Genomic DNA, 69,590 nt, shown 5'->3' on the forward strand with positions numbered 1-69,590 from the left:
TCAGTGCAAAAGACAGCAGGGAAAAGGAAATTCTTTTTCATGTCTTTAATTTAAAGATCAGACAATTCAGAAAATCGGTATGTTAATGATAACTGCTAATTTCTTCTTCAAAACTCAGGTTGTATCTTTTGAGTCCCTACCAGAAAATTTTCATGCCTATTTATTTATTACAAATGTAAGCCACCTTCATTTTTTTTGTTCCAATACTTTTTAGGAAAAGAGGCAGAGGAAGAGAGATTTCCACCTTCTTGTTATTACAAAATCTAAGGAATGCAATATCCAATTAAATCAGATGAGATACAGTTGAAGAAAAGCAAAAGCAGTGGCCACACACAAGTTTAACTCTGCCCCCGTGTGTGCAAACATTGAAGAACAACCCCCATCCATTCCCTGGATCCTGCTTTATTTTTGTGCAAAAGGATGTGTAATTTGTGTTTATTATATATATGTGATTATATATGGCATCCACGATGACCATGACCATGTAGCTAACAGGAAACCTTTTCTCTTCTACACTCCCACATTTCTCTCTGCATTATGAAACTCCTTTATGGATGCTGAAAACAAATAATGTTGATATCATCCTGGCAGTCTGCTATATACCTCCTAGCCAGGGAAATAACACCAACAAAGTATTCTTTAAGGAACTAAGGGACATTTCCAAGTCAACATGCACAACTGTTCTTGTGGGGGACTTCAGCTGGCCAGAAATTAACTGAGAGCATCACACAGCTGCTATAACCCAGGCCAGAAGATTCCTAAAAAACCTGGATGATAACTTTATGAAACAGGTCCTAAGGAAGCTGATGCAGAAAGATCCCTCCCTGATCTGCTGCTTGTCAACAGAGTGGATCTCACAAGCAAAGTAGAGATTGTGGCCATCTTGCCCACAGTGACCAAAAGGCAACTGAGTTTAAAACCTCTGTTGACAGGAGGAAAAGTGCCAGGAAATCTCAGCTCTGGACACGAAGAGAGCAGACTTCAGGCTGCTCAGGGAATTAGTAAGTAAGGTCCCCTAGGAAAATGTTTTTGCAGATGCTGGGGTCCATCAGCGCCAGTCACTTTTCAACCATCCCCTTCTAAGGGCACAGGAGCAGGCAATTCCCAGATGTCAGAAGTCAAGCAGATGAAGCAGAAGGCTGGATTGGCTGAACAGGGATCTTCTCTTGGAAATAAGGCAAAAAAGGAAGGTGAATACCCAGTGGAACCAAGGTCAAGTGACATGAAGAATACAGAGATGTTGTTTGCTGCTGTAGGGAGAAAATTTGTGTTGATAAAGCTCAATTGGAGATGAAGTTGCCAGAAATGTGGGGAACAATAAAAAGAGCTTTTTCAAATATATTAATGACTAGGCAGTACAGAAATATCCTTGGCCCGTTACAGGATGGGGATGGTCACCTCACAAAGGGGACACAGACAAGGCAGAGGGGTTTAACACTTTCTTTGCCTCTATCTTCAACATGGATGACAGACAAAGGGAGTCTCCATGCCCTGAGCTGGAGGACTATGACTGCAAGAATGATCAGCTCCCAGTCAACCCTGAAATTGTGCAAGATCTCTTGCTCCAGCTGGATCCCTGCAAATCTATGGAGCCTGATGGGATTCATCCAAGAATTCTCAAAGAGCTGCTGATGTCATTGCAAAACCTCTCTCGGTGATTTTTGAGCTGTCTTGGGAATCTGGAGAGGTCTCAGCTGACTGGAAGCTGGCAAATATTGTCCTGATTTTCAAGAGGGGCAAAATGGAGGACCCCAGAAACTACAGGCCTGCCAGTCTCACTTCAGTGCCTGGTAAAGTTATGGAGAAGATTATTCTGGTAGGGATTGAAAACACCTGAAAGATAATACAGTCATTGGTCACAGCCAGCACGGCTTCACGAGAGGCAAGTCCTGCTGATCAAACCTGGAAACACACCTCGCCCATCAGGGGAAGCCAGTTGATGTAATCCTTTTGGATTTCAGCAAAGCTTTCAATACTGTCTCTCACAGGATCCTTCTGGACAAAATGTCCAGCACACAGGTGGATAAACACATCACACAATGGATGTGCTCACAGGTTGAGCACAGAGGGTAACAGTGGATGAGGTAACATGAGACTGGCAACCTGTCACTAGTGGGGTTCTGCAGGGCTCCATCTTAGGCCCAGTACTCTTCAACATCTTCATAAATGACTTGGACTTAGGAAAGGACACTAAGCAAGTTTACAGATGACACAAAACTCAGAGGAGCTGTTTACTCCCTTGAAGTCAGGGAGGCCCTGCAGAGAAACCTCACAAATTAGAAGACTGGGCAATCACCAACCATATGAAGTTCAAAAAGGGAAAGTGTCAGATTCTGCACCTGGGATGGGGCAACCCTGGCTTTTCATACAAATTGGTGAATGAGATGCTGGAAAGCAGTGCCAGGGAAGGGACCTGGGGGAGTTGAATATGAGTCAGCAGTGCCCTGGCAGCCAGAAGGGCCAACCACGTCTGGGGGGCATCAGGCAAAGTATCACCAGCCGGTTGACGGTGGTGATTGTGAGACCTCACCTTGAATATTGTGTGCAGAAAGATATTAAGCTATTAGGGAGCATCCAAAGGAGGGCAACAAAGATGGTGAAGGGCCTTGAGGGGAAGCTGTATGAGGAGCAGCTGAGGTCACCTGGTCTGTTCAACCTGGAGGAGGCCGAGGGGAGACGTCATTGCAGTTACAACTTCCTCGTGAGAGGAAGAGAAGAGGCAGACACTGATCACTTCTCTGTGGTGACCAATGACAGGACCTCAGGGAATGGCCTGAAGTTGTGTCAGGGGAGGTTTAGGTTAGACATTAGAAAAGGGTTCTTCACCTAGAGGGTGAATGGGCACCATAACAGGCTCCCCAGAGAAGTGGGGAAGCACCAAGCCTGACAAAGTTCAAGAAAAGTTTGGACAATACTCTCAGGCACACGGTGTGACTTGGCATAGATTCTGTGATTCTGTGATTCCTGTCTATTGATGCATTTCAGGACACCCCTGAGCTTTATGAATGACAAATTGTGGGCCAAAGTGCCCCTGAATGAAATCATCTCTCTCACAGAATCCATGGCGGAATTGCAACAGTGACTGGCACACGTGAGATATGCATGGACAACCTGCGGCACAGGGACAGGGCACTGCAAGAGCTGTTCCCTGCACAAACACCAGCTGGATCAGGACACACCTGCCCTCAGCCCTTATCTTTTGATAAGGAACTTCACCAGGAGGAAAGGTCCACAGGGGGAGGAAAGGTCCACAGGGCACACCACTGCACGCCCCATGTAATTACCTCCTCAATTTTAAATTGATTTCAGCCTTCACATTAACCTGTGTGAGTCGTGTGCGCAGAGAAAAAGCTGCAGCCTTGTTTTCTGGATATAGGAGGAGCCAGAGCACCACTGACACTCCACCACCTTCCCCTGCCCTGCCCAGCGACCAGTCACTGTTAAACCAGACGGGCAAGAGGCAGCTGCAGTGGGGCAACCCAAACGGCGTGAAGGATCATGGCAACCTATGTGCAGCTGAGCACCACAGCCAAGATGCCCCTCCTGGGGCTGGGCACCTGGCAGGTACCAGCTTCAGGGAAAAGCACCTGTATTTGCAGAGCTCCCTGGCACAAAACTTCACTCTCCCTGGTCCAGCTCCGGAGAGCTGTCCTGGTCCTTGGGACTCAGCTCGTCCTGGCTGTTGGGCTGAATCCGAATTGGAGTGGACTACAGAGGTTGGAGATTGGCTTCAAGCCCTGGAGCCCATGTTTATGACTGCAAGACATAAGTGTTCTTGTAAAGAAAAAAACATCCCACCAACCTGGGGGGCGGGGGGGGGGGAATTCCTTTCAGTAAGATGGTTTCCCTGGTGTTATTTTGCTAGGATAAGGGTATTTAACATGTAATGATTTGAGATTCTTAATATCTATGCTTTCTTTTCAGTCCCCAGCTGGGCAAGTCAAAGCTGCAGTGATGGCTGCCATCGATGCCGGGTACCGCCACTTTGATTGTGCCTATGCGTACCTGAATGAGAACGAAATTGGGGAAGGGATCCAGCAGAAAATCAAAGAAGGTGCTGTGAAACGAGAAGATCTCTTCGTTGTCAGTAAGGTAAGAATCTGATGCTCTTGCATCCTGGAGCAGCGGTAGGGGAATGCTTTGCCTATAGTATTTTATAGTAGAAAAGCTTAAGTATTGGGAACAAATTTCATGCTGTAGGATAAAGCAAATCATAACATCATTCAAGTCATTCCTGACACAAGCTTACTGCTTCACCCCATTCTGTGTGGAGAGTTAGGAAGGATACACTGAGACTGTACCCTGCTGTGGTCTGGCACTCTGTTGAGGAGACCCAGAAGTTCTGGGGCATGGATGAGGGGAGGCCAACTGCAGACTGACTAGTGCAAAAGAAGGGAAGCAGGGAAAGGTAAGAGTGGGCCAGGTAAGCACCAAGCAAGGTAGAAACCTGTGATGCAGAGCTCTGAGACCACTTGGTGTAAAGGACTCATACAGAGGCAGAACCAGTTTGCTAATGGCACCTTGCTGACTGCTAAAGTACAGCAGAGGAGATGGGCCTGGCACTGCCTGGTACTTCTTCCAGCAGCCGGGCTCACAATCCTGACAAAGGAGTGTCTCTGCTGTTTGACTAAGACATGGTTCTGGGCTCCTTGGAACAGTGTTATCTGCTCAGCATGTCTCAAGGAAGGTATGACTGGCGTGTTCTCTTTCTTATTAAGAAAATCAGGCTATGTAGGTGGATTCTGAAGTTACTTTTTACTGAGGCAAAGGTTGGTGCCAACCACTCTCACTTGCCTTATATTTTCTTGGCTTTGCCTGCTACATTCAATGCAGGAGTTCTGTGCATGCTCAGGAATGACAGACACATGTCCTGTAAACATCCCCTCTTGCCAAACCAGACTCTGTGTAAAAGGGGGTAGCACAAATTATGTATGAACTAATGGAACCAGACTTTGTTATGATCCTGCTCAAACACTGTGCTCCCACTGCACACACGTTGCCTTCAGTGTCACAGGCCAGTGCAATCTCAGAGCATGCCAGATCTGAAGAGCACTAACATAACTTCATTCCAGTTGACCTTCCAAAGGAGATGGAGCATTTCTATGCTGTTCAGGAGAGCACCCAAGAGCTTTAATCCAGGAGGTCACAGTGTGCCTTGTTTTTTGCCCCTAGCTGTGGTCCACATTTCACGAGAAGCCTCTGGTGAAGGGAGCCTGCCAGAAGACTCTTGCTGACCTGAAACTGGATTACCTGGATCTCTACCTCATCCACTGGCCTTTTGGGTTCAAGGTACAGTGACAGCAATGCCTTTGGCTTTTCCTCCTGGGAGAGCTCCTCAACACTGCCAGGAGCACTTGCAGCTCCAGAAAGAGCATGTGTCTGGTGTGTACCAGCACTGTGACAGTGCTGCCCATTCAGCTTTACTCTGGCCACGTGAGCTGTGCTCCTGATCTCTGCCCCTGAGAGTGAGGCTTGCACAGTGTCCTCTGCCCTTTTGATAATGGACAGGCAGACCTAGCACTAAGATCAACCCTCCCAGCTGCAAGCATAGGTTATGCCTTTTTCCCTTTTCCCCTTTCTTTTACAAATCCAAAGCATGCTCATCTGAAAACTACCCCTTGTGGGACAGAGGGCTGCGCTTTGCTGTGGGACAGAAATTCTTTCCTGTTCAGGTTACAAAATCACAGAGTGAAAGTAAATGCTTCAAGATTCCCGTTTCTCTCTTTAATCACCAAGTCCTTAATACAGTAGAGATTGAGCTGACCTTGCCTGTAGGAGACTCAGTGTTGTTTCACAGACCTTGAATTTCAAAAGATGAGGCTTTTAGATATCAAGTTTTCACGGACTACATGCACTTCAAAGATTTATGTCAGTTTATATATATATATACACACACACACGCACATACCATTAGCCTCTCCTTTCTTCTACACCCAGATCAAAATCTCTATTCTACCTAATGCTTTTGAGCTCAACTTCATTTTATTCTCTCAATATTGCTTTAGTTAGATTTATATGGAAAAAGCCATCAAGTGAAACTGCATAATATTGTGGCATCTAGAAAATTCCAATCATTCAAAATACTTTGGCCATACTGTCTAGATACAGGCTGTTCTAATTTTCCTTAATACAGCAACTTCAACAGTGAGCCTCCCCATGGGACATCTGTCAGCAAATGTACTCCAGCACAAACTGTGTATGTTCACAGGAACAAAGTCAATCGTCCATATATCTTTTTAAAAACAGAAGCCATTACTCCTAAATGTGCATAACAGAACAACACTTACAGTGAACTCATGTAAGACCCCAGAATATTGTTCTCTGAGTCCCTGTGTGCTTCCCTGCATGCATTTTGTGGATGATCACTTCCAAGGGTCCAGCAGAAACACCTGTCTTTACTGGCATAGGAGGTTACAAAACGCATGAACTAAGAATAAGAAGCAACATGAAGAATTAAGTTATAATGAGAATTACTTGGGTTTTTTTCATACACTATCAGCTTTAGCCCCTTACATCCCCACTTAGTTGTTTTACACAGCTAGTGTCCCAGCAGAGATTATTTCAAGCATTTTTTCTCACTGACAGGCAGGAGAGGAGCTGTTGCCAAAAGATGACAAAGGCATGGCTATACCTAGCAACACTGATATTCTACAGACATGGGAGGTAAGTTCAGCCCAGAGCAGAAGAGGCATGTCCTCTGTCCTCATCAGTCTTTTCCATGGTTTAATTATGTCACACAACCACTGTCATCTCATTCAAGCAAAATTAGGTGGAAGGCATGTAAAGGCAGTACAAAGGACCTTTTCATAATTGGCATGCTTCATCTTTACCTAGTTATTCCTATTCTCCAAGTCTTACTTGACCACCTGACCCACAGTGAGCTGCACAAGCTCTTCCAGTGGAGCTGCAGGTCAGACTGAAACTGTTCATTAGAAAAAGTTCATTGCTTGACCATAACAACTGTACAATTATTTTCACCACGTTTTTTGCATCCTTCTTGAATTGCTCAAATGTCACAGAAATAAAGGTGTTTTAGGTGGAGATCTTGCCTACAGTGTGGGGCACAGCCCACCAGTGCTTGCACAGTAGTGGATTACTGAGTGTCATCATTCTTTTCCTCATGCAACTTGGTCTGAATTTCCACACACTCGGGGAATGAGAATTTGGGCTTGGGTGAGACGGTACGTGCTTCTCCCTCAGAAAACTTTGCAACTCTAAACAGTTATTTAGTGCTGCTCGTGACAGGAAAAAAAAAAAAAACACATCATCATGATCTGCCTTGCATACTGGATGTTGACTTTGCTCCTCTTTGTATCAGGCCATGGAAGAGCTGGTGGACTGTGGTCTGGTAAAAGCCATTGGAGTCTCCAACTTTAACCACGAGCAGATTGAAAGAATCCTGAACAAGCCAGGACTGAAGCACAAGCCTGCAAATATCCAGGTAAGCTGCAAAGTGACTGCAGGTGACTAGTTTTCAGGCATTATAAATACCTGATGCCAATTGAATGAAGGGATGGGAAGAGGGAAAACAAAGTAGACAGCATGTACTTTAAATCCCTCTCTGTGGACACTTGGGAGTACACAAGGCACTTGGATATTTCCTTTTTGGTATCACCTTGCTGAATCACTGTTTACAAATGTTGGAGTATTTCCTTAAAAACAGTTTCTCTGGAAAAATAAAGAACCCAGAGATGAGCTTTGTGAAACGCCCATAGCAAAGTCTACATGAGCACTTTGTATAAAAATAGGTATTTTCAATACTAAGGATAATACTATTATCGTGCAGGCCACGAGCAAATCAGGGGAAAAGGCAGCCTCTAGCTGGATTAGGAGATAATCCATGGAGCACAATATTTCAACAGTTCTGCCAAGTAACAGCCTCTGTGCTTTTGTGTTGGCAGATTGAATGTCATCCATACCTCACCCAGGAGAAGCTGATCAAGTACTGTCAATCCAAAGGGATTGCTGTGACCGCATACTGTCCCCTTGGCCGTCCTGACAGACCATGGTAAGACTGCTCTGCAATTTGCAAGGAAGTTGGCATGGATTATGTTTGTAACATTGAAGCTACACCTGCAGCATTAAGTATTCACCCAGATACAGATCTCTGTTGCTATGCTGGATCTTTCTGTGGAGGTTTCTTGCCATTGATTGGTTTTCTCTGCGCAGGGCTAAGCCAGGGGATCCTTCCCTTCTGGATGACCCCAAGATCAAAGAGATTGCAGCCAAACACAACAAAACCCCAGCACAGGTGAGTAAGTGCCACACAGTGGGTACTCCTTCCTATAACACAGCCATTTAGGAAAACAGAGCTCAGGAAAGGGTAGAACCTCTATCCATATTACCCAATCCATGAATTCTGGCGCTCCTTTGATTTTTCCCTAACAATACAGATTTTTTATTATATGATCTGCAACACATGCTATCACTATCTCTTTGGCCCTACAAAAGATTCTTGACCCAGCTTCAGATGTCACCTTCCCCTCTCAAGTACTCTTGCAGAGAATGAAAGCATTGCATAGACTGCTAAAAGCCTGGCTGGGAAGAAAAGGAATTGTTCCAAAACTGGATGGGAAAGGAGGCCTTCCGTGTGAGGCTCCACCACTTCCCTTTTTGCTCTCCAGGCAGTGCTATCTGGGCTGCAGGGATAGGAATGGTTTGAAATGCAGCTCTGCCAAAGTACACAGAGCTTAGAGAAAACAGCTGTTGGAACAGGCTCTGCTTCCTCCAGAGCAGGAACCATCCTCTTTCTGACTCGCTTGTCTGTTCTTGCAGGTTCTCCTTCGCTTCCAGATCCAGAGAAATGTCATTGTGATTCCCAAGTCTGTCACACCACAGCGCATCATGGAGAACTTCCAGGTGAGAGATTAGGAGTGAGCTGGGTGCTGCCCTTCAGGGACAGCACAGCTTCTCCCTGCAGAGCAAACACAGATCCTTTCTCATCCTTGCCATGTCCTCCTTGGGCACCAGGACTGCACTTTTTCCTTCTTTATGCTCAACTAAACTTTACTGACTGTCAAGCCAGGCCTATTTTTGGAGAGGTTAATGATCAGCCCTTACATGATAATTCCTGTTCTGTGGCTTATGGATGAATCAGCAGGCACTGCTTGCTTGGAATCCCCACACAATAACATGCCAGAAACATCATATATAGAATAAACAATGTTCATAAAATAGTTCCTGTGTCCCTAAAACAAGGTGTCCTTCTATCTGTTAATTCAGTGGTACATGAGTGAAAATCGACCCTCCAGCATGGAGCTGTTCTCTAATCCTGTCCTTCTCCTCATTGTTTTGTTTGTCCAAAGAGGTAATTTCCATCTGTTTCTCTTTTTAGGTGTTTGACTTTGAATTGACTAAAGAGGAGATGGCAACTATTCTGAGCTTTAACAGAAACTGGAGGATCTGTGAAATGGATATGTAAGTGACACTGACTGTTTTCTTCCAACTCCTAAACTTTGAATATTCTTTACAAGGAATTTTGTGTCACAGATACTAGGTAGAATGAAATTCAGTTTATTTAAAAATCACACCAACTCAAATTCCAACTGGTTTTCCCAAGAACACTTTTTCAGGAGAGGGTTTAATATTTTCATTTTAAAAACAAAACAAACAAACAAAAAGAAAACAAACTACATTCTCATTTTGAATTCAGTTTTCAGGAAACTCTCTGTAACTTGAATTATAAAAAAATGGATTCTGGATATTCATTTCATCTTTGTCTGTATTAGAGAAACAAAGACATATATCTCCACATATTCTTCCTGTAATTACATGATGCAGATCTTCCCTTGGCGGCTCCTTCGTGTACCCAAGGCATCTCTATATAACATTTAATTTATGCATTTAAATAACATTCCCTCTTTGATTTCTTTCAGGTCCAAAAATCTCAAGGAATACCCTTTCCATGCCGAATACTGAAGATGGCCTTCACTAGACCTCTGGTGTCTCACGTGCCTCTGCTCTAACTTTGAGCTACTTATCTGGTTTTCTTATTGCATCTGCCCCAGTACTGCCAGTGAAGACACAGAATGTTTATCTCATGAAATTTGGGTTTTTTTGGAAGAAGAAAAGGGTATTTTCTACAGCAAAAAATGTGGGATGTAATAATCTTCTGCCTATTAGAAGACTATTTCTACTGAAGAGCCAAAGCAGAGGTGGAAGAGCTTGTACCACCATTCAGTAATTGCCTTCAGTCTTGCATCAGCAGAAACCAGATGTTGACAAACCACAAAAAAAACTCCCATGGATTCACAATTTCATCAGAGGTGTCCCATATTTTAAATAAGTTTAACTGTAAAAAGCAAAAACGTTAATTGGCTGAAAATCTTCTGTCCAGTGAAGGAAGAAACCAAAACCCTCCCAACCCAGAGATACACAGAGAGGTGGGCTGCAGTCACCTGCACCGTGGGGACACGGATTTTCCCTGGGACAGCCACTCAGCACTCTCCCCTGCCATTCCTCAGCAATCCACAGGCTGGCCACAGGCCCTGAGCCACAGGCACAGCCCCATTTCAGCTGCCACACAACCCAGGTGTCTGTTGGCAGGGGAGGCTCAGCCCTTTGGTGCTGAGCCAAACCACTGACACCTTAGGATCTTCTCCCCAAAATTTCCACTTTCAATTCAAAAAGATACTATCCAAGACCATGTGTTTCCCAGCTTCCCAAAGGAAACAGCTCATAAAGCCCTCAGCAACCTCCTGCAAAAAAAATACACCAAGTTAATGAATCCATTAGGGGTACAATATTTAATATGGCATGGGAACTAAAGAGGTAGGGAATTTCTACCACCTTTCACAACCACCCTCTTTGCCTTGGAAAGCTCCTGATCAAACACTTGCTCTAACTTTGGAGCCATCATTGTGGGCACAATCACACAAATTCATCCATATCCTCCTTGGCCAAGGGCACCACTTACTGCCTCATCCTACCCACATTGAAGGGCTACCCTGCTCCCACTTGAAGGGTCTCTTCTCATCCCAGGGCACATACAACCAACTGAAAGGAAGGAGACATCAGGGTTTAGCCACATCAACTTGCTGTATCAGGCGTAGGTGCAAAGGATGCACAGGCAAGGGCTGCCTGCTTAGGGTATGTGCTCATCGTTTCCTTTCTGGAGTTAAATCATTTTAATTACACAGTTTTGTCAGCTCATCAGGTTAATAGACAAATAGGCAAATACAAGAATTATCAAATATTAAAGTCTTCAAAAAAACCTACTGAGAAGACACAGAGGGTGATGGGATCTCAGAGGATGCTCCTGACTTGGTCTGAACTCAGTGCAAAAAAGAGGCCAAGGTCTTAGAATCAGATTAAACCACTATCCTCCTGCCTTATTCCTGCCTTAACAAGCATCTGGAAGTTGAGTCAATGCACACCATTTAGCAACATAAACATCCTGTTCCAATACATACTCCTTTCCCAAAGTCCCTACTATCATCTGACAACCCCAGCCACACCTTCAGGACAGAAAATCAACTGGCAGCTCCCATGTATTGGCATGATTCGGGCAAGGTCTCACAGCAACAGGCAAAACTAAGCAAAATGCCAAAAATCCTCTCTTAAATGAGCAAGGCATCTCTCAGGATGTGTCTTGGGAAAACCAAGCACCAACCTTCAAAGGAGAACATGAGTTCACAGAAGCAGCAGCATCAGAAATCTCAGAAGAAAGTGAAAGGAAGGATAAATTGCACTTCTCAGCCCTGCTCTCCACCAAATCTCTCTCTGTCATCACACACTCTACCCAGCTCCTTGCCGCAGGAATGTAAGGCTTTTGAACCTGTCTCCAGAAAGATGCGCTCAGAAGAATTAGAACAAACACTCCAGGGTTTCTGCTCTCCCTCAGAGGAGATCCCATCCCACTGGCCAAACAGTCAGGCTTTGCAAGCTTTCACAGGCTCGCAGAGCACAGCTCTCCGAGGGCAACAGTTCACCTTGGTGCTGCTCCAGTACAAAATCTGATGGATTCTGCCAGTTCCTACATCAAGTCTTGTGAGCCACTCACCATTGATGGTTTCTGAATGCGACACTACTAACACTAATAAATTACCAGCACAGCACCACAGACTCGAGTGCCTTGGGAATACGAAGAAGAGCAGGAGCAAACTGGCACTTCAGCTGCTCTCTGGGCTCTCTTGAGAAAACACATCACTCACAAGGCAAAATGTGTCATTTTGCATGCTTCAATGACTTCTCTGAACAATGAACCACACCAAGAAACTGAGTGGACTCAGGGCAGATCTATGGAGAAGGAATCCCAAATAAGGATGAAAGATAAGCCCAAGTTGTATAACTCTTACGTGACTGAACTGAAACACCACATCCTGCTGAGGAATTTGATAGCCCTGACAGAAAATCAGAGGAAGATTAAAGAGAAAAACTAATTATCTTGTCTGTCTTGGGTTAAATGAAGCAAAAAGACCTGGGGCAGCTGTGGAAGAGGCACTCAGAGAAAAGCGCACCATACTTTGAATTTATGCTTGTACATTAATCAATTCTCCAAGTACAAGCAAATAGCAAAGGCTTCCAAGCAGCCCTAACATAACATTACAGAGCACTTGAAGGATCCTGCTGATAAATATTTCTTTTTTCATTGCACTGTGAGCACCTCATTAAAACAGGGTATTTTGCCTCTCCACAATTTCAAAGTCGATTTCTAACGTGAAATTAAAGTTCACTTACCATTTATTTCTACATTTGTATATTTTATTCTGAGATATGGTTTGCACCTCCCTAAAGACACAGGCACAATGTGATCCTTGTGACATTTGCTGAGAATCACTGCTCTTCTGCAGCTTTGAAAACGTACTAAGAAATACTTTCCCCCAACGTTTAAAATGAAGCGATTTGTACTGATTATTGCCTAAATTACTCACAAACTCACTTACCACAAACTGAAATTGTACTTGTCCCATCTGGAGAGGGAAACAGGGTGCTCCCCGCTCTCACAAGCCATACTGAGGTATCTTTAGCCATCTCCTTTCAATAGCACGCAGCATGGCAGGTTCTTGGCACCAGCCCAGGCCACCAGTGCCGCGCTGCTCCAGCCAAAGGCTCAGCCCTTCCCCGGGCCATGGCTCAGCCCCAGCCACACACCCGGCAGCGAGGGAGGAGCTCCGTGAGCGGGGAGCGTGGGACTTCTGTGTCACGTCCTACCTCAGGCCTCCTGCTTATCGACACATTTTTGGACACCCCTGGGCTGTACCGATGACAAACCGTGGGCCAAAGCGTCCCTGAACGAAACCACCTCTCTCTCGGAACCCACGGGGAGAACTGCCACGGGGTGTCGCAACGCCCCGGCACACCGGCACAAGCGAGACACGCACGGACGACCTGTGGCGCAGGGACAGGGCGCCGCAGGAGCTGATCCCTGCAGCACAAACACCAGACAGATCGGGACACACCTGCCCTCAGCCCTTATCTTTGATAAGGAATTTCACCCTTTTCCAGCAGGAAAAGCCGCAGCCCCCCGGACGCCCCCCCGGGAGAAACGCCCACCTCGCTATCCCACCATGGCCGCCGGGCGGATCCCATTGGCTGCAGGCTCCGCTGATGATTGGGCGGAGCTGCCAGCGGGGCGGGGCCGGAGCGCTGATTGGCTGCCAGGGAGCGGGGGGGCGGAGCGCTGCCGGCCCGGCCATGGCGGCGTACGCGCGGCTCGGGGCTGCCAAGGTGCCGCTGCTGGGGCTCGGCACATGGAAGGTAACCGCGGGCAGCGGCACCCCGGCGGTGCTTCGGCAGCTACCGAAGGAAAAGTACGTGAAAATCCCAAACTGAGACATGTCCTACCCTTTTTCCCGTCAGTCCCCCCCAGGTAAGGTGGAAGCTGCGGTGATGGCTGCCATCGATGCGGGGTATCGCCACTTTGACTGCGCCTACGTGTACCAGAATGAGAAGGAAGTTGGGCGTGGGATCCACCAGAAAATCAAGGAAGGTGTCGTGAAACGAGAGGACCTCTTCATCGTCAGTAAGGTACGGAACAAATGGTCATGGATTATGGACAAACTGGCTTTACCTGTGATATGTTTACAGTAGGAACCTAAAGCTGTTTAATGCTGTAGCACTGGAGAAGCTCATAATGTAAACGAGATTATTCCTGATACTGCTGTCTTGTTCGACTTCATGACCACAGTGATAGAGTTTGATCCTTTCCTGTCCACTGACAGTAATTGTTAATGTTGTAGCCATTGGATAGGAAGAGTGAGTTCCTTAAGAAGAATCACTCTTACCCTAACTGGTGGCAGCTGTCTTCCCCCACTTTCTTCTAATAACACTGAAGGGAGGCAAGAGTCTGATTCCTCCCTCAGAATATACAGCAACTTTGAGCACCACAGACCTGTTGTGTTCTGGTACCCTGCTGAGAAGACAGAATGCTGGGGGATGGATGAGGGGAGGCCAGCTGCAGGCCAACCTGCAGGAAAAGGCAGAGTGGGCAGCACAAATTATATCTGAACTAATGGAACCAGAGGACTTCGTTATGATCCTGCTCAAACACTGTGCTGCCACTGCACACACTGCCTTCAGTGTCCCGGGCCAGTCCCATCTCAGAGCACACCGCATCTGAAGAGCACTATGATGGCCTCATTCCATATTGCCTTCCAAAGAACATGGAACATTTCTGTGCTGTTCAGGAGAGCACCTGAGAGGTTTAACCCAGGAGGTCACAGTGTGCCTTGTTTTTTGTCCCTAGCTGTGGTGCACGTTTCATGAGAAGCCTCTGGTGAAGGGAGCCTGCCAGAAGACTCTTGCTGACCTGAAACTGGATTACCTGGATCTCTACCTCATCCACTGGCCTTTTGGGTTCAAGGTACAGTGACAGCAATGCCTTTGGCTTTGTTTCTTGTGACTCTGCCTTTACAGCCTAACAATTGCTGTGACTGAGAAAGACAATGATGTGTCTGTCATCTGTGTCAGCACTGCTCTGGTGCTCAGCTTTACTCTGGCCATGTGAGTCAGGCTCTTGGTCTCTGCCCCTGAAACTGCTGTTTCCATACCCTTTCATCCTGGGAATGATGGTCTGAGAACTAGGGGCAGGTTTCCCAGCTGCAAGCATAAGACAGCCTGCTTTCCCTTTCTCTTGCAAATCCAGTGTGTGTTCATGTAAGATTTGCCCTTGTAGGATGGAGGGCTGCACTTTGCTGCCTATCTGAAATTTCCCTCTGTGTGATACAGAATCAAGAGAACAAAAAGAAATACTTCTGGTTTCAATTTCTCTCTTTAATCACCAAATCTTTAATGTGGTACAGATTGAGCTGTCCTTGTTTATTCCACTGAGACAGGAATTTAAACTGTGAAACTTTAGTGGGAGAAGTTAGGCCCCCAAGATTGATGAAGGAGTTCATGTCTGTTTGAGTATTTCTAGTTTTAGCCTTTCTATCTTGCTGCAGTCTGATCTGTCTCTGTTCTACCTGTTGCCTTTGAGATGCTCATGTTTTTCTCGTGCTCTATTTTAGCTTTATATTAACAAAGCCGTGAAAATGAAGCTGTCTCATGGTCACAGCAACAAACAGCTGCTAAACACAGTTCAGTCTTGGTGTCTTTTCATGACTTGTACACAAAGGCTCCTCTGATTTTCCTAGTGTTGGCAGCTTTACACTGAGCTTTGTCCTGGAAGAACTGTCTTTTCAGCAAATTTGGCACTGTGTAGACCAAACTCCTCCCAGTACCCAATTATGTATCTTGATGTCCTTCTGGAAAAAAAAACAAAACAAAAAGAACAAAAAGTTCTTTCTAAGTGGGAACTAGAGAACAATACCTGAAGTGAACATGTGTGAGACTGAAGTCTATAGTTCTGAGTGGGTTTTTTCCCTTGTAGGTGTTTGGGTGAACCCTGACTTCCAGGGGTCCAGCAGAAAACCCTGTCCTTATGGGAACGGTCTCTAGCAAAAATGCCACAAATTCCTTCCACTTCTCAGAAGGGAATGACTGAATATAGACAAGAATTAGTGCTCTTGCCTGCACTAGAAGTTTAAACTGTTTTGGTTGTGAATTCTCATGTATTAAGTGAACTTCTCGACAGATTTTCAAGCATTTTCTTTGTCACTGACAGGTAGAAGAGGGGCTGTTTCCCACAGGCATGGCTATCCCCAGCAACACTGATATTCTGCAGACATGGGAGGTAAGTTCATCCGAGTGGAAAAGTCACATCATCTGTCCTCAGCAGTGGTGTTGGCTTCAGCACTTGCAGAAGGGCTCGTGCATGTATGCAGAATTAGCTAGAAAGAATTCACAAAAATACATGGGTAGCTTTTAAAACTCTGCTTCCCATAAGGAGAAACAAGAGAAAAAAACATCAGGAAGAATGTACTCAGGTCATGTCTTGTACACTGCATGCTGACTTGGCTCCACTTTATGTCAGGCCATGGAAGAACTGGTGGATGCTGGTCTGGTAAAAGCCATTGGAATATCCAACTTTAACCGTGAGCAGACTGAAAGAATCTTGAACAAACCAGGACTGAAGTACAAGCCTGCAAATAACCAGGTGAGCTGCAAAGTGACTGCAGGTGAATACTTTTCAGGGATTATAAAGATCTAATTACAGTCAAATGAGGAGATGGAAAAATGAAAAGAAAGACACAGCATGTACTTTAAATCCCACTCTATGGGTATTTCTTGGTACACACAGAACTTAAACATTTCCTTTTTGTCTCACCTTGCTGAACCACTTTTTACAAATTCCAGATTATTTTCCTAGGAAGCATTCTCTCTGGAGGGATGAAGAATCCAGATATGAGCTATCATTCTGACTATAATCACTGACTTTTATAAAGCCTCTTAGAATAAAATCCAAAAAGTACATAAGTACTCAATGTAAAAGTTGGTGCTCTATAGAATTACAGACTTGTTTTGTCACACAGACCACACACAGAGTAGGATGAAGACAGCCTGTAATTAGGAAATTAGGATTTAGAAAAACCTCTGGAGCATGGGAAAACTACAGTAGTTCCACAACTCTGTCCCTGCTTCTGTGTTGGCAGATTGAGTGTCATCCATACCTTTCCCAGGAGAAGCTGATCAACTATTGCCAATCCAAAGGGATCACTGTGACAGCATACTGTCCCCTTGGCCGTCCTGATGGGTAATTTCCAAGTGGGTTAGCATGATTTAAGTCTGAAACATTCACACCAATTGAGTAATGGTGCAGGTGTATATATATATATGTGTATATATATATGGTTTTTGTTGGTTTTTTTTTTTAATTGATGAGGCTAGATAGAATCTTTCTAGAGTGATTTTTTGTTGTTTCTTCCCTTCCCCCCCACCTTGTCTAGTTCTAAGCCAGAGGCACCTTCCCTTCTGGATGATCCCAAGATCAAAGAGATTGCAGCCAAGCACAACAAAACCCCAGCACAGGTGAGTAGGTGCCACACAGTGGGTACTCGTTCCTGTAACACAGCCATTTAGGAAACTTATGTCTGAAGTGAAGGAACAGCCTCTAACAGTGTTACCTGTGAACTGTGGTGCTGTTTGGTGGCATTAACAAGCCATGCAGATAGTCCAGTCTGTGGCCTACAATATATGCTACTATTACCTATTTGACTCTCAGACAGGAAAAGATTCTTGACCCATCTTCAGATGTCACCTTCCCCTCTCAAGTACTCTTGCAGAGAATGAAAGCCTTGCATAGACTGTTAAAAGCCTGGCTGGGAAGAAAAGGAATTGTTCCAAAACTGGATGGGAAAGGAGGCCTTCCATGTGAGGCTCCACCGCTTCCCTTTTTGCTCTCCAGGCAGTGCTATCTGGGCTGCAGGGATAGGAATGGTTTGAAATGCAGCTCTGCCAAAGTGCACAGAGCTTAGAGAAAACAGCTGTTGGAACAGGCTCTGCTTCCTCCAGAGCAGGAACCATCCTCTTTCTGACTCGCTTGTCTGTTCTTGCAGGTTCTCCTTCGCTTCCAGATCCAGAGAAATGTCATTGTGATTCCCAAGTCTGTCACACCAGAGCGCATTGTGGAGAACTTCCAGGTGAGGGATTAGGAGTGAGCTGGGTGCTGCCCTTCAGGGACAGCACAGCTTCTCCCTGCAGAGCAAACAGATCCTTTCTCATCCTTACCATGTCCTCCTTGGTCAGCAGGACTGGGCTCACCCTTTCTGTCTGGAAGACAGGGCTACATTGAAAACTAAACTGAAGAGGAGACAGAGCTCTTAGAAACACTATGCTGATAACATTATCTGTTACTTTACATGATGTCTTCTGTTCTGTGGACTTGTGGATGACACAGTGGGCAGGCTTGTAGCCTCAATCTAGTAACATTCCTCAAAATATGGAGTAAGCAACACATTAAGGGAAGAGTCCTTCTGTCAGTAAACCACATAGCTCCTCTGACTGTTATGTAAGGGTTTTTTTTTTCTGATATTGGACATCAGGATTTCAGATGTAACATAGCTGGATTTATTGAATATGGAAGTGTTGTAGCTGTTTCTTTGGTATGGGACAGAAAGATGCACCTTTCACAAATGGAGGATGGAGGCATTCTGCAACACTTAAGTGCTCACCAAACACCTTGGAATAGCTGGCACATGTAACTGCAACCATCAGTCTTTTTTGTTTGGTTCTTCCCTCTGACAGTAGAATATCGAAAATCCAAAGATACTTCTTTTCCTTTCCCTTTTTCATGAAGCCATCACTTGTAACCAGCACTCTTTCTGATCTGAACTTGTTCTTTGATCTTGTGAATCTTGCTTCTGATTTGATTTGTTGGAAGAGGTGGTTTCTAGCTGTTTCTCTTTTTAGGTGTTTGACTTCGAATTGACTAAAGAGGAGATGGCAACCCTGCTCAGCTTAAACAGAAACTGGAGGATCTGTGAAATGATCACGTAAGTGGCTGTTTGTCTCCTTCAAACTCTTGCATTTTCAATGATCTTCATTTTGATCTCATAGGAACCGGTGTAGCTGTTTAAATTGGGTATATTTTGAAATCTGAAATCATTTGGGGGATGAAGGGTCTGTTATTTAACATCTTAGCGGAGTTATATTTTTTTACTTTATTGACTAAAGGATAAGTCATGCTGCGTATTCACTGTAAATCTGTTCTCCAGGAAACTTTGTGTGCCAGGAATTCCAGAGTGAGGGTTCTGGTTGATAACTTTGGCTGTGTCCATATGGGATAAATGAACATTGGGCAGTTTTAAACTTAAGATAATTTTTTCTACGAGGTATTATAAGCTGATGTCAGATCTTACATAGGTGGTTGAGGGAGGGAATGATCATCTGTTGTGCAGTACAAAGCACAACTGCTTGCAGATATGCACCTTGGAAGCCAAGAGCAAGACAAGAAGTGTTGGCTGGAAGGCTTCAGAAAGTGCTGTTTTCTCTGTAAAACAGTGTGAATTTTAACATTTTATCTAGAAAGTAATTTGGTCCCACCACTGTTCAGTGCCTGAATAATAGAAAAAGATGAACTTGTTGGTCCTGTATGCTTTTTCTATACTAATTAGTCTCTTAAATACATTCTGCTGCTACTCAATTCAGAGCCTCCCTTGAAGGTTCTATATTTCAGCCTTAAGTAATCCTTCCTCTTTGATTTCCTCCAGGTGCAAAAATCTCAAGGAGTACCCTTTCAATGCAGAATACTGAAGGTGGTTTTATCCTGCCCTCCTGGAGGCCTCTGGAGTGTAATGAGCTTCTACCATTCCCTGAAGTTGCCCACTAGCTGCACACTGTCTCTCTCCTGCCAGCAAAGGCACAGTATATGTATTCAGTGACTTTGGGTTTTTCTTCCTTGGTGGAACAAAATAGTAAAACTGTTCTGAAGAACAAAATGTGGGTTACAATAATTCTCTGCTCATTAGATGAGTGTCTCTGCATGGCTGAAATAGTAAAGCAGAAAACAGAATAACCTAGCAACTGATTTTGTCTTCTGTCTTGCATCAACACCACTTAAGGCTGCAGGGTTAAAGATATGTGAACACAGAAGAAAGATCCATCCTGAAAGAATGAACTACATAATCACTGCCTGAAGATAAAAGACAACAAATAATTTTACTTCTAGAGCACAGTTCAAAGCTTTCTGTGAAAGAAGAATAAATGGGAGAAGTCCAGACCTACAGATGCATACCAACTCATACTGGGCTTTAATTCAGTTGTAATTTTTTACAGGCTGAAACTGGACAGAGATTAGTGTTCAATTTCATTCTTAACCAAAATAAAAATGTTTAGATTACTGCTGGTTTGGAAGTTCTACTCTAATGTGAAAATTAACAAACCAAGCAACTTGCATTAACAATGTCATTGGAAATAATTACAGAATCAACCAGGTTGCAAAAGACCTCTGAGATCATTGTGTCCAACCTTTGACCCAACACCACCTTGTCTACTAGACCATGGCACTTAAGTGCCACATCCAGTCTCTGAATCCTCCAAGGACAGTAACTCTACCACCTCCCTGGGCAGCCCATTTCAATGTTTGATCACTCTCTCTGTAAAGAACTTCTTCCTAGTGTCTAACCTAAACCTCCTCTGGCACAGCTTAAGACTGCACCCTCTTGTCCACTGCTGGTTGCCTGGGAGAGGAGACTGACCCCCACCTGGCTACAACCTCCTGTCAGGGAGTTGTAGAGAGTGATGAGGTCTCCCCTGAGCCTCCTTTCTCCAGGCTGAACAACCCCAGCTCCCTCAGCCTCTCCTCATAGGACTTGTGCTCCAGACTCTTCACCAGCTTCATTGCCTTTTGGACACGCTCCAGCACCTCAATATCTTTCTTCAATTGATGAGCCCAGAATTAGCACAGCGCTCAAGGTGCGGCCTAACCAGGGCTGAGTACAAGGGCAGAATCACTTCCCTGGTCCTGCTGGCCATGCTATTCCTGACACAGGCCAGGATGCCATTGACCTTCTTGGCCACCTGGGCACACTGCTGGCTCTTGTTCAGCTTCCTGTCAATCAGAACCCCCAGTCCCTTTCTGCCTGGCTGCTCTCCAGGCAGTCTGGAGACACTTGGCCTTGTTGAACCCCATACCATTGGATTCAGCCCCATCTATCCAGCCTGTCTAGGTCTCTGCAGAGCCCTCCTGCTTTCTAGCAGATTGCCACTCCACTTGGTGTCATCTGCAAATCTGCTAATGGTGGACTTAATCCCCTCATCCAGATCATCAGTAAAGATGTTAAACAGGACTGGGCCCAACACTGATCCCTGGGGACACCACTCGTGACCAGCCGCCAACTGGATGCAGCCCCATTCCCCACCACTCTGTGGGCCCAGCCATCAGCCAGTTCTTAACCCAGCAATAATCTCTATTCAATTTTAAATGATGTCACAAGAGCATGAAGATCTTGTCCTGATCAAAAGTTTAATAACTTGGTTTAATAGCTGGGATTGACAGAGCAGTGCTGACAAGAACAGTTGAGTAAGACAATTTACTTACAAACAAGCCTTAGTGGACTGTGGAGCAACAAGCAATAGGAGACCAACACCTGAAACTGCTGGAAAACTGTACAGTGGTATCACTGTGGACTGACTTGGTTGGTATCCTGTGCTGATATCTGGCTGTTAAAAACCCAGAGTAGCAGAGACTGGGAAGAGAGGGGAGACTGTTTAACAGGTGTCATGATGCATAAAAGCAGGGGGCCCATGGTGGAACTGGAATGTGACAGTGGAGTAAGTGTTACCTTCTCTCCACAGGCTGTTCTTTGCTGACTGACTGGCACAGTAACTGGGACAGGTCTCTGTTAACTGTAACTATGTGAATGAATAAAGGTTTCCTCTGACAAAGCCTATCCCTTCTGGTGGAAGATGCAGGTGAGCCTTGCTGGGGAGTGTTAGGATAGCTAGCAAGTGTTTTGATAGCATGGCATTTCAGGTTGTCATCCACTGACAAACGTGATACTTCTTTCCCAAAGGCCCTGCCATCATCTAACAACCCCAGACACACCTTCAGGATAGAGAAACAACTGACAGATCCTGTGTCTTGGCATGATCTGGGCAAAGACACCAACAGGCACAAACAACAAAGCAAAATGCAAACCTTCTGCCCAAAATCCTCTCTTAAAAGACAGAGACATCTCTCATTCAAGAAACCATTGGGGAAAATTAAGCACCACCTTCACAGGCTGCAGCAGAAGCAACAAAAAATCTGATAGATTCTTGTGGTTCCTACACTGAGACCTTCTACATCTGGAGTCAAAGCAGAACACCACTAGTTTGAGCATCCAGGAAATAGGAGAGCAAAGGGAATCTGGTACTTCATCTGCCCTGAAAAACCAAATCACAGGCATGACTCAACATTTTATTTTGAAAAAAAGAATTGTGAAGTGCATATTGCATAAACCTTACTAGTCCTCAGCAAAATTGTTTTAAAATAGGGTACCTTCTGTGAAGGGCAACAATCTTTGTCAGGACAAGTCTCCATGTGACTTCTGCTAATAATTAAGGTCAAGATAGAGGTCAGGCATGAAAAACTGATCTCTGAGCCCAGCTAACACCGCTAAGTCCACCTCCCCAACAGTATGCACTCTGTGCAGCTGCTCTGCCCCTCTGATAACCTTAGTTCCAGTCCTTTGCCCGCCATCAGCAATGCTTACCAGGAATGCTCACCAGACACAATGCCATGACTGGCACAGAGAACTTCCCTACAGCTCTGCAGATGGACAGTGTCCATTTTTCTGAACTGAGGGAGGGACAGTAGGAAGGAAGAAAGGAAGTGTGAAACCCCCTAGACTAGGATGGCAGCAGGCCTCTCATGCAAACAGCTTTCTTTTAATACTGTCATCAGCACTCCTAGTATCACAATCCTTCCATTGATTTCATCAACCCCCTGAACCAAACCCCATGAGTCTGAGCATGCTCAGAGCAAATTTACAGAGAAGGAATCCAGAAAGAAAAAAAAAAAAAAGCAAACACTGCATTATATAACTACTTTGTGATGTAACTGAAACATCACATCCTGCTGAGGACGGCTGATGCTGCTGACAAAAAAAAAACAGTACAAAGCTACAAAGCAGCTGGACATCTGCTGTGGGAAAGGCATACAGAGAAAAATGCACCATTATAGTCCAAACAACGCTTGCACCTGAATAAATTCACCAAGCAGGAGCAATCAGCAAAGTTTCTTAGGTGGCCGTAACATAACATCTTCTATTCTTAAAAAAAAAAAAACAAACATCGCAAGAAACCTCTCCCAACACTAAAACCAACATTCTTCTTTAAATTTCACTGCTTTCTAATTTACTCCTACAAAGCAGCTCACTTTTCCTCTCCTGTTACCACAAGCATCATCCCACCTTCCGAGGGGCACTGAGGGCTGAAAGCTCCAGATTCACACAGACACTACGGGAGCTCTGCAAGAGCCTGGACCACCATCGCTGCCGCGGGGACACGCTGCTCCAGCCGGTGGGCTCAGAGCCCTTCCTTGTCCCGAGGCTCACAGCCCACATCCGCGGAGAGAGCAGCTCCGAGAACTCGGGGAGACGCGGCGCTGACCCGCCCCAGCTCGGTGGCTGTCCCGTGTGGGCAGGTCCCGGGACGGGGCGGGCGCGACCCAGCCGTCATTAAAGGGCTCGGCGGGCGATAGTGCCGAGCAGCATTCCCAGCTGGAGCTATGGCGACCTGCGTGCAGCTCAACACCGGGGCCAAGATGCCCCTCATGGGGCTGGGCACATGGAAGGTAAGGGTCCCTTGCTCTCAGCGGGGCTGGGTCTGCCCCCGGTGCGATCTCCTACGCGGGGGTCCGGAGCGCTCTGAATTGGGGATGAAGCGGGGGCATCTCGGCTCAGTTAGGCTCGGTGACCCGTCCCCACTGACACCCCCGGGCCGGAGCGCAGCGCTGTCGGTGCCCCCAGCATCCCGCCCGGGATACCGCCAAGGATGCCCTCTGGCTCCGGTCGTCCCCGCAGGCAGAGCCCCACGCTGCTTTTGAAGCTGTTTTCCCTAGCGTGCCCTCCGTCCTTGTCGTCCCCCTCCTGCCATGGGAGAGAGTTGACTCTTGGGTCTCCCCGGCCCGGGAGAGTCGGCTCCTTCCCTCCCTCACGTACCCGGCAACCCCCTCCCCAGGGATGCGCGGATCCCATCCTCTCCCGTCCCGCAGGGGCTCCCGCAGCCCCTCTCCCGGCTGCTCCCCAGCCCTTCCCGCAGCCAAGGCTTCCGTGCTGCTGCAGTGGGGCACTCGAATTGTCTGCTGCTTCATTGCTGAGTAACTTTAATCCTGGGCGAGGTCACTGGGAATCATCTGTTAATAAGATATGGCTTTAGAAGACCATTCATGCATCTCAAGCAAGTTCTGACAAAGCGGTTTCCACTGCTGTTACAATGACTACAAAATCAGTGAACCATAAAATGACTGAAAACAAACATTGCTAAATCTGTATGAAGAAGATATGCCAACATTTCTTTGTGCACAGCTCTTACCCCCGTCAGGATATAGAAACACATAGAAATGCACATCTCTTCTGTCTCTGAAAGAAGCAGCTTCAAATTACAGGTGGGATGTGCCCCAGCAGGAGCTGGGCTAGAGAATGGTACAATACTCGACAGTGATGTGGATGACTAAGGTGTAGACAACAGGTTAGCAAAGGCATATAGGGCCTTCAGAAAGCTTCATAAAAGAGTTTGGCGAAATAAGCAGTTGAAGAAAAGTACAAAGATCAGTGTTTACAAAGCCATAGTGCTGTCTACTCTTTTATATGGATCTAAATCATGGGTCATCCACTGCCACCACCTGCGTCTCCCAGAACGCTTCCATCAACGCTGTCTCCGTAGAATCCTAAACATGCACTGGTCAGATTATGTGACCAATACATCTGTTTTAGAACAAGCAGCAGTCACAAGTATTGAGGCCATGTTGATGAGAACACAGCTGTGATGGGCAGGGCACATCTCCAGGGTGAAGGACCACCGCCTCCCTAAGATCTTGCTCTATGGTGAACTTGCCACCGGCTACCCCATGAGAGGAGCCCTGAAGAGAAGATAAAAGGACTCCCTGAAACAACATCTCAGCCTTGGCCACACTGATCACCATAACTGGTCTACTCTGGCCTCCAATCAGGAGACCTGGAAACACACCATCTATAACGCGGCTGATGCTTTTGAGAAAGCACACAGGATCACTCTCGAGGAGAAAAGACAATGCAAAAAGAATCGTGTCTTGCAGAATATACCACCTAAGGAGTCTTTCTGTTGTGCCTTTTGCAATCAGACATGTCTATCTCATATTGGCCTTTTTAGCCACCAGCGTGCTTGTAACAAATGTGGGTGGAACCCTCCCCAAATCTTCATTTGCAAAGCCCAGCCATGATGATGATGATGATGATGATGATGATGAAATAACTAGGAAATGGCCTGTATGCTTTGATTTGGGATCTTAACCTTCTGTTTTCAGTCTGCAGCTGGGCAAGTAAAAGCTGCAGTGATGGCTGCCATCGATGCCGGGTACCGCCACTTTGACTGTGCCTATGTGTACCAAAATGAGAGTGAAATTGGGGAAGGGATCCAGCAGAAAATCAAGGAAGGTGTTGTGAAAAGAGAAGATCTCTTTGTCGTCAGTAAGGTAAGGATATAGTGACCTAGGATCCAGGGCAAGGTCTGCTTTGTGTAGAGGGAAGTTCAGAGCAGGGGAAAAGGTTGTATGCTATAGAGTGGAGTAATTCAGGACATAGTTCAGGCCAATACTGATGAAAGCTGCTTTTTGTCACTGTATTTTGTATAGAGTTATCTAAGATACGCTTCACATTCTCCATTTTCATGGGATTGTTCAAAGGATGTGTTAAGCTTAAATGGTCCCAGAAAGTGTCCTGGTTTTAACTTGCTTCTGCTGAAAATTCTGGATTTGGTTCACCACTGAAACTATTAAAAAAAGAGCTCTTTAACCCATATTTGCGTGTAATAAGTGGCTTTTGCATATCTTGACTAATGGAACAGGGTCAGTTTTTAGTTTACAACCCTTTTTGATCACATATGCCACCACAGCACATATTGTCCTTCGTATCAGTGGCCATTGCCCAGTCCTGCTTACAGAGCAAGCCCCATCTGAAAAGAAACAGGGTGGCCTAATTCCACATCACCTTCCAAAGGAAACAGGTTCTTGCTGGAACAGTACAGAAGGGTTCCAAGATATTTAACCCAGGAGGTCACAGTGTGCCTTGTTTTTTGCCCCTAGCTGTGGTCCACATTTCATGAGAAGCCTCTGGTGAAGGGAGCCTGCCAGAAGACACTTGCTGACCTGAAACTGGATTACCTGGATCTCTACCTCATGCACTGGCCTACTGGGTTGAAGGTACAGTAATAGCAATGTCCTTGGCTTTTCCTCCTGGGAGAGCTCCTCAAAACTGCCAGGAGCACTTGCAGCTCCAGAAAGAGCATGTGTCTGGTGTGTACCAGCACTGTGACAATGCTGCCCATTCAGCTTTACTCCAGCCACGTGAGCCGTGCTCCTGATCTCTGCCCCTGAGAGTGAGGCTTGCACAGCGTCCTCTGCCCTTTTGATAACGGAGAGGCAGACCTAGCACTAAGATCAGGCCTCCCAGCTGCAAGCTTGAGTTGTGCTGCTTTACTTTTGGCTAAATCATCCTTCCCTGCTTTGTGGGAAGGAAGGCTGTACTTTGCTACCTGACAGAAATTGTTTCCTCTGCATGTTACAGAATCACAGAACAAGAGACTTCTTCTGTCTTCCATTTCTTTCTTTAATCACTGAGTCCTTAATATAGTACAGATTGAGCTGACCTTTGCTGTAGGAGTCTTTAAGTTGTTCCACAGACCTTGAATTTCAAAAGGTGAGATTTTTTTGACATCTGTGTCAGAATTACATAAAGTACATCTCATACTTCATGTCTCAGTCCATGTCTAGCCTTGGCTTTTCCGTTCTGCTACAAAAAGGTTAAGGCCTCCATCCTGTCTGTTGCTTTTGACCGTGTCAACTGTTTGTCATACTTTGCAAGATGTCATGGTAGGTTTTATTTGAACAAAGACCTTGTGTAAAAGTGTCATGGCATAATATTCTGACATTTGCACAACACTAGACGTGGAGCAATATGGAGATACGGGAATTTATTTCTGAGTTTGTACACCTGGGATTTTCTGGTTTTCCAAGTGCCACTAATTTAAACTGAGGCTCTCCTCACGAGAGACCTGTGTGTTTACATAATATGTTTTTCAGGAGATGTGGCTCACCCTAAACCTGACTGAAATGTTTCTGGGACCTTAACAGGTCCTTCAAAACAACAGTTCTCTCTTAAAGGCATGATGGAGGAGTACAGGAAGCTTGTTTGTTCCACTTTGTTCCACAAGTGGTGTGATTTGTTTATCTGTGTGTGTTTTAGTGAGTCACGACTTTACTTCATCCTGTCCCTCCTACTAGGAATGGCTGCTGGCAAAAGACCATAAACCTGCATGAACTATGTAGACAAATATTAGTATTTTCTCTACTAGTAGTTAAAGCTAATGTTGTCTTCAGTTGTGTTGCTATTAACTTCCCAATAATGAGTGTTTCAAGCATTTTCTCTCTCACTGACAGGCAGGAGAGGAGCTGTTCCCCAAAGATGACAAAGGCATGGCTATACCCAGCAATGCAGATTTTCTAGATACATGGGAGGTAAGTTCAGTCACAGTGGGAGAAGCATGTTTGCTGTCACTGGCAGTCTATTCCATGCTTTCATTACCTTTAGCACTCACAAAGTTCTTATGCATTTATCAGACTGTATACAGTGTTGTTTTTTTAAAACATACATGCTTAGTGAAGCTGATAATTTTCAGCAGAGCTGCAGACCAGATTGCTTGACCATGACAGAAACAGAACTGTCTTTACTACCATTCTTAAACTGCTCAAATACACTTTGCTGAAATAAGTTAGTTTGTGATTTTGTCCACAGCTGCAGTACAGCCCCCTGGTGCTCACTCAACACATTATTGTTTATCATTATTAAGTAACTTATCATTATGTGAATTTCTGCCATCTCAAGAAGGAGCCTTTGGGTTTGGGTGAGGTGGAAGACATGGCACAAATACACCAGTGAGCACTTTCCCCCAAGAGACAAACTTTGCAACTCCAAATAGTTGACTTTCCCTTCCCGTGAAGAGAAACAAAGACAAACCAGGAATAATGTCTTCAGGCCTTGTCTTGCATACTGGATGTTGACTTTGCTCCTCTTTGTATCAGGCCATGGAAGAGCTGGTGGACTGTGGTCTGGTAAAAGCCATTGGAGTCTCCAACTTTAACCATGAGCAGATTGAAAGAATCCTGAACAAGCCAGGACTGAAGCACAAGCCTGCAAATGTCCAGGTAAGCTGCAAGGAGACTTCAGGTGACTGGTTTTTTCAGGCATTATAAGGATCTGATTACAGTTGCGTGAGGAGATGCAAGAGGGAGAAGAAAATAGCACAACAACACCCTCTGATTACTTCTGGGTATATGTAAAGATGTTGTAGATCTCCTGTGTCCAGATAGGGAATGGAGTTGTGGTACACAGATTACAACAACAACTTCTTAAAATACAATACTTGTTCTCTTATTAGTGATGGCACCCATCTCTCATTAATAGCAGATAATTGTTCAAACAACACACGTTTCTTCTCATGCAGGCACGCACAGTTCATTCAGTCACCCAGTTGTAAAAGGGTGGTCAGTTTTAACTGTTGTGCAGAAGCAGTGGCTTCATGATATCTGCCCTGAAGATATTTTTATTTATATAAAATAAAACATAAAGCGTGTATATATACACATATCAAAAAAATTACCTAGCCTTTGTCTGCACACAAAGGTACTGTCTTCTTCTATGCTACAGAACCTGCTGTAGATACTTATCTCTCCCAGAAATATTACACAGACTCAGACACCTCTTGCAGTTCTGAATCCATTAGTTCTTGCAAGTTCACGTAGAGTACTAAACTCACTCAGTCTCCAGAGCCTTTCTCTGCATGTAGTTATAGAAAAAGAGCATGCTAAAAGGGAAAAATGCATTTCTGTCCCAAACTACAGTATCTATGTAACACATTCACACAAACTCACAAGAAAGGGATTTTTATGACTAGAACACATAAGGAGCGGTTACAAAGCAGATGCTGCATGTCCTTCTAATCCCACTCCACATTACAGTTGAACATACAAGGCATCAGGGTTCTCAATATTTGCTCAATTACTGCTTGGAAATCCAAGAAGCATCTCAGAATGTGCCTTCTTGGGGCCAAAGAACTCAGGGATAAGCCTTATGAAATGCTTTTTCTCCCGAGCAGTAACCCAGATATACAAGAAATCTCACTGTAAAAATAGGTGCTGTAGAAAACTAAGACTCAATAATACCTTGCAAAGACGAGCACATGAGGACAAACACCAACCTTTAAGTGCATTAGGAGATAATCCCTGGAGTGAGTTACAGCAGTTGTACTGCTATCAATCTCTATGCTCTTCTGTTGGTAGATCGAATGTAATCCATACCTTACCCAGGAGAAGCTGGTACACTACTGTCAATCCAAAGGGATTGCTGTGACAGCATACAGTCCCCTTGGCTCTCCTGACAGACCATGGTAAGACTGCTTTGCAAGGGAACTGGTGTGGGTTATGCTTGAAGCACTGAGACACTAAGTATATCTTTCCCCTGCATAGGGCTAAGCCAGAGGATCCTTCCCTTCTGGATGACCCCAAGATCAAAGAAATTGCAGCCAAGCACAAGAAATCCACAGCACAGGTACACAGATTCCAGACAGTGGTTATCCATTCCTGTAATACAGGACAAGGTGGCATTTCCTTCCTTGTCACTTGTGGTGTTAGGTAGCAGTACAGTCTGTTTACTGTGTGACCTGCAATGCAAGTGTCCTCTGACACTTGCAAACAAGAAACATTTTCTTGACCCATCTGCGGATGCTGTAATGTTTCAGTCTTCATCTCAAGTCCTCTGTCACAGAGAATAAAATCTTGATAGAAGTTTGGATGGGTAAGAAAAGACTTGTTTGCCTCTAAACAGAATAGGAAAGGTGGTCTTCCATGGGGGCCTCCACCACTTCCCCTCTTTGCTCTCCAGGCAGTGCTACCTGGATTGCAGGGATAGGAATGATTTGAAATGCAGCTCTGCAGAAGAGGGTATATCTTAGGGAATATGACTGTTGGAACAGGCTCTGCTTCCTTCAGAGCAAGAACCATCCTCTTTCTGATTCTGTTCTTGCAGGTTCTCCTTCGCTTCCAGATCCAGAGAAATGTCATTGTGATTCCCAAGTCTGTCACACCACAGCGCATCGTGGAGAACTTCCAGGTGAGGGATTAGGAGTGAGCTGGGTGCTGCCCTTCAGGGACAGCACAGCTTCTCCCTGCAGAGCAAACAGAGATCCTTTCTCACCTGTAGGAATAGTTGTGCTTCCGGAAGAATTTGTAATGGGAAAGCTAGAAACTCAGTTAAGCTTAGGAAGCCTGCAAAGTGCCTTCAAGAGGGTTAGATGGTTTTTTTTCCCCTTCTGCAGCCCAGAGGGGATTGCAAAGAGAGCTATGTTATCTCTCTCTCTTCTATGCCAGAGAGAGATAACCCTAACAGACATGTACAGAGGCCTTGGGAAGGCGGGGGAGAAACAGAGACGATACTAAAGGCCCTGGAGAGGGTGGGAACTTGCCTTTTCCTCCCTAGAGCCCGGTCCTTAAATAGCACTGTCAGGAATTTGTACATTTCTTGTGTTCTGGCTTTCTAAATAAACTTTTGAATTCTTTCCACTGCCATGGCATTTCTGGGAATACCTGCATATCTTACTTTACATCACCCTTCCCAGCTTCTCCTCGGACAAGAGGATGAGTTTTTCTCTGTCTACCTACACACTGTACTGAGGGCTACATTTAAGTCTACAGTTGAAAAGCAGGAATGAACCAAGTTTGGGTAACAGTATGCTGGTAATTTTAGCAGTCACTTTACATGGTGTCTCCTGTTCTGCAGATGAATTGGCACATGGTGCTTGATTGGCACCTGAGTGCAGTAGCACACTACAAAAGGCTTTGCATTAAGAAAATAGTCCTGGTGTCCATAAACTGTGTTGCTCCTTTGTTAATTGACTGAAACTGGTCATCAGGGTTTCAAAATAGATTGATAGGTAGTCTTGTAGATGTTCCTTTGGATTAGGACAGAAAGATGCACAAGTGGCACATGCAAGTGCTTTCCAAGTGTCCTGCAACAGCTGGCATGTGTAATTGCAACTTTGGATATATTTTTTTTTATTTCCTCTGCTAATGCATTCTTACTAATACAGAGAGATGCCTTTTTCTCTTCCATGAAACAGTAATTTCAGCTAACCAGTTCTTCTCCCTTTTAGACTTGTTCTTTAATTCTGTAAAACTTCCTTACAGTCTCTGGTTTGTTCAGAGAAGTGATTTCCAGCTGTTTCTCTTGTTAGGTATTTGACTTCAAATTGACTAAAGAGGAGATGGCAACTATTTTCAGCTTTAACAGAAACTGGAGAGTCTATACAATGAGCATGTAAGTGGTAGCATTCAGTATTTGGGGTTTTTTTCCCAAAGCTTAAATAATGAATACTATATATACAGAGGTTTTACATCTAAATATTGCCTAGAAGGTCAGGAGCCTGAATGATGAAGTGATTTGGATGCTCCAAATATACAAAATCTACACACTATACAGGAAAACAAATCTGGGAAGAAAAATCATTCTACAGTTATAAAGTTCAGATCCCACCTTGGTGGCTTCTCTAAGCACTACTAGAGCTTGATATATTGAAAAAAATTATGGCTAAAATGAAGTCTTTTATTCCCTTCAGGGCCAAAACTCACAAGGACTACCCATTCAATGCAGAATACTGAAGATATTCTGCCCTCCTTCAGAGCTTGGTTTGATATTCTTCCTATCAGTTTATCTAGCTTTTTTATTGCATCTCTCCTCCTGCAGCAATGAAGTCACAGCATATGTATTCAGTGATTATATTTTGTTTGTTCTCTTTGAAATAAAGACACAGTAAAATTGTTTTAAAATAATTAAATGTGGGCTGTAATAATTTTCTTTTAAAATGAGGACTTATTAAGGAGAAAACAGGGAGAGATTTTGAACTACACCTTCACATTTATACTTTATCTTGCTTTATCTGGCTAAGAAGAATAGTCAGCAGTTGTGAGCATTGGAATAAAATCTGAGAAATGTGAACTAAAGATTCACTTCCTCAGGATAAATGAGATAATCAGAAGTTTTATCACTCCAGAACTAACTGAGAAAAGGGGGTTTACTACCTTAAAAAAAAAAATCCATAAGCAGAAAACACACAGGTGCGCAGTGGGCAGTATTTTTCCTCAGGTTTTCTCCCGAATGTGTGGGTTTTCCCTGGGACAGCACAGCCCCTCAGCACATTCTCCAGCGGGCACCAGAGGGCAGCCAGCCCTCAGCGACCCGCCTTGTCCCCTCCCCGCCGGCCACAGCCCCGGGGTGGTGGAGACATTTCAGCTGTCACACACAACCCCGGGGGCTGCTGGCAAGGGAGGCTCAGCCCCTCGGTGCAGAGCCCAAATTGCTGGCCTCCCCACTGGCCCTGCCAGCCTCAGGGGCCAGTTTCCCTGGCAGCATTTACTGCTGTGAGCCCAGGGTACCTAGCTCGGGGATGATGGCCCATCTAGCTCCATCCATCTCCTCTGGCAGCTCCCTTCAGCCCAGTCACCCCATCCCACTGCTGCCCTGGCCCCACAGCCCCAGGACTGCAGCTGGGGGCCCCAAGCCCTCCCACAGTGCTGCAGCATCGGAGGTTTGCTCACCCCTATAGTCCTATGCCCACCAACCCCTTCTGCCTCTCTCCCCCTGGCACATCCCAGCCTGGTGCAGGGACACACATCCCAGCAACCCAGTGATAGCAAAGCCGAGCACCTGAGCTGCCCACACACCTCTACATGCATGGATACCCACTGTGGAGCCTGTCTGGCACAGGGGACACGTGGAGAGTAGGTCTCAAGGAATTGATCCCCCCAAATCTCCTTTCTACCTGACGCTCAAATTCAAGACATTAAAACAATCAAGGCTCCTTTAACACCACCAGGTGAGATGAGGAGGTATTTGATTTTGTGGCTGTGTCACCTTTCTGTTTCCTACTACTGGGCAGGTAGACAAATGCATAATCTTAGATGTTGCACTTGGGTTTCAGGGGAAAACAAACACTTTAGGACCTTCTTTCCAAAAGTTCCACTTCCAATTCCTGAGAACGCAATCCAAAAACATTTGTTTTGCAGCTTCCTAAATGAAGCAAGCCCTAAACCCCTGAGCAATCCCCAGGCTGAGGTGAGAGAGCTCTACTGAGATAAAATACACATTTTTATTGAACAATAAAGGTACAATGCTTACTATGACGCAGGGAGAGCCAAGGGTTTAGACCACTGTCTTTTCAGTGCATTACTTCTCCAGCATGAGTTACCCAGTGGCCATAGTGACCTCAGGGGTTTCCTTGTTCAAGCACGAATCATCCACCAGCTGCCATCCTCTCAGAAGTAAGCCCTTTCAGCATGGACCTCCTTCAAAGAGTGCACCCATGTCTCCAGCAGTGTTCCTGAGTCACAGCACTGTGGGCTTAAATTCTGGCATGAGACAGGGTGTTTATATCAGTTTCAGTGGTAGCTGGAATTGCTCCTGGCTGGCACTGAGTAGTTCATGGTCTGCACTCAGGTCGCCACTGCCATCCCCTGATACCCTCTGCAATTTATGTTCTTTACATTCTACCCTCCACTTTAATTGAAAGATATATTAAGAATTGCTTTCACCCTTATACAAACTCCACCTTTAACATTGTCACAATCTTAATGTGTATTCATTATAAACTCCATCCCTTGTCCCTGCAGACCAGTAGTTAACACCTCACCCAGGTGAATGTAATATACATTACAAAGCCACCCCTTCCCCAGCAGTCCTGGTCTCTCTGAAGCCTCATTTGCAGCACATGGCAAGCCCCAGTGCACAGTCCCAACACAGCAGCACACTTCTCTACCCCATGTTTCACAGCCAAACCCTCCACGGATCCTCAGCTAGTGCTTCTGGATCCTACATGTGGAGACAGCACTACACCAGGCCACTGGGGCTCAGGTGTGGAGGAAGCATCTGTCTATCTCTTCCCAGTCACCTTCCCACTCAGCAATGGTCCCCCCAAGGTCCCTCCTTTCTTCAGGTATTTGCATACTGTCTGCACTCACTCCTGGACATGCACTGGCTGTGCCACTTCCCCCAGTGTGTATTGCCAGGACCAGGATCATGGCTCCTTCCATAGTCCTCATTACTCCAGTTTTGGGCCATGTCAGGGTATCACACACAATCTCCAACAGCTACTGTCCCAGGCAAAACAACTTCATCACCTCATCTCAGGGCAATCTAAGATAATTTATTGCCAATTAACAAATCTTTATTTCACTGATTCAGGTACTGCAGGGGGCAGGGAGGGAAGAACACAGAAGAACAAATCAGTAAATGCCTTTCTTCCCCTTCTCCAACCTCTGTTTAACCCAAACACCAAACCCTGTCCTCCTCTCTGCTTCCCTTGTTTTCACCATAGATTACATCCAGGCCATCCCAATCCCTCCCTGAAAGCAAGGGTGGCTCGGAGGGTGATGCCGGGTGCTTGATGCTTCCCTTCATCACTCCTGTGTCCTAGAGCTCCTGGGTGGGTGGGCTGCTGGTCCCAGGGCTGCTGCTGCCCTGACTGGCAGGGGTGACCCAGCCTGCAGGCCCCTCAGCAACTTGGCCCCTTTGGGGTGAGGTGCTGCCCCCCTTCTTACCTGCCAGGGGGACTGGGGATGCACACACAGATGCTTCCCATCTGCTGGAGCTCAGTCACACCAGATGGCAGCACCGGCTTCATAGTCATCCAGAACTGGTTCTGACCAGCCTGGGGCAGTTCATGGTTTCCTCCTGTCCAGGTTTCCCCTGAGGGGATAAACCCACCCTTTCCACACAGTAACCACCACTGGTGGATGGTAGGAGCACTTGCTCATCCTTGCCTACGGTCGGGACTTATTATTTAAGCAGATGGGATTAAAGAACAAATGTGTGAAGACAAAAAGCCTCATCAGATCTGAGAAGATGGGAGATCCACCAAGATATGCTCCTAGATTGATTTGAGTTCAGAGTAAAAAATAGGCTGAGGTCTTCTACGGTCAGGGCTGGCCAAGCCCCTCAGATCTGCCTCCTGGCACCCGGAGATTGAACTGGAGCCCCCCAGTAGAGCAAAATAAACCTCCCATTTAAAGACTCCATTTCCCAGGGATTCAAGCTTGAAACCCACATGCTCTCATCTCCAAACCCTGGTTTAAGCTATGCCTGTGTATGTTGGTACCTCTGAAGCTGCAGACCCTCACAGCTCTCTTTCTCCCTCAGGAGTAGAGATTGATTGCACCTTGCAACTCTGTCACCTCCCTACTTTGTGCTTTTTCTGCAGGCCACTGGGTCTCTGGTAAAAACTACCTCCACAAGGACATACCCACTTCCATTATTTTGGGTCCTGTTCTCAGATGCCAAACACTGCTGTGTCTCCAAAGTCACAAATTGTGGTGAAATTACAGTAACTAAATGCAAAGTCAGAAAAACAAACTGAAAACTCGTGATACTACACATCCTGTTTCAGTGCAACATCTCACACGTGCATAAACAAAGAAACAAAAAAAAAAAAAACCGAAAAGGCAACAAAATCCCTCCTCGCCTGCACAGTTCCTCTTTGCCAGCTCAGTGTAAAGAAATAGTTGGCCATGTTATCAAGGACACAGTAGATAAAATTTAGCAGACTGGCTGTCACACAGTGACACGTGCAGTACTTCTTCCTCCCTCAAGGCCCTGCCACCATGTGATGGCCCCTGCCAGACCCTTGGGAGAGGTAAACAGTGGAAAGCTGATTTCTTACAGCTGTGAGGGGTAAGGCTCCCACTCACAAGAGTGAACAGCAAAAACAAAATACAGAACTTCCACCTGAAGCGTCTTGTGACAAGATGGAAGCATCCCCCTGATGAAAAACCATCAAGGAAAAACAAACCTAAATAGCAAGAGATAAGCACCAAGTTGTGTACCAGGTAAAAACACATCTCATTCTGCCAGGGATGGCTGATGTGCTGACACTAAACAGGAAGAACATTAAAGAGGAAAACCAATTACATTGCTCATTCTTAGTTAAATGGAGCAAAAAATATGAAGCTGCAGAGAGCAGGGAGAGGCACCCAGAGCAAACACTCGCACCTGAAGAAACTCTCTACATGTGAATAAGCAGCAAAGCCTTCCAGGCAAGTCTGGTTTTTTCCACTGCGCTGTGACCTCTTCAGCAGAACAGCTTATGCTTGTCTGCAAAAAAGTCAAAGCCAGTTTCTGATGTGAGGTCGCTGGCCACTACCACATATGATTACAATCATGTATTTTATTCTGAAACGTCCTCAGCACATTCCTAAAGACAGAGGGACAATATGATCATTATGCCACTCATGAAAAGGTCACTGCTCCTCATCCGCAACTTTCTAAGCACTTTAAAAGAAGTCTTCCAAAATTAAAAATAAAGTTCTTTTTTATTAAACTCACTATATCATAAACTACTGGAGACAGTAGCCTGGAGAAGAGGAAGCTCAGGGGAGACCTCATCACTCTCTACAACTACCTGACAGGAGGTTGTAGCCAGGTGGGGGTTGGTCTCTTCTCCCAGGCAACTATCAGCAAGACAAGAGGGCATGGTCTTAAGCTGTGCCAGGGGAGGTTTAGGTTGGATGTTAGGAAGAAATTCTTTACAGAGAGAGTAATCAGGCACTGGAATGGGCTGCCCAGGGAACTGGTGGATTTACCATCCCTGGAGGTTTTTAAGATGAGACTGGATGTGGCATCAGTGCCATGGTCTGGTAACCACGGCTACTTGGATCAAGGGTTGGACTTGATGATCTCGGAGATCCCTTCCAACCCAGCTGATTCTATAATTCTACACTGCTATGCCACAGTTCACACTGGAAGCTGCATTTGTCCCACTTGGAGCAAAGAACAGGTTCTCCTGGCTCTCACAAGCCAGACAAATCCGAGTTTTCTCCTGTCATTTCGCTGTTATCAGCACACGGGGCCATAAAACATCGATAAGGGGGACCAGCCTAGGACACCATCCCTGCGGCAGCAAAGGGCTCAGCCCTTCCTTTTCACGAGGCACACAGCCCGCTAACACCTCTTAGGGCGACAGCTCTTATGTCGTGTCCCCTCTACCATCCCCATCCCGGGGATGTGACTCCAAAGGACCGAGGTGATGCGGTGCGGCGGCACGACCGCGGCACGGTCGCTCCAGCGCAGGGCCCGCAGACACAACCCCTCTCCCCTCCCCTCCCCACCCCTCCTCCTCCTCCTCCGCCCCCGCCCCGTCCCTGCGCTCCCGGGTTCGGTTCCGGCCCCGCCCCGACAGGGCCGCGCCGGGGCGGGGCGGGCCGGGCCGGCCCATATTAATCGCGTTTGGACGCGCGGGGGTGGCGTAGTGGTGTCTGCGCGGCCATGGCCACCTACGTGCAGCTCAATACCGGGGCCAAGATGCCCATTCTGGGGCTGGGCACATGGAAGGTACCGGGGCTCTCCTTTGCCGGCGGCGGGGGTGGGTGGGGGGCGATGGGAGGGGAAGGAGCGCGACCGGAGCGCGGCCCGGACCTTGCGGGCGCTGTCGTGACCCCGGCCGGGCCGCCAGGGCTCCCTGCTTTGCTTTGTTTTAATCGGAGGTTGCTTTGGATGGGGCGGCTTTCTTAATTTTATCTTGCTGTGAGAAAGGCTTTCGGTAATACGTTGACTAGAGTTTGTTTGTTTGTTTGTTTGTTTTTCTGCCGTCGCTTTTTTTTTTCAGTCCGAACCGGGGAAAGTAACAGCTGCGGTGATGGCTGCTATCGACGCTGGTTACCGTCACTTGGACTGTGCCTATGTGTACCAAAATGAAAACGAAGTTGGGGAAGGGATCCAGAAAAAAATCAAAGAAGGTGTTGTGAAACGAGAGGACCTCTTTGTTGTCAGTAAGGTATGGATCTGGTGATATGGAATACCAGGAGACACCTTTTTTTCCCTAAGTAACCTCCGAGTTCTTTACTTTCCTGCTCTGGGATGCAGTATTCAGAACATCGCTTAGACCATTCCTGAGACAAGGTTCTTACTTTACCTCATCCTGTATGGAGAATTGTGCAGAGTATGTGTCACAAATGTAGGTGATGCTTTCAGCTTCTCCTGGCATGAAGTTATGCTGTCCCTTTTCATCCAGTATCTGACCTTATAGTAGGTGTTTTTTAATTTAACTCTTAATGAATGAAACAAGACTACTTCAGCTGTATGCCAGGACATTATGCAGTGTGCTGCCACAGCACATATTGTCCAGTATCACAGGCCAGTCCTGCTCACAGAGCAAACCTCCTTTGAAGAGCTGTAGGATGACCCAGTTTCACATCACCTTCTGAACGGGACAGGCACTCTCCTGAACAGTACAGAAGGGTTCTGAGAGATTTAACCCAGGAGGTCACAGTGTGCCTTGGTGTTTTGTTTCTAGCTGTGGTGCACGTTTCATGAGAAGCCTTTGGTGAAGGGAGCCTGCCAGAAGACTCTCACTGCTCTAAAACTGGATTACCTGGATCTCTACCTCATCCACTGGCCTCTTGGTTTTAAGGTACAGTAACAGCAATGCCCTTGGCTTTGTCTGTTGTGATTGGCAGTTTAGAAGAGCTGTATGGCTTTATAGACTAGTGATTGCTCCAGCTGTTACAGATCATCACGTGTCTGCTGTGTGCCAGCACTGCTCTGCTGCTCAGCTTTACTGTGGCCACGTGAACCAGGCTGTTGATCCTTACCTTATCAAGGTTTATGCTTGCCTGGCACCTGCTCCCCTTTTGATCATGGAAGAGGTAGACCTTGAAGTAGGGGTGGGTTTCCCTGCTGCAAGGAGAAGTTATGTCTCTCTCCTTCTGATTATTGCCTGTGTTGCCTTTTATGAGTCCGGAGTATGCTCAGCTGACAATGGTGTGGTTCCTTTTTTGTGCTATACTTTGCTGTCTGACAGAACTTCTTTCCTCTGCATGTTACGGAGTCACATCATAAGAGATTGTTTCTGTCTTTAATCACTAAGTCTTTTAAGACAGTACAGATTGAACTAACCTTTGCTATAGAAGCCTTAGTGTTTCACAAACCTTGGATTTCAAAAGTTTGAACTTTTTAGTTCCTAACTCTTTTACTGACTGCATGTGAAGGAACTGCTGTTGCAGTTTGAATTTGTCCAAGGTTAGTCTTTCAGTTAGAACTTGGTCAAAATCTTCTTTATGCTTCTTACTTCTGGCATAACTGTTCTCCATGGCATCTGTATTTTTAAAATGAGTTTCATGTGGACAGAACTATCACAGTGAAAGTATGTTGTTGTGTAATAATGTATCAGTGGAAAATAACTGTTTTGAATGAAGTTGATACTTGGCATGTAGTCCCAACTGGGACACAGGCTGCTCTAACATTCTCTGTGCCAGCAAGTTAAACACTGAGTCTTCCCATGAAAGAGACCTGTCAGCAGATCTGGTCCAGTATAAGCTGAACATGTTCCAGGTCCTAAATGGGTCCTGATTTTGCATTCCAATAAAACACTTCAGTACACCCAGATGATACAAACTGTATTTTTGTAAACTGGCTATATAGTCCTACTTTCTGTAGTACAAGTGGAGACTTAAGTTTTGTCATTTTGATTTTGATGAGCCGCGGGGCACAGTGTCCACCACAAGTACCTGTCCTTACTGGGTTGATTGCTAGCAAAAAAAAAAAGCCATAATACCATGCAAAAACAAACAAAAAGACTGGAGACTGTAGATAGTGACTATTAGTATCTAATAAATTGTATAATAATAAGTATTACTTGTCCTGCAGTACAAATCTGTGGTATGTTCTTCAGCTGGTGTTAACCCAGCCTCCCAATAATAAAGAGTGTTTCAAGCATTTTCTCCCTCACTGACAGGCAGGAGAGGAGCTGTTCCCCACAGATGACAAAGGCATGGCTATCCCCAGCAACACAGATATTCTACAGACATGGGAGGTAAGTTTAGCTGCAGCATGAGAATAATGTGTTCTGGTCTTAGCAGTCTCTACCACGTTTTCATTACCTTCAGCAGTCTAAACTGTCTCTTGTGTTTAGATCTATTTGTAAGAGCTCACTGATACAACAGTGGTTTGTTGACTATAATTTCATTACTTGCAACCTCTAACTTGCTGTGAATATCCCCAGTCTCAGAGAATGAGTCTTTTGAGCATTGGTGACAGGGGAGACAAGGCACAAATACAAGAGTACTTCAGGTAGTTTTTCTTCAAACTTGAACTCTGAAAATCTGAACACTTATTTCAAGCTTCTCATGAAGGAAACAAACCCATATCAGGCAGAATGTGTTCTTCAGGCCCTGCCTTGTGTGCTAGAGGCTGATTTTGTTTCTTTCTGTTAGGCAATGGAAGAACTGGTGGATGCTGGTCTGGTAAAAGCCATTGGAATCTCCAACTTCAACCATGAGCAGATTGAAAGAATCTTGAACAAGCCAGGACTGAAATACAAGCCTGCAAATAACCAGGTAAGCTGCAAAGTGACAGCAAGCAAATGTTTGGATGGTGGTGTTTTTTGTTGTATGGTGATTTCTTGGTTTTTTTTTTTAAGAATGACTAACATCTTGTTTTGAAATAAGGTTATAGTAAGAGATAATGGAGTATACACAGCATATTCTTTCAATCCTACCCTCCAACTGCTTGTGGATGTACAAGGTGCTGGTTTTTTGTGGATTTTCTGCACTGCTGCCTGGAAATCTGACAATGAGTGGCTCCAGAATTGCTTTCTGTAGATGTTGAAGCAGAGGGAACTCAGATGAGGTCTAAAAACTTCATTGACACAGAGTAAAACTTGGTGTGTATATAGGGAATTGGATGACCTCTTCATAACTCATCTGTGGAGAGGCCAGTTGCTGTTGCTGATGACTGAGAGAATTGATCAAGAACATGCTTTATAGACCCCTCACAGACTTAATGAGGGTTAGGAGGAAGGAGGAAATCTAGTTGCAAGGTAGGCCACAGAGTAGAAGTGTCCAGGTACATAAGCAACACTTGAATAAAATCTTAGGAAAACTCAGACAGCAGGAGACCTTGGGAGATAATCTGCTCTAATTCACAGCTCAGAGGAGCATCAGCTGTGAGATCAGACCAGGTTGTCCAGACCTTTATCCATCTTGAAAAACTGCAGGGATGGAGATGCACAGCTTCCCTAGGAAGTGTGCTCTGCTGCCTGACCCCCTGCCTTGGTTGTATGGTGGAGGGAGGGAGTTTTCCTATATCCAGTGTCAACCTCTCTTGTTTCAGCTTGTGTCTCATGCCTTCCTCCACACAGCACTGAACAGCTTGGCTTGTCTTTGGATGACCTTCTTTTAGGTACTGAAAGCTGCTGCTAGGAGGCCTGGAGCCTTCCCTTCTCCAGGCAGAACAAGCCCAGCTCACTCAGCCTTCCCCAGGACGGCAGGTTCTCCAGCCCTTAGCCATCCTGGTGTTCCTCTGCTCAATTCATGGCAGTCTGTCAGTCTTTCTTCTACTGAGGTGGGGCTGGGAATGGGGGGAAAACTTGAAACAGTATTATGAAGTTAGTCTGACAAGTGTGAGTAGAGACAGATGATGACTTTGCACAATTTACTGTCTGTGTTCCTGCTGCCAGGGCTCCCTGCTGGCTCATGTCCAGCTCAGCCTAATATGGCCCCCAGGTTGTTTCTAGCATACTTGCTTTGCAGGCAGTCAGGCTCCAGCCTGTGTTCTTGCCAGGAGGCTTTTATTTCCCAGGTGCACGGCTTTGGGCTGTTCCTTCCCAGGTGCAGGTCTTCATGTGCAGCCTTAATGAATTCCTTGAGGTTTTTATTTGTATGTTCTTCCTGCCTGAGTGGGTCCCTCTGAAATGGCATCCCTGCCCTCGTGTGTATTGACTGGTCATTCCCCAGTTTGGTGTTGCCTTCAAGTTTGACATGATTGTAGCATAGCACAGGTGGTTAAAGAGGACAGGTCCCAGGATAGACTCCTGTGAGGTCTGACTAGTCTTGACCTCGATTACTGTGGTGTTTGAAGGACTGCGGTCCCAGTTACTGATACCTCATTGCTAGAACTGGGTAATCTATTGTGGCAGCTTGAACATGTGTACTGAAAAGGGGGTTTAACACCTTTTTTTCAGAAAGCTTAATAGGAGTGTTCTCTGGAAGTCTATTCAACATAAAACTGAAATGTTCTGATGAGCGAAAGGAATGATTCTCCAATGTGTCTTTTCATTATCAGTCCAAATGCACTTTTAGAAAATTACTGTAAGTTTTATGATGCCTTTCAACCTCTGCCACACTTCATTGACACTATCACTGTATAATAATTACCCTTGTTTCTTGCACAGAAGTCACTAACCTTGGACCTCTCCCACTTGTAAATGTTCTCAAGCTCTGATTACTATAAGCAAGTTTAGCCCAGAGCAAGAGATCTTTGGTCTGTGTCCTTCATGATTTATTGCTTCTGGAAAAAATTGCTTGCAAGTCTGAAAGCTTGTCTGTTATTAACACTTACCAATTGGCCTAGTAGTGATAGTGCTTCCTTGAAAACACTTTCTCTGTGCAGATATTTCACATGTAATCTACTATCTTCATGTCATTCCCATTCTTAATTTCAATGCAATCAGGATGTGTGTTGGTTTCATTTGTGGTGAGAAATTAATTTGACAAGGTAGTAATTACATTACAATGATACTAGTACTTAATTCAGTAGGGAAATCTGACTCTAAATTACACACACGCACACAGTGTGCATTGCAATATCTTAAGATGCTTGTTTAAATGGACATCATAGGCTTTTCATCCTGGTTCAAATGTAATACTAGCTCAGAAGTTTTTCAGTGTGAGTGCCAGTAAGGATTACTTTGCCTTACTTATGTCATATAAATTCTGCCTGTTGAATACTCTTGAGTAGCTGTCTTTCTGGAGCTGCTGAAGCTAAATAGACCTGTCCCAAAAACTGAGCTACACGTTCTGTTTAATATTCCAACGTGTCTCAGAAGGAAAACAGGCATGCAGGCTTCTGATAACAGCAAGCAGCTAGAGCCACAAATAAAGTGCTTGGGGCTGTAAACTGATCCTATGTTTTGCACTCTCTCGTTTCACCTGCCAGCAGCACAAGTTTCTAGGGACCTCCCTCAGAGTGCAGCTGCAGGAGTCTCGAATGGCAGCGTCATCAAAACGGTTCTTGATGTTGTCTGCTGAAAGAAAAGTACTACTCCCTGGTGTGAAACTATCCTGAAAGTCCCTCTATGCAAAGTATCAAATATTCATGTTCATTCACTGCCTCCTGACACATGAGTAGTTTCTGTTCCATACTGCATATCTGTGCATTCACTTGTCAGAACACAGATCCACTGTTAAGGAGTCTGTGTTCTGTTGTGTAGTTATTCTTGTGGAAATTCATGTGAAGTACCCATGCATTTATAAAAAGTCTGTAATGGACAGTGGGTTGAAGGTCTAAAAGCTGTAGCAGGTAGCTGTTCTCACCATTTGCAGACTGGAGGTGTTCAGTGGTGAATATTGACAGAGCAAACAAAACCAAATTAAACAATACTATCATTGAAGTTAATATGGTAGCTGTAAAAAAAAAAATAAATATTATGGCATGTTTAATTAAGGATGAAAAGAGAACTTTATACTTCCTGGTCTGTAATCCTGTTGCTGTGATTTTACAGTTCTGTGTGTACATTTTACTGAATTGTCTCATTGAAGCAATTGTGTAGCTGGTCATCCCATATGTTGGAAATAATCTGCATCAGCAAAGTTATAAGGAATTTTTCTACAGCCCTTGAACCCTTCATTGCAAGGAGAATTACAGATAGTAGAAAAGGGGTGGTGGCATACAGAAAACAAAGGCTGCATAATACTGTTTAGAAACTCCAAGGTAAAACAAAAATTAGCCTTTGATTAAAAACGAATCCCTGGAACATGTTAAAGCAGTTTAAGTCACTGTCAATCTCTATACTTCTGTGTTGTCAGGTTGAATGTCATCCATACCTTACCCAGGAGAAGCTGATTAAGTACTGCCAATCCAAAGGGATTGCTGTGACAGCATACAGTCCCCTTGGCTCTCCTGACAGACCATGGTAAGACTGCTTTGGAAGGAAGCTAGTGTGGATTATGCTTGAAGCAGTGAGACTACTTGTGCAGCATTAATGGTTCATTCAGATAGAGATCTCTGCTAGGTTGGATCTATGGAGATTTCTTGCCATTCATCTTCTTTCCTTTGTGCAGGGCTAAACCAGAGGATCCTTCCCTTCTGGATGACCCCAAGATCAAAGAGATTGCAGCCAAGCACAACAAAACCCCAGCACAGGTGAGTAGGTGCCAGAGTACCATTTCCTGTAGCACAGCATAAAGGACAGTTAATGACAATGTAAAGGACAGGGTGGTTTTTCCTTCCCTGTCACCTGTGGTGTTAAGTAGCAGTGCAGGTGTGTTTACTGTGAGGCCTTCAGTGCACGCTTGCAAAGGCACTCTGACCATCACAAGAAAGATGTTGTTGAGCCATCTTCAATTGTTGCTGTGCTTCAGCCTTCCCATCTTAAGTCCTGTTGCAGAGAAATGAACACTTGAATAGGCTACTAAAAGTCTTGGTGGGAAGGAAAGAAACTGAGTATTGCTAAACTGCATGGCAGAGGAGAAAGTTTGGGGCTCCACCACTTCTCTATTTGTACTTCAGAAGGTGCTGCTTAGAATTCAGGTATGATTTGAAATGCAGCTCCAAGTAATGGGTTAATTCTGCTGAATTGTACTGTTTACATCAAATGACTGCTGGAACAGGTTCTGCTTGCCTAGAACAAGAACCCTCCTCTCTCTGACACAGTGATATGCCTCTTGCAGGTTCTCATTCGGTTCCACATCCAGAGAAATGTGATTGTGATTCCCAAGTCTGTCACACCACAGCGCATTGTGGAGAACTCCAAGGTGAGGCATTAGGAGTGAGCTGGGTGCTGCCCCTCAGGGACAGCACAGCTTCTCCCTGCAGAGCAAACACAGATCCTTTCTCACCCTTCCCAACTGATACTTTAACAGGAGGGCTGGGCTTTTTCTCTCCATGTGTTTACCTGCTGTCTAAGGAGGACTGAATTTAAGATTACAGTTGGAGAGCAGGGGTGAACAAAGCTTTTGGAAACACTGTCCTGGTAATCGGAGCAGTCACATTATGTGATGCTTCCTGTTCTGTGTCATGTGAATGAGTCATCTGACAGCTTGTTTGGGGACTGAATGCAGTAGCACACCACAAAAGACTTCTGTAGAGCAAGCATTGTGAAGAAAATGGTTCATGGATAGCAGGACTATGTTGCTGCTTTTGATTCAGTGATCTTGGACCGAAACCAGTATTAGGATTTTGCTTCCGAATACTTAGTTGCATTCAGTGGAATATTGAAGTCTTGCAGCTGTTTCCCTGGAATAGGACAGAAGGATGCACCTTTCACAAATGGAGGATGGAGGCATTGTGCAACACTTCAGTGCTCTCCAGACTTCTTAAAATAACCAGTGCATGTGACTGCAGCTTGATTTTTTTTTTTTATTTTTATTTTTTTTTTAATTCTTGCTTCTCCCTGCCCACCTCCCTCCAGAGGGGTCTCAGAAATCCAGAGAGCTGCCTCTTTCCTTTCTCTTCATGAAACAGTCACTTTTTCTAACAAGCACTGTACACTGTGGACTTGTTCTTTAATATTGTGATTTTTTGTTTGTTTGTTTTGTTTGTTTATTCTGTTTTGGTTTTTTTTCTTACAAGCACTGATTTGTCAAAGAGGTCATTTTCAGCTTTTTCTCTTATTAGGTGTTTGACTTTGAATTGACTAAAGAGGAGATGGCAACTATTCTCAGCTTTAATAGAAACTGGAGAGTCTGTGCAATGATGATGTAAGTAACAGCTTAAAGAAAAGAAACTGTCAAGTTATCACATAGTTCAGTATATGAAGTTATAGATAGTAGGCTTAATTTAAATTCACAATATGCAAACTCAGTTTCCAAAGGGGTCATCCTCAAAATAACTTTCCAGAGTAAGATTTTTTCAGTGTTCATTTTATGAACCAAAACATGGTGAGCATAGACCAAACCTCATTTTCAGTTCGGTCTCCAAGAAGCTTTTAGTAGCTGGAATTGCAACAGGAAGCTTCTTATTCATATTGGAGAAATGAGCATGATGCAGGCTTAAATTCTTGATTAACTTTGCCTGTGGTATTTTGTGTTTATGCCATGACCCCTAAGCATGTTACAAAACCTGTATGTTGTTCAGGAGTTGAGAAAGTGGATGAACACTCAGGAAGCAACGGGAGGATTTAAAACTTGAAAGCCTAGAGCCAGATAGGAAATCTTTGGAAGGCTGCAAAAAAAGGTCCTCTGTCAGTAAACAGCAAAATCCTGAGTTAGTTGTCTGCAAAGCACCTAGGTCACATCACCTGAGGTGCTTGGAGCCCAAACTACAGAAGGCACTCAATCTTTTTGTTTGCAAACACAGTGTCACCAAGGAAAACAGAGGAACTGGCTCTGCTTTTATAGGGTTCATCTCCCCCCCGTGGTGGTTCTTTGAAGTGGTTACAGCTACATATAATGTCTTTCAGGCATGAGATAATCTTTGCTTTTTGATTTCCTCCAGGTGCAAAAATCACAAGGGCTACCCATTCAATGCGGAATACTGAAGATGGTTTCCTGCCTTTCTCCGAGTTCTCAGATATGCTTCTACTGTTGCCTTTGAGTTGTCTATGTAGCTTTTTCACTGCATCAGACACCCTTCCACACCCGTAATGTTTTCCCTTTTTTTTTTTCCCCTACAAAGATGCAGTATATGTACTCAGTGACTTTGTGCTGTTTTCTTTTTTTTTTGGAAGAAGGAAATGCTAAAATGGTTCTGAAGAGCACACTGTGTGGACTAGTAGATTGTCTTTGCCAAAACGGCATGTCTGGAATTGGTAAGCAGAGAATATTGAGCAAGCTTGAAAAAGCAATCACTTTTATTTTGGAATTCTGTGAATTGGAGCTAGTGCCTATTGTTTTCTGGAAGGACCAGGATATTGGCAGATGTTACATAATGAGGTCTGCTTTTTTTCTGATTACTTTTGGGTTTGGTTTTGTTTCTTTGTAACACTCCATACTTTTTTCTCTAGTCGGAAGTACAAGTTGATTTTGAAGTACAGCAGTTTCTACACGGGTAGCTCTTCAAAAAGTGTGTAGGTCCTGGTTTCTTGGTGATATAAATGCTGATTTTGCTTATAATAAAATAGTTTCATTACTGTGTGTAATGAGATGGTTATTTGAGCAATGCTCAAGTGATAGTAATGCTGGAGTAGCTGGGTTATATCAGCTGTCTCTAGAGATTACATGAAAGCAAGGCAAATTATCCCTCACAAAATCATCTGGTGTCAGTGTTAACTTCCTGTGTGTGACAGCTGTCTGCTGGTATATGTAGAACACCTGAGTGTGATGAACTTGTGACCAATGAGTCTGTTTGAGCATCTCTTTAAACAGAGCTGGTTTGGTGTGTCTGACAACTAATACACTAATGCTTAATTCAGTTTATATTTTTTGCTGAAGTGATAGTATACTTTGGCTAGTAGAAAACTTAGTCCATTGAAGACTTGAAGCCTGTACAGCAACCCATGGGATTGTTTTAATAAGCAGTAGAAACCTTGCCCTCTCTGGTAGGCAGCACATAGTACAGGAAGGAATTCTGTGCTTGCACAAGGTACCATTGGCAAATATAGTAGAAATGGGTTTCTAAGAAAATTCTGTATCGTGATCTTGCAAATTGGAAAATTAATGCTTTGTTCTGGGAGCACAGAAAAATACACTTATACTGGTTGTTGTTTTTTTGGTTGGTTTTTTTTTTTGTTTTGTTTTGTTTTTGTTTGGTTTTTTTTTGCTATGTGAAGTGTGTTTGTCCCTGAGGGCTCTTGATGATTTTCATAATACTTGAAGGTAGTGGCTTTAAAGTTGTTTCTGTGTGAGAGCTGCTTCAGACTATTCACAAAATGTATTTGGGCCCTGGTAAAAGCAGTGACTAGTGTTGGGTGATATTCTTCCATGTTCCTGTAAGGGGGTTTTTGTTGTTTTGTTGTTTGTTTTTTTTTTTCTGGTGTCTGAGTAGATCTGGAGTATGAATAGTCCTCTGAAGGAAGTTGTGTAGGCCTGGCAGAAAGAGGGTTCTTTCTGAACACCCTGGATGAAGGGAGACACCAGAACTGTTAGTGCATAACAAATCTAAATGGTAAATGTGAGGTAGGATTCTGATTGCATAACTGCATAGTGTACCTTAAAGTGAACTCAGACAGGTTAAAATGTAACATGAAGGGAGTTGCTCTGCAAGTGTTTGTGAAATAGGTGGTTTGTTTCCTGGTACTGATAAAAAGTTATTAAGGGGTCATACTAATTTAAAATTTTTCTTTCTGATAAATACTAAACCATTACATTGAGAGGATATTTTGTAATCTCAAAATGCTTCTTTTAAATCATTCCACTGTCACTGAGACCAGATTGAACATTTTTGGTCGCAGTACTTTACAAACAGAAAAGATTGATTTAGCTTAAAACATGAGGAGGAGAGGATTGGTGTCTGACTCCAAGCAATATTCTTTTCCAATGCTGATTCTCCTGATATAAATTGATTATAATCACTTTAAATTCTGGGCTTTAAAGCAAATACTAAAAGCTTCAGCTCTGCAAGTGTTTTTGTGTGTCTCTAACGTGATAAGCAAAAGCCCAGGGGCCTCTAGAAAAACCAGAACGGCTGATGTTCTTTGCTTAGTCCAAGCTGTGAGAGAAAACTATTTGGGGCAGTGTTGAATGGCTGGGAAATAACACTTTTGTGACAAGTCTGTTCTGGCAAGAAGTTAACACTGAAGGTCAGGGTTTCTAAAACAGTACATCAGGTTCTGTTAGCTTCCTCTGTTTTCATTTCACTGTAACTTTTTATGGAAGTTTGTGCCTGAAATTTTCCATTCTCAAAGTAGGAATTTTACTGGAGATGACTTTACTGGAGAGACTGCTCTGCAGCAGAAGGGAGACTGCCTAGCACTCAGAGTGGAGTGGTATTGTAACAGGCTCTCTCTGTATTTCTCTGGATGACTTAGCAGGGAGGAATTTGGAAAGGGTCATTCTGGGACACAGTGCAGCACTTAACCGGCAGAGGGCTTGGATCCTGGTGAAATGTGAGAGTGGGAATAGAGGGAAAATAGAGAAGCATCTGAGTGAAGGGGAAGCAATGCACAAGCTTGAACAGAAAGCATGGGAAGGGAGTGATAGAAAACCTTGTCACCCATAATGTTTTTGGATTGCTTCTTCAAGGGCAGATATAATTAAATAGGGCTGACATAGAGAAAGAGGCAGACTAGACTGTGGCCAAGTCTTCATTTATTTTAGGTTCATCTGGGAATTGCTACGGTAAACTAAATGTCTGTTGTACCCCCATATTGTACCACACTCTCTACCTACAAGAGCAGAGATTTCCTTTCATCTCCTAAAAGGTGAAGTGGAAAGATCAAAGAGTTAGATATCCGGAGCTTAACATTCCTGCTAACTGAGCTCTTCCTGCCTAGAACTGTTCACAGCATTTGTTTTTGTATTGTGATTTGACAGATCTCTGGGTACCTGATCAAAGAAATTAAGGACAAATACAGTCTTGTAGCTCTTCCAATGAAAAGTGGCTATGTTTTGTTTTGTGTTTTTAATTTAAGAACTTGTAGTTCAGCCCCACCTTGACAGGCTTTTCCCAGACATTCTCAGGGCTCTGCTGCAGCAGCTGAGCTACTGTGATACTGTAGCACACCCTGTAAAGAGGATTTCCAGTGTACAGGAAAGATTAAGAGCAGGAAACAGAAAAATCACGTTCCCGGGACTGGTAGAGTCAGTACTAGTACAAAAATTGTTTCAAGTCCACCTGCACTCACTGCTACAAATGATATCAGATTAGCAGGTCTTCATTTTGTGTTAAAAGAAAATGGCTCTGACAGAACAGATCAATTTCCGTGGTAGCAAACAATGATGGTGAACTGATTTATCAGTGAAAATGGGTAGAGAAATTTGGCAATTGCCTCACTGGAGAAGGCAAGATACTGTTTTTGGAAATTTTTGGGAGTAGTAGGGGAGAATACAAGAAGTATCTAGAATTGACATCTTGCTGGTTGAAGGTAGGATAGCACAAATAATCTGACAGGCACAGTATGTTTCAGGTTGCAGTTGATGTTCCTTTGAGAGAAAATGGCCTGACTTCTAGTAGTGGAACACAAATACCCCAGCCTGCCTGGCTGGAATCACTTTTTATGATACTCTGTGTTTGTTTCCCTCTGGGAAGGGGAGACAGGATCTCTCCTCTTGCTGAGCTCACAAGACTGACACAAGTGTGTATCGTGGCATTTTGTGCAGAGCTGTGAAATCCGGGGCACAGGAAACTACATTATTCAAAATGGGAAAATAAAATTCTGTATGTGGATTTTTAATCTATATTCACTATGTTGAGGATACAGTTAGAAATCTGGTGTCTTTTGCTTAATTGGGGCACAGAGCAGTTGACTTGGGACAAATTATTTTCTTGTAAATCATTTAGTAATCTCCTAGTTTGTCATCTATAAACTCATAACTATTTGTCCTGCCTCCATCTGCCTTGTCCTTGGCTACTTAAAAGTGCAGAGCCCTGCCTTGTTCTGGCAGTACCTTGTTTATTTGGGCTGTGAGGGAGCTCTTAAAACTCTTTAATAGGCCACTTTGCTCTTGCATTTTAACTTGTTAAAGTGTGTGGTACAGGACCACTAGTACAAACATCTGCAAAACTCCATGTTTTTTCCAAATCCTTAAGAAAAAATTTAAAAAGCTGAATGTAGAATCTGGCTTTTCTGATTACAGAAGTTGCTCAACAGCTGATAGTTGCTCATAGGAACAGCTGAATTGAATCAGACTAAGTATACACACATTGTAGCATCTTGTCTCCAGCTGTGGTCAAAATAAGTTGCTGAAGATGAGTAAGTTGAGCACTGCAGTGGTGTGTTCTTTAAATATTCTAACAGCAGTTTGAAATCTTTTGTGTTTAACAGCCATCAGTTAACTCTTTCCTGTTCAGTTAACTTCTGAAGCTGTTTCATTCCAAGGGAATGATACTTTACTCTCACATATTGTCAAGAATTGCCATTTGTTTTGGGCTTGTCTGCTGCTAGATTCATCTGATGCTGATGATTTTTACAGATAGATACCAACTGGTCTACTTCGAGTCATGCTTTCCAAGCTGCCCCACATTTGATAAGCTTATGGCATAGCTCCCTGCACTTGTGTCAGGTCGAGGAAAGTCTTGGTTTCCTTAGTGGCCACCTGTATAAATTATTCCTAGGCCATTGATTATCCTGGTCAGTCTTCTGTAAATCTGTAAGATACAAAGGAAAGCAAGGACCAGTACTATTTGTCCATGACTGCATGCAAAAAGGTAATGAAATAGGTCTGTATTTTACTGTTTCTTTTGCTTCTCATTCTATGTGCTTTTTGATGATACTGACCTCAGTATGAGAGAGCTTGGAATTCTGGTAGATGGAAACCCTGAGCAGCAATCATAAGCAAAGAGTTTGGGGTTTAACCTATTGTTCATTACCTACGTTATCCTGTTTTCCCTCTAAAACATGGACTTAACACTTTACTTTTTTTTCACCCAGTCCCTTTGATTCTACCAGAATGCATGAACTCCACAATCAAAAGCTCAAGTCATGGGACAATGTGTTTGTAATACAAAGACAAAATGCCAAGCTAAGGTGTTTTCATTTTACTGGGTTCAGTCCAGTGGCACAGATAATCTCACTGCTCACTAGGAAGGATATATGTCTGGGTTTGGTATAAGCACTGCTGCACAGCTGATGGAAACTGAAAATTATTTGGGGATACTATAAACCTCTTACTGTAGTTCCAACAGAAAGCTGAGGGAACTAGGCACACAGGAATAGAAGCTGCTAGTCCTTCAAGGAATTTGCTCTACTCCTAGAACTGCTCATGGTGACTTTAGCCTTATGCTGCATACATGACACTGAGACAATATTCATGTTCTTTTCTTGAGGCATATTGTTGGTAGCGTGGCATGTTCACTCCTGGCTTCAAGAGATGGCCTTGGCATTTTTAGATCTGTGTGGTGCCGGACCCTGCTAGTATCTGCTCCTCACTTTAGACATTCATTCTACCTGGGAATTAAGTAATGGCAAATGTTCCATGGGCCACTGAAAAGTATGTGGGGACAGATTTGTCACTGCCTTGAGGCTTCCTCGATAGCCGCGTGCAGTTAAATTAGTCACAGCCACACAAAGGGAGTGGGTTAAATGGCCATCAGTGTACTTATTCTTGCTTATTATCACAGGGTTCTGATGAATCTGAAGATGGACACTAGAAAGTTTCCAGTACTTGTCAGTGTGGCAACACCTTTGCTGCTGGTCCCTGCCCTGACAGAACGAAGCTCTTCACAAGACAGTTGTAGCTTGTCCCCTCTCTTCTGCTGCAATGATCTGACCAGCAAAACACCTGTTTTTCTTTAGTCAACAGAAGAGCAGTTACACAGCAGTAAAAGAAACTCAAGTTTCTAGCCTGTCATGGCAATTTTTATTTTCTTAGCAAATAGGTTCTATGTAAAGCAAAGTCCGAACTCGCAAAAAAACACAAGAGGCTGGAAGATTTTTGGAATCCACAAAACTGCATACAACAGAGGTCGTGCTTTGTGGTGTTCTCTCTACAGATAGCAGATGCAGTTGGAGCAGTGCCCTTGTGGGACAGGTATGGGGTTAGGGGAAGGGGTGAAGCTGGCCCGTGTGCTTCCTGAGCAGCTGATGGCAGCAGGCCTGCTGCTGTGGTAGCTGTGAGGCAGCAACACTGCTGGAAAAGGCACACACTGTAAATAGGGCTGCAGCTCTGCTGCAGAATAGAAGGCACTTTTATTCCCCAGTAACTGACACCACCCAAATTCTTCTCCTTATACCTTCGCTGAAGTCTCTGCAGCTGAAAAAGATCTATTGTCTCTAAAACAAACGCACAATCTCTGGCTTCTAACTTGTTTTGAATTTTTTACTATTATACGGCTGCTGTGATCATCTAGTCTGACTTCCTGCCTACCACAGTCTATAAACATCCTGTAAATAGCTTCAAGTCTGATAGCTGTGATTAAATTGGAATGTTGTTAGAAAATTCCTATGAAGTAGCAAATATGTCAAGATAAGCTGCACACTACAGCCTTAAATGGGTATTGCTCCTGCTACTGCAGATTGACAACCTGACCACAGGCTCAATGCCTGGAAGCAGATCACCTTCCATATAGTATGTTTTCTAACTGCATCTAGAATGATATCCTGGAACTGATCTTTTCAGTTTAGCATGTTCAGGAGGAAAAAAACCCAGAGAATACCTGTTACAGGCACCTTCCTATCCATAGCACTGCACTACAACTGTGTGATGTCAATTCCTGATACATTTTTCAGAACTGTTTCTTTAGGAGAGTTGCTGTAAGAAATCCAATTTGATGGGAATTGCTTTGCTGTTTCTAGGGCACCTGTTATTCAAACAACTTGCAAAAGTCGAAAGTAGCTCAGAGATAGGTCATTTCCTTTATTAACTACAAAGAAAATCAGTTGGGAAAGGATATCCATGAGGTGTGTATCCTAACTGTGAACCTTAATTACACAATTGTCCTTCCTCTCTGCAGGCAGTGCTGATTCACATTGTTCTACTGGGCTGGAAGAGCCTAAAGCATGTACAGGAGTTTTGAGTCATGTGCAAGAGTTCAAGAGCAGGAATTTGTGATTAACAGATGCCTCATTAAAACACCAGCATAGGCTGCAGCAGCACTGACTTTTTTTTTTTCTTTTACCAGGGAAAACAGCATCCCTTGGCATCCTTTGAGTCAAAACACAAGCAAACAGTATCTAGGGAGCAGTACAGGAAAGTGAAAATCTATGATTGGCTTTTATGAAGCTGCCCAACTTTTGTGCTTGTTAAATATGACAGTTGCCAAACAAAATAATTCCTGTGTCTCCTTTATCAGACTTTGGATGTGCTAGGAGACATTCACAATCTTAAGTGCAGCCACTCTACTGATAAAGGCAGTATTTATATACTCTTGATGATACTATAAACCAAACATACAAATCTCTTACTAGTTTATTAGTTTTTAGCAGTTCATAAATATAAAACCTCATTAAGAGCTCCTGAATCATAATTAATTGAGTTTTCAGTCTGTTACACTAAAATTACTGAACTAAGAATCTCAAGCAGCATGTTGCCTTATCTCATAAAGATCTTTTGATGTTGAATGGATTGTCTTGTGTTGACAACTGAAAGATAGTGTATGTGTTGACCTTCTGTCTAATAATACTAGTAGGAGAATCTAAATTTCTATAAACTTTGTCAGGATTTCTATTTATGACAAAGACTGCTTTTCATAAATCCCGAAGACACAGCTTTATTAAACTTTTTTTATCACTACTAAATGATAAGAGAATATACATTCTGCTGCAACTGAGACTTGTGTTACAAGAGCAGAGCAAAGGTACAGATAGAGGACTGATATAACTATGGTTGATAATAAGTGAAGTAAATGCATTCAGGCTCAAAGATTACTTTTCAGAATGCCTGTGAGCTACCTTCTCCCATATTATACTACATATTCCACTTCTATCATGAATTTATACACCACGTATTGCAAATTGCTTAAAACAACAATATACAGTCCCAACCCCTGGAGGATCTGAAGATGGTGTCTGTTTTAATCTTCCAAAAAAAGGATAGTCCTTGTGATTTTTGCATCTAGAAACTAAAACTGTGAACTACAGTAAAAACACGTGTGTCTGCTTAGTGTACAGGGCAGTGGAAGTGAATGCTTGGTAACCTTCACATGTATCAGTGACCTCGTTCTCAAAGGATAAAGTATCTTTTGCTTAGCTGAAATTGCCAAACTTCCCTGAGATACTAAACAGCTCTCTTGTGAACTCCCAAGCCTACAGTGTGCTGTTAGGTAAGTGGGTAACCCAGGAAAACAGAATAAATTGCACATCTTGGTAAGTCTGTATCTAACCATTCTGTTATCTGGACACTGCTTTAATAACATTGGCATGAGTACATAGGCACAGCTCTTCACTTCAAAAACACTTACAACTCTCATTCTTAAAATGGAGTTTATTTACACTGGCTATCCCTTATGTAAAGGAGCCAAAGAAAACAGAACAAAAAATATTGCCACTTATTTATTTTGGAATTTCCAGCTGATTTTGATTTTCAGATAGCAGTTTGGTATGCATCCAGTACAAGATGCCTTAACACACAGTGTGCCTGCAGAAATTCCAGTGTTACCAACCTGTACAGAATGGGCAATGGTCTAATAAACTCAGTTGCTGGATTCCAGCAGATATGGATGTGAGGAGGTAAAGGTTCCCTCTCTTTTTATTTTCCAGTGGGACTATCAAATAATATCTGTTTAGAGGACATCCAACGATAATCCAGTCTTGCTAAAGCCTGGAGGAGGAGGAGATACTTGCTTAATGCACAGATATGGTATCTTGAAAGCAAGGACAATTTCCATCTCCTCTTTGGTCAGTTCAAAGTCAAACACCTGAAAAAAGCTCCCAAACAGTTGGGTTACTTCAGTTTGCAAAGAGACAAGATCATTTGCAGAAAAAATACCAAAAACAGGTTGAAGCCCTAGGAAGTGTGCAATAGACACATTTGTGGAGAGCAATGAATAAATGTCATAAAGTTACAGTGCTGGTGGGGTCTAATTGCATCATCTCACTATGTTCTAATGAAGAAGACTTGGCTCCTTTTAAAGTAATTTTTTTGCATTCATAGGGAAGTAACCTACTTGGTTAGGTTACTGACAGACAAAAGGTTTTGCCAGTTCTGACTGTGAAAGGGATACTTTGTGCCACTGGCAGAGTAGGTTTTTTTCATGTATGAAGTTTTAACACCATTAATATTTCTGTAAGGTACCTTTTACCTTAAAATTTTCTTCATTATGCTTATGTTGACAGCTTTGGGAATTATATGCATGTTTCTTTAAATCTGAAGCCGGGGTAAGCATGTGTCAGAACAGATAGAAACAGAGAAGTGCTGCCTGTGTTCTGAAAGCCAAAAACCATATGTGCCTGTGTGGCTACATGGAATAGCTCTACTGGTAGTCAGAGATGGCTCACACAGGAGAGGCACTATAATAAACCCTTCCTAATTATTACATGAGCTCGTTAAATCCTTAACAGTCTCTGAAGCTGCGGTGACAACGTGGGAGTGCACTGAGCAAGAGTTCAGGATTGGCAGGGATGTTGTGCAAAGAAGGGGCCAGTGCACCCATTAAAGCCCCCAGAGCCATTGGTAATCTTCTGTTCATCCTTAAAATTAATGCAGAGAGAATATTTTTTAAAGCATTAAAATGTGTATGAGGCGCAGCTGGAGCTCAGCTTTCCATGATACCTGTGTAAATAGTTACTTTAGCCCAAGTGGGAAAACTGCATGTCACCAGGGAAAATACTGTGACCAGCCTGAGCTGGGGTTTTATTGTACTTGAGTGTGATTTCCTTGGTTTGAGGATCATCAAAAAGGGAAATATGTTCAGGTTTGGACCTGTGAAAATAAAAAGCAGACTTCAGCAGTCAGATGCCCACTGTCTTCTCCCTCAAGCACTATAGCATAAGAATATTATTGAAATGATAAAAAAGCAGCATCTTGCACACTTTAATTTACCATCTTTTTGTTCTTTCAGTCCCTGCCTTCATTCTTTTCCTTTTATAACTGAGGCACACATGAGAAAAGATTCGTAGTTCCTAATAAAACAGGTCATTTTAGTCCAGCCTGGGAATTTCTTTGATCTTGATCCCCAAAATTTCATCTTGTCCTTCACAAGTACAGCTGCTCTGCTAAACACCCTGTCCCAGGTTAGAGAAAGCCATGAAGACTGGAGTAAAAGCAAAATTTCTTCAGGTCCTCTATTGAAAATCCTTTTATCTCAGCAGGACTGCAAAGGTATTATTTTTGTAAACATCTGCTGTTTTGGCTTTTTGATGGTTTTGTTGTGGGTTTTTTCTAGTTCAGAAGTTCTCTTATATGTTTAATAAGCCCACCCAAGCTCAATTAAGAATTCTCTTCACTGCTTTCATCAACCAGTTGATCCTTCTAAATATGAAACTGCAGTAACAGCAGTTAGTGACAGAATATCACAGTAAGTGTGAGAGAAGTTTCTGTGTGTGAGATGTTTAACTGAGTAGTAAATCTTTTTCTAATTTACATTAGTTTTACTCTGTGAGGGTTCATCCACATCCTAAGAATGGTTTAGTGCATTGACTCCAATCTACCTCTAAGAAAGAAATCTCACAAAACATTCACAACCACAGCTGGTGGGGGGCTCCAAGGGGACAATATGCAGGGACAGAGATCCCTTTGGATTGGCAAAACTTAATCAGCTCTTCCTGAGGAAGATGGGTGACTCTCAATCTACAAAAAAAAAATAAAAATAAAGGTTAAGTTTCACCTCTCAGAAGCAGAAGGTACTTTAAGGTTTAGCATCACTATAGTGACCTACTAAGCCCCGCATCAGCTTTGAAAAGGTGGTTCTTTTGCTGCTATGGGGTTTTTAAGGGAGTTAGCCAGGGTTTCGGATCAGTTCCCCTTCTTCCCAGCACTGCCTCCAACAAGGCCCAATCTTTACACATTAGTTTCTCTTTCTAGCTGCCCACCTCGTTTTTCGTGACCTCTCACAGGCCCTGTATCAGTGGGCTCCAAGGTCCAGTTGTGCACATCCACTGAAGCACCCAACCCTCATGTCATCCCATCCCTGGACCTGTCTATTCACGCAGCCTTTTTCCTTAGGAGCTGTAGGAGTTCTCCATTGCAGAGCTCAGTGCTTGCAGCCAGAAGAAAGGCAAAGATTGCACTGTCACCCCAGGGTTGCCACAGGCTTGTGTGACTGTGGCTTCCTGCACAAGGACAGGCACAAGATGTTCTGTGCTTCTTGTTGCTTTACGATTTAGCCAAATACAGGTATATTCCCACACAGGTATGGAAAAGCACAGCCTTAACAGAGAAGGTATTTTTTACTGCCAGAGTTGTTCTGTCAGTAGTGCAGCACCCCAGACAGGTATGATGTCAGTACTGAGGAGCTGGAGAACAATTTACCTGATTATTTCAGGTTTGTGTCTTAGGCCTGGTTTTCTCAGGAGCCAGTCTGTCAGTTTGCAGTGTAAGTTGGAGACTTCAATAGCCTTCACTATTTCCACATCCACCAGCTCTTCCTTAGCCTAGAAACACTACAGAATCAGACTACCTACTTTTTTTTTTTTTAATGCGGAAAAAATGCCTGCACAAAGACTTCAGTGGTAAAAATTATCATGACTGGGGTCCTCTTGTGCTGTGCCATTAGTGCAGTACATGAACAGTGGGGCTCTGGTCAGACTCAAGCTCTCACATCTTGTGTCATCATACAGATAAACAGCAGCATTATTTAAGATGAACAACTACTAATATTTCAGTAGAATATGACTATTTTGAAATATTATCCCCAGGCAGACCTTCTTCTTATAGATAAAAGAGATTATTTTAGGGTAATTCCTCAGCTAACAAAATAATTATCCCATAATTAAAAGCTCATCATTTGGAACAGTGCAGCTTGACAAGGAGCTGTTCTGGGATAGCTAGGGCAGGATGGATACCTGATCATCAACACTCATTAATTTCCCAAGGGAGATGTACCATTCAGCTGTGGCATTATAGTATAAGCAGAGCTGTGTTCCACCACCACTGCCTATTTTCTTTCACACTAATGAACAATAAAACAGCCAGACAGCCCTAATTAGATTGGCACCTCCAGCAGAACAGAAACGGGAGAAAATAATCTACTACCAGCCTTCAAGGGCAGAAAATATCCCTCTTCCAAAGCAGAAATCATTTTTATTTGAAGTTTCTGTCATAAGTAAGAGCCTGAAATGCCCAGTTTTCTCCTTCAATTAAGCAATAAAAATGTGCCTTACTGCTCACCTGACAGAAGGAAAAAGCATCAGTGAATTCTTCTGACTCTGGTCGATGGCAAGTTGAATATGAGTCAGCAGTGCCCTGGCAGCCAGGAGGGCCAACCATGTGCTGGGGGCATCAGGCAAAGAATCACCAGCCAGTTGAGGGAGGTGATTGTCCCCTTCTGCTCTGCACTGGTGTGACCTCACCTTGAGTACTGTGTGCAGAAAGATATTAAGCTATTAGGGAGCATCCAAAGGAGGGCAACAAAGATGGTGAAGGACCTTGATTTGAAGCCATATGAGGAGCGGCTGAGGACACTTGGTGTGTTCAGCTGGAGAAGAGGAGACTGAGGGGAGACCTCATTGCAGTTACAACTTCCTTGTGAGAGGAACAGAACGGGCAGTGACAGGACCTCAGAGAATGACCTGAAGTTGTGTCAGGGGAGGTTTAGGTTAGACATTAGAAAAAGGTTCTTCACCCAGAGAGTGGATACTGGTGGGGCACTGGAACAGGCTCCCCACAGAAGTGGTCACAGCACCAAGCCTGACAGGTTCAAGAAGAGTTTGGACAATACTGTTGGGCACATGGTGTGTGACTCTTGGGGATGGTCCTGTGCAGGGCCAGGAGTTGGACTCAATGATCCTTGTGGGTCCCTTCCAGCTCAGCATGTGCTGTGATTCTTCTTTTGACCAACCCTCAGATTAGCTCAGATGGTTAGAGCCTGGTGCTAATAATGCCAAGGTTGAGGGTTTGACCTCTATATAGGCCATTAATTTAAGAGTTAAACTCAGTGATCCTTGTGGGTCCCTTCTAATGCAGAATATCCTGTGATTCTGTACCTGGCTGTGCTAGCACATGGTGAGGGTGGAGGGGAAAGGAAGCTCAAACCATCAGCCAAGCAGGAATTTGAGCTTGCACCCAAGCCCTGTCTCCCACGCAGCCTGTGCTTGTGCCTTTGTTGCACAGAGAGCTTTAGCAAAGGACTTTGGCCAAGTTCCACTGCTTTCTAGAGCAGGAAATTTGGGTTCTCTGGGCACATTGGCAGAGGCGTGTTGGCTTTCCTGGGGCCTGGACAGCTCAGGTGCAACTAGAGATGAGCATGACTACAACTAAAGCCACCAAAAAATGCTCAGAGAGTGGAATGGGGACTGAAGTGACAGCACGTCAGCTCAAGGCACTGCAGGGTACACACACTGTCAAAGATTTCCTCTTGCCATGCCCAGCAAGCCAGTTTGGTAAGCAGTAGACATAAAAATACGTAAATTTTGGCAAGGTGGCACAAAAAAGGAAGCTAAGAGAAATCAGCAATCTGAAATACTTTATATTGGAAATTCTCTCAGAACAGTTCCCAAAGTGGAAAGTTTAAAGTTTTCGGGCTGTTATTGCAAACTAGCAAGAATTTTTCAGCCTGTCAGTGAATGTACCTCCCACATATCCAGAAAATCTGTATTGCTGGGAATGATCATGCCATTTCCATCTGCAGGAAATGGCTCCTCTCCTGCCTCTCGTCACAAAAGAAAAGTGAGTTTAAGATAGGCAGAATTGTAAGTAGTTAAGGAAATCACTTAGAAATTGAGCAAGTGAGTGGAGCTTGAGACACGCTGGATATCCTGATTTATGTTTGTGTTGGGGTGAGATGTGGCCAAAACCCTTAATCTGTACCAACAGAGTAATCTTCAAGAAAATCTGCCTTTTGAGAATCTGTCCTGCAGGCAGAGGAAGGGCAGACAGTTTTGTGTGCCTCAGTCAGGTTGGGGGAAGGCCAAAGATGTGACACAATAGGGAAACAAGGATTTATTTAAGCTGGGGGCACAGAGAGAAGAGAAAAATAGGAACTAAATAATTCACAACTGTTTGATCTGGATAAGCAAATGACAGCTAAACCCCACGCTTTAAGATGAATGTGATCTGGATGGTAATTTGATGCATGACATGGAAATGGTGAGCAGGGTAAAATAAGGTGATTTTTGTACTACAAGGCCTAATTTAAGCACCTTTCCTCCTGGTCACTCAGTGCAGAGGTTTATCATTATGTCCCATTATGTCCTAATGAGGTTTAATGACACTCCTCATTAGAAAAGACTAAAGGCACCTCTGTTCCCAAAGGCAAAAGGGGCAGAGCTCTGACAGATGGCTCCCAGGAGTTAAAGTCACAATACCTTGGATCCCATGGGCCAGTGCATCAGGTAGACATCCAAATAATCCAGCTGGAGGGCAGCAAGTGTTTTCTGGCATGCCTCCTTCACCAAGGAAGGTGGACAACAGCTGTGGGGGTAATGCAAATCCTGGGAACTGCTCTCCTGCCCTCACTATGGATGAGCATCCCTGGCAGGGAAACATGCAGCACAGGCACAGAGAGAGTATGGTAAAGCTTCTCATCTTGAGGGAGTGCCACTTTTGTGCACCTTATTTTATTTCAGTACTGTCAACTAAATAAAATGAGAATGGGATACTCTAACATTCCAACAATTATTGCAACAATTAAAACAAAGAAAAAAAGTGAACCTGGTGAAAATCAATCTGCCAGGTTCCAGCAGATAGAAGTTACTTTATTTTTCTTACCATTGTTGTTGGGGGGAAAAAACAAAACAAAGCATAACATACAGGAGTTAACAGGCTGAGGCCAACAGCACAGCAGGAGTGACCACGAATACAATAGCTCTGTTTCCTATCTTGGAGGCAACCGAGAGCACGGCCTCAGTTCCTGTCTCCATGGCTGACAATGGACATGGACTATAAAAAAAAATCACCCTCAGATCAAGCCTTTTATTTTTCAAGGGCTGACCTATTCCTTCCCCCCAGCCACAAATTGCTTTGCCGTGAGAGAGAGGAGTTAATTCCCGGAGCATCTTCATCCCCTGACACTTTGCAGGTTGGGACCTTGTGTCTCGTTCTGAGAGCTGGCTTCATGTGAGACACGTTATCCAAGGACATACCTTACTGACAATAAAGAGGTCTTCTTGCCTCACAACCCCCTCCTCAGTTTTTTCTCACAGTGCATCTCCACTCTGACTCCCATTCTGGTACACGCAGGCACAATCCAAGTGGCAGTACCCAGCATCGATGGCAAACTTCACTGCAACTCTCACTGTTCCTTGGAGAGACTGAAACCAGAAGAGAAGTCAGTAATTTGGTAAATATCAGATTAAGAAGTTTGCTCTTCTCCAAATCTGGAGACTTTAAACCCTCAACCGATGAGGTGTTCCAGTCTGGATCTTGCTTTCATTAGTTTTCTGAAATAAGATGGTGAAGGGAGTCACTGACAAGTTGCCTGAGCTGATCTGCCCTTTTCTAAGGGTTGACCGTTCACTTTCAGACTCTAGGCTATCTTGAAATAAGTTCTTATTTTCCCCGAAATTAATGGCAATTTTAGTGGTGACATGAGGAAAGGAATCACCTCTGGAATGTGTGCTGGCCCTGCACACAAACAATCCCTCTCTTGTTGGCACAGGACAGAGAGGTGAGAGGATGCAAAACACTACAGACAGTGCCACCTCCTGGGTAAAATACACAGCCATGCTACTTAATAACAAAGTAAATCACTTCAGAATCTTGGCTTGGAGAGACCAAATAGTTGTTTGATGGCTGAATCCAGAAAATGGCACTCCAAACAGAACCATGATTCAAAATTATGACCACCTCCTACATTTAAACTTCATTACAACCCCGCCTTTTTTTCTTTATGATTTCACTTCTCCAAGTTTTTCCAATCAAAGGGTGTTTGGTTGGTTCACTTAAATGAACAACAACAAAAAAACCCACATAGAAAATGCAGCAATTTTTTCCCCCCAGGGCTGCACACAACCAAACAGCCAGTTTTAAAGTTTTACAAGTCTTCCTTTTTGCAGCCCCTTTCCCCATCCCACCCCTTCCTACTTGTGAATGCTGCAGCTCCCAGGGTGGCATGGGGAAGCAGGCTAATGGTGGCCAAATCCTAGGCATTATGTAGCTTGGGAAAACTGCCATGCAGGAGTGATCGGCATCGCTTTTGAGTGGAAGAGTTGGTGGAGAGCAAAGGAAACAACATACTCTGTGGTTACATAAAATTCTGTAATACGAGATTTTTTCAGAAAAAAATAATCCTTTTTTTTCATTTTACATGGTATTCACTGAGAAGGGCTTCAAGTCAGAGCAGCAGGGTAAAGGAGAGGCTCAGTTACAGCACGAAAATGCTGAAGTTGCTGCGGGAACCTTGAAATTAAATAGCTTTGAAGAAGTAATCGCTGGGGGTTTGGACCATGTTTTCACTGTATTAACACAAGAGATTGATTGTGGTGGCATGTCCAAAATATTCCTTCTGTTTAGTCCTAACCAGTTGCTATCAGCAGCTTAACGTGTTCCTTCAGAGAGCTCATCCATCACAGCATTGGTGCCCTAAGAGGCCCCCCGCAAGGCACACTTTGGCTTTTAAAGCCTTCTTTAGCTACTAGTGTCCTCTGTCACGAGAAAAATCAAGACTGAAAGAGTTAAACAAACTCAGTCACATTTTTTTATATAAGTTATGTGCTGGTTAGCAGCAGCTGACCCAAAAATACAACAAGAATAAGATATTTTTATGCTGACTGGAAAGTGCTTCATGGAGTTGGCAAATCGTAATTCAACATATTTTGTTTCCAGTCTCAGGGGGAAAATCTGCTTTTTTTTCTTAAGAAGATCAGTTTCTTAAAATTTTCAGTGCATTTCCAGACTACTTTTACATTCAGTATATCCTTAAACCTAATCTCTTATTGAAAGTCCATTAGGTAACATTGCAGGAAGATAGTTTGGGCGGTTCTTTACCTGCAAAAGTGCTGTGTACTCATGCACTGCCATAAAAATAACTTGTTCACAGGCTCTAAGGAGCTAGTGTAAATCCCCATTTCCAAATCCACTCATTGCTACTTAAGTTCCTAGATCCACATGCACTCGTTAAAGGTGACACGTACATGACATGATATTAATACTCAGTGCCAAAAGCAAAAAACAAAACAAAACAAAACAAAACAAACAAAAAAAAAAACAACCCAAGCTGGGCAGAAGTTTTTACTTTTGTAGTATGTAATTTTTTTCCCCATGGCTAAGAAAAATCTCCTTCTACCTGTTCTTCACTATCACTCATAAGATTTCCTGAGGGGCAGGGATAAATACCTGCACTAAGTGAAATATTTCAAAAGGCAAGGAACACCACACAAAGGATTTGCTGCATTTTCCTGACCCGAAGAGGAGATTGCTGAAAAAGTCTACTGTGATTCTCAGCAGTCTCCTGGTATCACCTGCCTGACCAGAGGCACAAGGATGAGGAGAGGTCCCCAGCTCCAGCAGGTCCCCAGTCCCAGGATGGGCATCCTTACATGGGTGGGCAGCTCCAGGTAAGTGGCCATGTACAATCTTCCAGCACTGCAGGCAAGGACTGGATCCTTGCAAAACCTTTTAAATTGACCTTGCCCCCCCCTCCTGCCTGCTGACTGGCTCCAGACAAGGAAAATATAGGCAGAAGTGCTATGATAAGCAAGAGGAGTCAGGGATTTTGATTTCTCTCACCCTTCAGAGAACTTAAAAACTGATTGCGGGCTCCTCGCGTGGATTTATTGAGTGAGCTCATCGTGGCAATTACTCAAATTGCATTGGCTGAGGTTGCAGCTTTTTGTACACCACATAGTCTCTGCTTGTTTGCAAGAAGAGTGGCAGCTGAGGAGTTTGTACATGCCCCAAGAACATTTCTTATCTCACCTGTCATGAACACATCGCTAGAAGAAGCCCGAAAGCTGTTTGCCTCAGGACAGACCTGTTCACAGGAGGGATCATTGTTAAAAACATTCCCAATATTGCTTCATCCCCTAGGCACCAGGCACCCATATTTTATATGTATGTAAGTAGGTATGTATGTATATATGTATGAGTGGTCTCTTGATTCATGTACTATTGTACACACATTTTTTCTCAGTTTTCCATCACACCCATCTTTGTCAGTCTGCAACTCCCCAGTCCTTACTTACCATACAAAAGTAATTCCTAATATCAGACAACACATTTTTAAAACTTTTCATCCTTAGATTAGGGATGTAGCAGTCCACTGAGGATCTGAATTAACATCTTCGTTGAAGACACACTTAAGTTTTCACCAGGGTTTCTTCATCTGTTCAAAGAACTTCATAGCTATGGAGAATATTTCACTCTGACATTCAGCTTCCATGATTGAACGATGGCTTATCTAAGAATGATTTGCCATATTATACAATATTTTAGGTGGAATAGTAACTGAAAATGAATGTCCCATCTGATTTTCCACTAATTTATAATCTCCCTGTGTTTCTCAGGATTAATGCTAGCATTCCTAAGATATGATAATGATATAATATATTGTCAAAGGTCAAACCACCTGATTGTACAACACATTTAAAATATTTTGATCCAATTTTCTTGATTTATTTAAATAATCAAGTGGACAGGGGATTATATGCCCATTAGACTATTAAGGACAAACCTCTAGAAGCATTTTGACATTTCCACAGTGAGATTTGTCAAGAACCACAGGGACAACACATTTCTTATAAGCACGGGTTCTCCCTACTTGAGAGAGGAGTAAGAAAGAAATAAAGCTTTGCCTTTTGAATACCCATCGTGTAAGTTCTGCGGGACTCTTCAAAACCAAAATTACAAAATCTGCAAGACTAATGATCATTAATGTGGCACACTGTGTTACACTTGTGTATCCTGGAGCAGCCACTGTGGCATTTTCTGTATTTACCCGCTTTTTGGAAGCCAAACAGCTTAGGGCGTCTCGTCACTTGACACCACGTTACTGTTACTTTATGGCCCTTTCTGAATGCGTGCTGTCCTACATTAGATTTTTTTACAGTTCACAACTATAAAGCCTCTTCTGCCTAAACGGAAAAACCCAGTTTTATAAGGCTTAGTAGGAACAGCAGCGTATTCCAGGAAATCCAAACTCTTTACACAGAGTGGGTTTGACCCCAGCTTGGATGCTCCTGGGTCCTGCAGAAGGAGCTGGGATGGTACCTGGTTTCAGAGCCCTGCCCAGAATTTTGCAGGAGTTAATTTTAAAGATATGGGTGATAGGATATGATACGATATTGTCTATCCAGCCATTAATGGACCTTTTCTTCCCTGTCCTATCTTTGCCTGTTTACAGACAAAACCAGCCCCAGGGTAAAAACGTTTCAAGCAGCAGCACCCCAAATGCCTAGTGACCAACGGCAGGTCACTTAGTTCAGGCACTTTTTACTGTGTGCAGACCCTGCATGCAGAATATGCTCAACCTGAAAGCAGAAACCTGTTGGTTTGAAGCCAACACAGATAAAAATCAACAAAACCTAAGAGGCCACGAGGCTGGGCATGAGCACATTCAGCACCCCCATGGCAGAGCCCCAAAGAGCCCCAGTGGGCATCAGTCAGGTGGACAAGGGTCCACCCTGCTGCTCCCTACAGCAGGTCTCTAGAGGTACCAAACTCTTGTCCTCCAGCACCAAATTTCCTTTAGGGTTTTGTACCTTTGCATGTTGAGCAGTTTTTCACTTGTTTCCTCAAGTCATTGCTTGTGTCTGCCTCAACCAGTAGCCTGGCCTCCCTATATCTCAGACCTTCTCATTTCCCCATCCTACAGCTTGGCAGCTGAAGCCAGAGCTGGCCAAGGATTTGGACTGAGGTGGGCAGATCACTGCAGCTTTAGGACAAACCAAAGGAGAACCCTTTTAATTTTATTTCTGAGGTCAAAAAAAGTCAGGCCTGTCTGCCTAAATTCTGCAAGAAAAGCAAGGTTTAACCAGCAGCTGTACTGCTCAGGGCTGCTACATGGAGATTTCATTCACTTAGGTGGGTTTTCTCCTTATCTGTGAGAAAAATGGGTTACGTAGAGGAGAGGCATGATGACTATGACTCTATGAATCATCCTTTTGATGTCCTGGTCACAGAGGCTGCCAACATACCTGTACAGGTGGTCTGCAACCAAGGACAGAAAGAAATTCCCTTCAGCTCAGAGCAGAAAGTGATGTAGATTAACAACAGGCTGCCCTTCCAGCTCTCATGTCTGTGTCCTTTAGCAGTGTGTAGCCACCGCCCTAATGGGAGGGACTTTCTCGACCTCAGCTCTGCCCTGTCACAAAGGCACACATGGAGAGCATTATCCCATTCCCTGCTCTGGCAGTCTCTCACACAGCAAAGCATTTTCATACATAATCAAACTGCATCCCAAATTTTCATACATCATCAAACTGCTGCCAAATTTTCAGTCATGAGTCTATTTAGGAAAACAGTCAGTAGCACAAAGCACTTCTTAAGCCTTCGTGAAGGTCTTCATTCACATTGTAAGTCCTCATTCAGTTTTTCGCTGCACTTACAACTTTTTTTCTTTAAATCAAGTAGATTTAGCTCAGAAGCATTTCTCTTCCAGTGTTTTTACTTCATATAGATCAGAAATTTTTGTTACCTATAAAGCTCTCTAGAGGGTTGGTGATTCTTGGGCACCTTTCCACAGACAGGTGCAAAGAGCATTGAGCCTCCCAACTTGAAGCTGGTGAAATATGAGGCAGCCACATGGGAAGTAGCAGAGTCAGAGCTAAACAGCTCTCTTGTAAAAACAAATTGCTCCATGAAATACCTTCGAAAGGTTGTTTGAGGTTTCTGTTTGCACTTGTTAGGCAAGTGTTGCTTTCTGCTCACAGCTTCAAGCCTAAGATGTGTTGGAGAAGAAATACCATATGGATGTTACTGGCAAAGATGATTTGGGCTTGTCATCCCCAAAATGTCCCTGGGAGAGGTATGGCCTGTGTCAAGGCAGGACCAGAAACCTGGCTCTAAGGAGAGGAGACCAGTAAGACAAAAGTGCCCAAAAGGCAGTGATATAGGAAATGCCGGGGCCGGCAAAGGGCCAGCACTCTCTGGATGCCAGAAAAGCAAAAGTAAAGCTGTCCCCAGATGAAAAACAGGTAGAAACTGCCACTGAGAGAATCTGCTTATCAGATCTGTTATCTGGTCTCTACTGGAAGAAGTTCCCTTGACAGTCATTCAGTGCAGGAATATCATCACAAGATTTGCTTTTGGGGTCTATCAGACACAATAGATCATTGTGATCCACAAAATTATCTGTAAAGGTATTATCAATTAAAATTACTAGTAATGCCAAGTCCTAATAAGTTTTACACTTTCCATTGTAGTTTAGAGTAACTACAGTTTTATCAACCCATGTTTTTTAATCTGTGTTAGAATGTGCTTTTTTTGTAGGTATTTTATAAACGTAGATCTCATGTGCAGCTTTTTTGTGTAAATACCAATGAAAACTAGTTGATAAATGACCCTTGTAAACTAAAATAATACTGGAAGTAAAGTATCAAAAATTATTTTTTTACTTTTACTTTCATGTATAATTTTTGGTATTTACAAGATATTGACATTTTAGAAATTGGACGTGTGAGATGTATAATTGTTATATAGATTTACTTTTTTTCTGTTTTTCTCTGTGTTTCTTGAAGGTGAGGAATATCTCAGTCTGAGGAAGTGTCTGTCAGAGGTGAAGCAGAGAATGTGTAATTTGCTACTGCTCCTTCTCTTAAGCCATGGTAATCCTAAACCAAACAAAAAGTGGAAATAAGGAGTTACCAAGACCTATACAATAATCCCTCCACACAGGTACTCTTGGTTTTATCTGGGTTTTCAAAGTCCTTGCTATTCGTGCTGGGCTTCATTTGCACAGTTACTCAAACAGGACTAATAATACTGGTAATACTACTTCTACCACTAATACTAATAATAATCTTGACTCCTTTGTGGTGGCTCTGTGGTGGAGATTTTTTTCTGGCAGAAATGCAGGAGCTGTTTCCTGTAGCCACCCCAAGGCAAGGACTCTACATTAGCACTGATCTCCATGTTATGCCTGTACAGTACTGAATCCCAGGCACTTTGCTGAAAGGGGGTTTCCTTAGATGTAAGTAAACTCCTAGGGCAGTTTATCCAGTATGCAGCTGAGCTTTGCTGTGGACACAGAGGCAGCCAAGGTGACTTTTTGCAAAAGCAGCTCAGGTCAGGCAGAGTTTTTGAAACTGAGTTTTTAAACTGCCATGCAGTTTGCACACCCTCCCGCTCCTCCCATGGCCCACCTGCATCTGGAAGCAATATAAGCTTGACAGCAAATCTGAAAACATGACAGCAAATCTAAAAACAAACCCATTGTGTCTCCAGCACAAGGGTGAAGTGACCAGGTTTAGCTGCTTTTTCTTGGTTCTTGGAGCTAAATATTAGCAGCAGCTCTACCCCAAATACTCAATCTGAGCATTCACCTCTGTGCATGTGCCACGTGGCCTCCCACCTGCATTTACAGTGTTTAGGAACAACAGACCAAGAATAAACCACAAGACCCATTTTCTAGGGAATTTATCACGTAGTATTTTATTCAAAAAACACTTCATACTTTTCATTGAGAGTAATATTTTTTCACTGACTGGAAAGATTCTTAATGTATCTCTGCAATTGCTTCCTTGATGGTTAACGTCCCTGGAAGGTTATGACACATTTAAGGCATTTTTCATAAGCATAAGTTTTCAAATTTCAAGTTATAGCTAACTAGAAGTGTCTTGTCAGTCTCTTAACCCATTAATTTCCCAGTTTCTGGAAGTGCATTGTTTTTCTGCTCCTTCACTTCGGCAAAGTGCAGGACAAAGCAAACAGGAACTTGGTTTTCTTACTCATCCATTGCAAGGTGCTTTAGAAAGATTGCGACACATTCTTGTAT

At 43.9% G+C, this 69,590-nt stretch overlaps 4 protein-coding genes and 1 pseudogene across 5 annotated transcripts; 4 read left to right on the plus strand and 1 right to left on the minus strand.

Annotated features, from left to right (window-relative positions):
- The first annotated feature begins 3,389 nt into the window (after positions 1 to 3,389).
- On the plus strand, positions 3,390 to 10,237 carry LOC108501741 (aldo-keto reductase family 1 member B10-like). The gene is made up of 10 exons (XM_017823941.1): positions 3,390 to 3,564; positions 3,925 to 4,092; positions 5,173 to 5,289; positions 6,586 to 6,663; positions 7,319 to 7,441; positions 7,902 to 8,008; positions 8,170 to 8,251; positions 8,776 to 8,859; positions 9,335 to 9,417; positions 9,876 to 10,237. Exons 1-10 carry the CDS (start codon positions 3,499 to 3,501, stop codon positions 9,916 to 9,918), a joined length of 951 nt encoding a protein of 316 aa, XP_017679430.1. The 5' UTR covers positions 3,390 to 3,498; the 3' UTR covers positions 9,919 to 10,237.
- Positions 10,238 to 13,608: 3,371 nt separating this feature from the next.
- Positions 13,609 to 20,158, plus strand: LOC108501739 (aldose reductase-like). The gene is made up of 10 exons (XM_017823939.1): positions 13,609 to 13,698; positions 13,801 to 13,968; positions 14,687 to 14,803; positions 16,046 to 16,114; positions 16,355 to 16,477; positions 16,974 to 17,074; positions 17,268 to 17,349; positions 17,877 to 17,960; positions 18,730 to 18,812; positions 19,530 to 20,158. Exons 1-10 carry the CDS (start codon positions 13,636 to 13,638, stop codon positions 19,570 to 19,572), a joined length of 933 nt encoding a protein of 310 aa, XP_017679428.1. The 5' UTR covers positions 13,609 to 13,635; the 3' UTR covers positions 19,573 to 20,158.
- Positions 20,159 to 22,905: 2,747 nt separating this feature from the next.
- LOC108501738 (aldo-keto reductase family 1 member B10-like) lies at positions 22,906 to 31,855 on the plus strand. 2 transcript variants are annotated; one of them, XM_017823938.1, is made up of 10 exons: positions 22,906 to 23,596; positions 25,307 to 25,474; positions 26,084 to 26,200; positions 27,437 to 27,514; positions 28,079 to 28,201; positions 29,336 to 29,442; positions 29,522 to 29,603; positions 30,081 to 30,164; positions 30,670 to 30,787; positions 31,285 to 31,363. In XM_017823938.1, the coding sequence occupies exons 1-9, from the start codon at positions 23,531 to 23,533 to the stop codon at positions 30,760 to 30,762; spliced, it is 918 nt and encodes a 305-aa protein (XP_017679427.1). In that variant the 5' UTR covers positions 22,906 to 23,530; the 3' UTR covers positions 30,763 to 30,787; positions 31,285 to 31,363. The 2 variants fall into 2 exon arrangements, with proteins under 2 accessions (XP_017679427.1, XP_017679426.1); XM_017823937.1 differs by lacking the exon at positions 30,670 to 30,787 and adding an exon at positions 31,666 to 31,855 and having other exon boundaries at positions 22,907 to 23,596; positions 31,285 to 31,367.
- A 5,435-nt stretch (positions 31,856 to 37,290) lies between these two features.
- On the plus strand, positions 37,291 to 47,169 carry LOC108501737 (aldose reductase-like). Its single transcript, XM_017823936.1, has 10 exons — positions 37,291 to 37,427; positions 37,702 to 37,869; positions 38,389 to 38,505; positions 39,829 to 39,906; positions 40,307 to 40,429; positions 43,898 to 44,004; positions 44,153 to 44,234; positions 44,762 to 44,845; positions 45,708 to 45,790; positions 46,527 to 47,169. Exons 1-10 carry the CDS (start codon positions 37,362 to 37,364, stop codon positions 46,567 to 46,569), a joined length of 951 nt encoding a protein of 316 aa, XP_017679425.1. The 5' UTR covers positions 37,291 to 37,361; the 3' UTR covers positions 46,570 to 47,169.
- A 7,389-nt stretch (positions 47,170 to 54,558) lies between these two features.
- On the minus strand, positions 54,559 to 64,448 carry LOC108501725 (annotated as a pseudogene).
- Positions 64,449 to 69,590: the final 5,142 nt, after the last annotated feature.

Source organism: Lepidothrix coronata, unplaced genomic scaffold (assembly GCF_001604755.1).
Source record: "Lepidothrix coronata isolate B3197 unplaced genomic scaffold, Lepidothrix_coronata-1.0 Scaffold107, whole genome shotgun sequence".
NCBI lineage: Eukaryota > Metazoa > Chordata > Aves > Passeriformes > Pipridae > Lepidothrix > Lepidothrix coronata.

What these genes read in the sequence shown, in the direction of transcription:
- LOC108501741 (XM_017823941.1), top strand. Translation starts at nt 3,499, where the DNA reads ATGGCAACCTATGTGCAGCTGAGCACCACAGCCAAGATGCCCCTCCTG. An exon ending in ACAAGCCTGCAAATATCCAG is followed by an intron (nt 7,442 to 7,901) that starts GTAAGCTGCAAA and finishes TTGTGTTGGCAG; the next exon opens with ATTGAATGTCATCCATACCT. An exon ending in ACAACAAAACCCCAGCACAG is followed by an intron (nt 8,252 to 8,775) that starts GTGAGTAAGTGC and finishes CTGTTCTTGCAG; the next exon opens with GTTCTCCTTCGCTTCCAGAT.
- LOC108501739 (XM_017823939.1), top strand. Translation starts at nt 13,636, where the DNA reads ATGGCGGCGTACGCGCGGCTCGGGGCTGCCAAGGTGCCGCTGCTGGGG. An exon ending in ATATTCTGCAGACATGGGAG is followed by an intron (nt 16,115 to 16,354) that starts GTAAGTTCATCC and finishes ACTTTATGTCAG; the next exon opens with GCCATGGAAGAACTGGTGGA. An exon ending in ACAAGCCTGCAAATAACCAG is followed by an intron (nt 16,478 to 16,973) that starts GTGAGCTGCAAA and finishes CTGTGTTGGCAG; the next exon opens with ATTGAGTGTCATCCATACCT.
- LOC108501738 (XM_017823937.1), top strand. Translation starts at nt 23,531, where the DNA reads ATGGCGACCTGCGTGCAGCTCAACACCGGGGCCAAGATGCCCCTCATG. An exon ending in ACTGGCCTACTGGGTTGAAG is followed by an intron (nt 26,201 to 27,436) that starts GTACAGTAATAG and finishes TCTCACTGACAG; the next exon opens with GCAGGAGAGGAGCTGTTCCC. An exon ending in AGAGTCTATACAATGAGCAT is followed by an intron (nt 31,368 to 31,665) that starts GTAAGTGGTAGC and finishes TATTCCCTTCAG; the next exon opens with GGCCAAAACTCACAAGGACT.
- LOC108501737 (XM_017823936.1), top strand. Translation starts at nt 37,362, where the DNA reads ATGGCCACCTACGTGCAGCTCAATACCGGGGCCAAGATGCCCATTCTG. An exon ending in ACCTCTTTGTTGTCAGTAAG is followed by an intron (nt 37,870 to 38,388) that starts GTATGGATCTGG and finishes TTTTGTTTCTAG; the next exon opens with CTGTGGTGCACGTTTCATGA. An exon ending in ATATTCTACAGACATGGGAG is followed by an intron (nt 39,907 to 40,306) that starts GTAAGTTTAGCT and finishes TCTTTCTGTTAG; the next exon opens with GCAATGGAAGAACTGGTGGA.